Here is a 72,089-nt window from a genome sequence, read left to right as displayed (position 1 = left end):
TTCATCACAGAAAAACCTACCGAGAATCAAATGTGAAGGGAGAAGCAAGACCAGATTTTGGAGAATAATGTGGGGGTAGGTTGGGGAAACAGTTCAGGACTCCATTTCTGGATGGAGAAGGAGCACTGAAATGGCATTTTCAGGCAGTATTTTGAGACATGCCCTTCGGATGTGTTTGGTGGTTGATAGAGGCTGTGAGAAATAAACCTACTGACCCAATCAAAGGAGGGACACAGATACTCGGAGCACAATGAAACAGCCTTTAATCAACCTTCTTGCAAGAGTGGGTATCTGACAGACAGGCACATTTGGGCAGTTACAGCAGACAGTTTATCTCCTCCCATGCAAGTCCCTCCCCTGGTTCCTCATTGGCTGAGTACTACAGAGGTTACAGCCTTACCTGTTCATCTCCTATGCCCATGTAAGGCAAAAGGTAGTCTGATTGGAGCAAATGTACATTCCCTGAGGTGACGCAGGGAGACTTTTAGTCCCTTCTTTGTTCTTTGGCACATGCTCATTGCAAAGCCTGTGAAAATAAGCCCTCGAAATGGAGAGGGGAAGAACCTGGAAGTGAAGTGTCTAAGAGTTTGGGACTCCATTGTGGGGGGCGGGGGTTGTACATATTTCCAGTAGTTTGTAAACCTACTGTTAACTAGACAGCACAGCTTTTATTTGGTATTTCTGAAAATGAATCATCTCCCTTACTTCCCACAGTGTCTGAGTAGGGCTAGATGTGACTAAACACCTCAAAAACTTCTAGAAAATGCTATCGTTAACAGAAAATGTGTAGTAATGGCAAATTTTAAGTTACTAAGAACATCCATCAGACATTTATCAGCACAGGAAGCCCTAAAGACCAAGGCTTGGTAAGATAGGGCTGGAGGAAATTAACAATAGGAAATAACAATTCTATCAAAATATTTATTGAAAGCTCACTACATTTTACACACATTATTCATTTAACCCTCACAGTTATCTCTAGGAAGTAGTTACAAGGATCTCCTTTTAACAGATAGGGAAATTGAGGCTTAAAAATATCAAAGACCAAATGTACTAGACAATTAAGGGGCTAGTTTTATTCAGGCTTTTGCAATAGGGAGAAGGGTCATTAACTAGGACTGTCTCAATGAAAGGGAAGGGGGCCTGGGGTTTTATAGAAGCAGGTAAATGGAATGAACAGTGCCAAAGGCCAGCTTCAACAGGTCCAGGGGTCCCTGAAGGATGGACGGTGTCGGCGAGGGAGGGATGAGAGAGCTACGAGAATCTTACTGGTCACTAGGCAGGCATCTCTGCTTTGACTGGGGTTCAACTTTATTTTATAGTTAAGTGTTTGGGGGGCTGCACAGAAGTGGCATTTGCCTTAGACATTGATTTCTGATGACAAATTTCTTTGATATGTAAGAATTTCCCAGAACATAGATTTGTAGAAGACTCCTGCCTAACCTTTACCAATAGTGATTGACGTATGTGATTTAGATGATTATCCTATGGGGGGGGGGGAGGCGCCCGGTTGGCTCAGTCGGTTAAGCATCCGACTTAGGTCAGAATCTCAGAGTTCATGGGTTCAAGCCCCATGTCGAGCTCTGTGCTGACAGCTAGCTCAGAGCCTGGCGCCTGCTTCAGATTCTGTATCTCTCTCTTTCTCTGACCCTCCCCTGCTCATGTTCTCTCTCTCTCTCTCAGAAATAAATAAAACATTAAAAAAAAATAGATGATTATTCTATGGGGAAGGAAGGTATCTTTAGCATACAAGACAATGTTTTTAGCATAAAAAAGGTGAAGTTAGTTCTTTGTGAGCAGGGGTCAATAGCTTGTTTGTTTAAGGGGAAGTATTAAAAAAAACAGGTCTTTCAGGAAACACAAATGTTTTCTCCCATAATCACAAAAGAAGTTCCTACAATAGGTTCCTTCATAGGGTGCAATCAGCATATTCAAGGCCAGAATAAGTTACTCCGAATACTGATCAACAAAAATACCTGGGGGGTCAGTGCTCCAAGCAGAAACAGTTGGGTGGGGGTGGATATCGGTCACCCCTGATAGGTAAGAGTCTGTGCAACTCACCTTAACCTCATAGGGAGTTCTTTCTCAACCTACGAGCTCCAAAATGGCTCCCAACAGAACAGGGTAGTTCTGGGAAGGGTGGAGTCAGGTCAAGGTCAGAGTTGTTCTTTGAGATTAGCTGTTCCTGGAATACAAAAAAGCGTGAAAGGATTTTGAAGTACAAAAGGATGGGGGTACTTTTTAACCCTCAATGTTTTCTTCGGGCTCAAAATTCAGTACTGTCAAAAGGTTGAAACACATGTTCCAAGTCAATTAGCCAGTAAGTGGCCCACCTGGATGCAGACCTAGTTTGACTGGTGCAATCTTTTCTGGATTTGTGGCCAGAACATCAGTTTCTGTAAAAAGAGAGATTAAGTGCTATTCAGCCAGGAAAAGCCAGGCCAGGGAAGACTCCAAAGAGCATTTTTCAGATCCAGTTATCCTATGACCATGTATGGAATCACAGAGTTGGTTTCTAATTAAATAGCTTTAGGACCAGCCTTTGAGAATCCAACAAACCAAGGTCCAGGCTGAGGGTTGCAGTCTGGGAAGGTCTCAGGCTCCCTAACAGCCAGGAGAACAACCAGGAACGGTCAAGGACACTGAGGTAGAAGCTGTCTGAGCTCTCCCTCCACTTCAGACACCTCTCTGGGCTTGCACAGCCAGCTGGGCGCATATGCAGGGAGCCAGAGACAGGCCTGTTCCACCTCTAAGAGGCTCTTCAGGTGATCCTAGCAGCCAATTTGGCTGAGCAACTAGCTGCTTCATATTAATTAGCTGTCATTCTCATGGACTCATTAAGCAAGTTCAAGGACCTTTATTGCTTTGTTGACTGAAGGGTGAAATCAAAATGAGTTTTTTACACTTGTGCAGCTTAATAATTAAAAGTCAGAGAAGCAGTTTTGTGCTTTCTAACTTGTGGTGCTTCATAAGCTTTCCCTTGGGCTGCTAATGGCAATATCCTCTCATTTACTGAGTATCAGTTGAACACCCACAATATGCTAACCACGGACACAGGCTATTCAGTGAATAAAACAGATAAATATCCTTCCTCTTCTGAGGCCTGCAAGCTAGCAGAATAAAGAGATAATGAACACAGTAAATAAGTCCATTATGGAGAATGATAAAACATGATATATGCTTTAGAACAAAATAAAGTGCAAAGTAAAGGGAACTTGGAAGTGCTGGGGGCAGGGTTTGCATTTTAGATAGGGTGCTCAGTTGAGAAGTTGACATGTGAGCAAAGACTTGAAGGTGAGAGAGTGAGCCTTGCAGATGTAGAGAGAAGGATACTTTGGACAGAGGTCGGAGCCAGTACAAAGGCCCTGAGGTGGTAGCGTGCCTGGCATGTTCAAGGGGCAGCAAAAGGGGCTGGCTGGAGCAGAAGGAAGGAAGAATATGATAGTGAGGCCAGAGAAATATGGGGGCAGATGATATAGGGCCTTAGATGCCTTTAGAAGGGGTTTTGCTTTTACTCTGAATGAAATAAGAACTTGAACATTTGTTATCATATTATTAGGACTATTGTTCTTATTTGCCTACTCTTGGGGAGAAAGGGTTGGGTCCTTTTGGAGTCACAGGGGATGCAGGAGACCAACCAGAAATAAGAATGCCAAAGTCTGGATGTCAGTCCAGGGTATCAGGAAGAGAATTTGGGGTCAGGGACAAAGACATCAGTGTGATATGAACCCGAGGAAACAAACAGAAGAGGCCAGAATTGTAAGACTTGGTTCAACTATCTCCACCTCTGGGAAGCCTTCACTGATGTGTCTCCAAATGAAAGGTGAGGACTCTTTCTTTGGGTTCCCATGGCACTCTGGGCTTGTCCCATCTTAACATCAGTCCATTCTGTTGTATTTATCGTCTATCTGTGAATCTTCCTTCATAAACTCAGCTTTTAAGGTTAGGGTTCCTGTCTTAATTATTTTTTCCATGGTGTCAAATTCAGTTCTAGCATATGGTAGATACTCAGTGAATGATTGATGAATGAATGTTCCCTGTGAATTATTGAGTGCTCACTCTGTGCTCAGGACCATCCTATGTATTTTATATACATTAACCCATTTCATTCTCCCAGTAACTCTCAGAAATAAAGACTATTACTATACCACTCTATTGATGAGTAAATTGAGTTTCAAAAAAACAAAGGAACTTGTTTAAAGTTACTCAGTAAATGAAGAAACCATAATTCCAACCTAGACTATCAGAGTTCAGAGCTGTGCTATAAACCGTTAGAAGATGGCTGGCTGGAAGATGGGTGGACAAGTGGATGGCTGGATGAATAGGACATGTCAGAATTATGATGAAAAGTTTGAATTAGTGTTCCCAGAAGTTAGCAAGGATGGAGGACATATTAAAAGGTACATTTACTGTTAATACTTCAATAGTGAATAAAACCCCAGGAAGCTGAAATTATCTGCCTACTATTGACAGGAAAAAGGGGACACCTGAGTGGCTCAGTTGTTAAAGTGTCCAACTTCTGCTCAGGTCATGATCTCATGGTTTGTGGGTTTGAGCTCGTGTCCAGCTCTGTGCTGATAGCTCGGAGCCCGGAGCCCACTTTGGATTCTGTGTCTCCCTTTCTCTCTGCTCCTTCCCTGCTCACACTGTCTCTCTCTCTCCTTCAAAAATAAATATTCAAGAAAAATGAAAAAAAAAAAAAGAAAGGAAAAAGGAGGAGGAATGTAAAATGGAGAAAGGGCAGAAAAAGTAATAATCCACCTCGATTGTTACCAGATGCACTGGTAACAATAATCCTCCCTTTGACCCCTTGGCTCTCTAGGAAGTTCACTCCCAGGCTCTGAAACTGGCTTGGTGGCCATCCCTGCTGATGTGGGGGACAGGAAGGCTCTCAGATGAGATGAAGTTTTTTTCTTTTACTTTTTTCTTTTTAGGTATAATTTACCTACAGTGATATGCACCAATCTCAAGTGTTACAATTCAATGGGTTTTGATAGATAAGGTGGAATTTTGAGTTGAGCCTTGGAAGAATAAACAGCAGGCTAAAGGTCAGGAGTACCTAACACGTGCAAAACGCATGGAGACCTAAAAGACCAGTAAGTCCCTCCTTGTGGCAGTAGTTTGTTCCAAGAACAACATGCCTTTTGGATATGACCAGTAGATAGGTGTGGAAGTCCACAGATTTACATGTCAGAGAGAGGAAACTAGTTTATGATGCAGAGTTTTGCCGTGGTTTGTGTGTAAAACCTTAACTCTCAATAGTGAGACAAGTCTCTGTCTTTTGTTTACTCTTTGGAATTCTTTGATTACTTCCATTTCACCTTTTTTACTTACACATAGCGCTATTCCATATCCAAACAGCCTCAGGTGGTGTTATTTACCTATCAACAGTCCAACCTACTGTGTTAATCCTTACATGTCCAGCCAGCTGCCTTTTCAATTTCTGACAGCACAGAGCTATTTATCCTTGAGGATATGGACATATACATCAGCTGCTTTTGGGATTGCTATTTATAGGCTATGGATAAGGACACCATTCAAGAGTTATGAGAAGGGACAAGCCATTTACAGTGTAAACATATCAGCCCCCGAATGGAGGATACATCCCAAACACATTGAGAGCTGAGGAGCCAATTGACTGTGGTTCGGTTATTCAATTCATGAGTGCTTTCTATCTACCTGGCATGTGCCCCTTCCTTCCCACCTTGACTCATCTTTTCTCCTTGAGTCCTTTTCTGGCTATGCCATTTGAAATTCCACGCCACCCCAGACAGATTTCCTATGGACATTTCTCTGCTTAGCTTTTTCCTTAGCACACAATCTACCAGCATACTTATTTCACTTATCTTATTTATTGTCTATCTTCATCACTAAAACACAGACTCCCAGGAGGCAGGTGTCTTTGTTTACTACCGTTTCTGCAGTATCCAGATCATACCAGGCACTTACAAATATTTGTTGAATGAATGAATGATGCTAGGTTCTGCTAGGAACATAGACGCTCTGAACTAGAGGTACATTACCTATGATGGACATTGACCCAGAACTCAAATAACATCAGAAATGAATGAAAAATGAATGAATGAAAGCAGAAGGTTCAAAATCACTAGTAGAAGCCCAAATAGCCTGCTTTAAGCTAATCATCTTATAAATCTGACAACCTTAATCAAATTCCTGAACATTTCTTTAAAAAGCACAGATAATGTAGCTGCCCCCTTTTTAAAAGCAGAGCGTAATTATGGATACTTAGACTTCAGAAGGGTAAAGGATTTACAGGTTCTATTTGCCTATTTTTAGAAACACTGTGCTCTTTGCAGATCTGAAGAAATGAACTTTTATGATATTCAAAACATAGGAAAATTAAACTCAGAGATACAGATAAGTAAAATTTTAATATTATAATCATACATATTGGGAAGTGGTGTGCTGACTTCATTAATATGTGAGAGCTTTTAACATTCTTCCAGTTCTTTCATCCTTGACTGAACTCTGAGTTCTTAGTGATTAATTGAATTTGACTCTTCTCCATCTAAATTTTAACAAATACTTCTTTGGATATGCAGATTGTGACAAGGTTTATTTAATGTTAAAATATATTTTTATTCATTAGAAAGACTCAGTTAAGTCGTTTTTTTTTTTAAAGCTAAAATAAAATTTAAGTGAAACACACCCATCTGTCTAACAGGTTTCTTTTTCATGCTAACGCCTTAAAATGTAATGTTCATGAGTAATTATTACCTTTCATCTCTTGGATTTGTGTTAGATATAGACTGACTTGCTGACTTTCCCTTAAATGTCAAATCAGAAAACCTTGTGCTACAATTTGATAAAGACTCTGCAAATGCTCAACTTTCGTCTTTTTCTTCATTGACCTTGTGAGTGACTTTTCAAATGTTGTTTAGGATTCACAAAATAGTGCACATGGATTCTGAGGACAGTGCAAGGTATCAGCCCCTGGAGCACCAGTGCTTCTATTATTATAGCATTTATACTTATGTTTCTGGTATGGATTAACAAATATAATGTTTATGAAAAATATGTAAATTCACTCATTCGTTCAACACCTATTTTATTGAGTATTCACTAAATACTAGGAATAATGTTAGGCAGGGGGTTGTGGCTGTGAACAAAGCAGATATAGACCTAGTCCCAATGGAATTTACATTCTTGTGAGAGCAAAGATAATAAACAGGAAAACAAGTAAATGAGCAACATAATTTTAAATAGAAGAATAGCAGTCTATACAAAATCAAACAGTGTGATGTGATGGAGTGACAAGGTGGGGCGGGAGTGATTTTAGACACGGTAGGGGGTGCTTAGGGCTGGCCTCTCTGAGAAGGAGACATTTGAATTGAGATTTGACTGTCAAGAATAAAATGAGTCTAGGAAGATGCACTGAGAAGATAACTGTAGTTCTCAGCATTCTATGGCTGGCAAATCACTGTCAATTATCCAATCTGATTTTTATTCTTCCCCAACATGTACCTGTTGCTCTAGCCAGGTGTATGCAGAGAGTTACCTCACCCTTCCATTTAGGTGACATATTCTTCATCAGCCCCAAATCACTTTTCTCAAACTCCAAAGGGATAGATGCCTCTTACCCATGAATCCTATTGTTCCTTAAATGATAAAATAAAGGTGGGAAGAGGAAAAGTTTTATGGCATTGTTTGGCATCTGGGGAGAATCACTCACCCATCCCATGCACCTTCATCCTTACAGGAAGAAAGCAGAGTTTTGTGTGAGGAGGACCCTGCCTTTTGGACCCTGTGTCCAGCCAGTTGAGGCACCAATCTGTGAATTCCTGGCAAATGATCATTTGGTGCTTTGTGTTGACCCATTTGAGATTTGATCAAATCCCATAGGAAGTTTCTTCTGTTTATTTCCAGGGGGGGCTTCTGGCAGCAGAAACTTGAGACTATGTGTTACAGCCAGTTAGGAGGAGGTGCTCCTGAACCTGCCACCCAGATTCTGAAGCAACACTGCCACTGAGTTCCAGGAGCCTTCTAATAATAAGTGTCCTCCCTGCCATGCTTCTCCTGATTCTAATTCTAATTCTATTATTCTAGAATGTTCAAACCTCTTCTATCTGCCCATGCAAATACCATCCATCATTCAAAGCCAGGTTTTCCTTAACGTCTCTCCCAGTAACTCTGGCTTCTCTGAGGCCCTGCTGGGCTCAGCATATCACTCTCAGAGTCTCTGATTTAGTAGATGAGTGGTTTGTTTTTTTTTTTAAAGAATTTTTGGAGTACAGGTCTTTGACCTCATTGGTTAAGTTTGTTCCTACGTATTTTATTATTTTTGGTACAATTATAAATGGGATTTAAAAATTATTTATTTAAATTTAATTTAGTTAATATACAGTGTAGTACTAGTTCCATGAGTAGAACCCAGTGATTCATCAGTTACCTATAGCATTCAGTGCTCATCTCAACAAGTACCCTCCTTAATACCCATCACCCATTTAGCCCATCCCCCCACCTGCCTCACCTCCAGCAATGGGATTGTTCTTTTAAATTTCTCTTTCTGCTACTTCATTATTAGTGTATAGAAATGCAACATATTTCTATATATTAATTTCATGTCTGTGACTTTACTGAATTCATTTATCAGTTCTAGTAGTTTTGGGGTGGAGTCTTTAGGGCTTTCAAAAAATAATATATCAACTACCAATAGTGAAAGTTTTACTTCTTCCTTAACAATTGGATGCCTTTTCTTTCTTTCTTTCTTTCTTTCTTTCTTTCTTTCTTTCTTTCTTTCTTTCTTTCTTTCTTTCTTTCGTCTGATTGCTGTGGCTATGACTTCCAGTACTATGTTGAATGAATACATTGGTATTCTTATAAAACACTTCTCCCAGACTTTATGATCAGCCTGGTCATAGAACTTACTTTCCATCTAAAGGAGACTCAAAGGAAAGGGAAAGAAAGTAGTCAAGTGAGAAAGAAATAGGGCTGGTCCTCTGCTGTCTCCAGTTCTTTGGTAACCACAGGGAGAGACCTTCTCAATTTAGATGAAACTGTTCTTTCTAGCTCAAGGGCACCATTCTCAGTGTAGAAGGTTCTCAAACTTTAGGAGGCAGAAGAATCACCCAGGTAGCTTGCTACAAATGCAGATTTCTAGGGATCAGCCCCAGAGATCCTTATTCAGTTAATCTGGGGAAGCCTGGGAATCTGCATTTATATCTAGCACCCCTGCCCACCCCCAAGTCTTTAGGATCTTGCTTACCTCCTGACATTTTGAGAAACACTTGCATAATGGAAAGTAGGAGACTATTACCTACTTCTACCTTCTTCCTTGTGTGATGGGGTCCTAACATTCTCATTCATCTAACAAACATTTACTTAAGCCAAGTACCATTCTTGAATTTTTTTAATGTTTATTTATTTTCAAGAGAGAAAGACAGAGTACAAGTCGAGGAGGGCAAAGAGAGAGAGAGACACAGGATCCGAAGCAGGCTCAAATTCATAAACCATGAGATCATGACCTGAACTCAAGTTGGACACTTAACCGACTGAGCCATCCAGGTGCCCTTCCCCCACCCTTTTTTAAACATTTTTTTCCCTTCTTGTTATTGATGTGTTCCGTTTTCTGGTTTTTTAAAAAATATCTTCCAATGCCTTGTTTGTTTTTCCTTGAGATAGGCATCAAAGCCTTTTTTTCCTTTACATATATAATTTATTTAAAAACACTGGTTCCCATAGCAACTTCAAAGGTTAACAGTGCATGTAAGCCAGAGGAATTTTCAGAAAACTGTTTATGATAGAATCAGCAGGTCTTCCAAAGAAAAAAAAAAGGATGCTTAAAACATTTGAAAGCTGCTTAATACTGTGAGAGAAACACATACATACACACACACGCACACACAGAATTGGCTGATAGCATAATGTGGGATTTTCTGCATTCTAGCATCTTATTACAGTGTAGGAATTAGACAGAATTCCCTGAGAGAGATGGATACACACCATGTAGGGAATACAAGACTAGAGAAAAAAGGGTATAGACCCTAGAAATAGTGAGAATAGTACTTTTCTGCTGAAAAGTTTCAAGGGAGCCTCTTGGAGAGCAGGAGCTCCTCATCTCTGTCAGATGTTAGGAAAATGCATTATGATTGGTTACCATATCTCTGATTTTATAGAGGAGGAATATAGGCTCAGAGAAAAATGATACTTGGGAGATCAAAGGCCAAGAAGAATAAAAAGTAGAGAAAGAAGATGGCATGGCCATGAAAATGTACCACCTGTATTTTCTATTGTGAAGAAAAAAATTGCCTCGCTGGTCATAACCTCTGCCCCTCTAGATCCACTGCCACCATTATATTGAGTCCTGATTCCCAGGGCCACTCCCTCCAATGATTAAGCATGGCGGAGGGACTAAGGCAAGCCCGTCTATCAAGAGGACCATGACTTTGGCTTAAAAACTCCACATCAGCTTGCCCAACACTCTTTCTTCCCAATCTTCCTTCCTTTCCAGTTTTTAAAGTTAGGCCATCTATCTTCTCATTATTGAGTTATAAGAGTTCTTTATATATGCTGGATATAAGTCCTTGGTCCTATATATGCATGTGAATATTTTGTCACATGACTTATCTATTCCCACCAACAGTGCAGGAGGGTGCCCTTTTCTTCACATCCATGTCAGCATTTGTTATCTCCTGTCATTTTGATGATGGCCATTTTAATAGGCATGAGATGATCTCCAATTGAATGCAACTCTTTCTTGATTATGGTTCATTTTATATTAAGTCTTAAAATCAACTAATGTAAGTCCCTCAACTTTGTTCTTTTTCTTTCATAATGATTTTGGCTTCTCTATGTTTTTGCATTGGTATATGAATTTTAGGAACAGCTTACCAATTCCTACAGTAAAGTTTATTAGGATTTTGATTGGGATTGAGTCTATAGTTCAATTTGGGGAGAACTGATATCTTAACAATACCGAGTCTTGTGAAATAATAGAAAAAATATATATATAAGTTTCTGTCCCTGGTTCCTGGCACAGAGTTCCTAAAACCTTGTAATTTCCTAAGTGTTAAGAGCATAAGTAGCATCTTCTATTGTAATATTTAGTCTTTGATCCGGTTTCTGACAAAGAGCTCCTAAATCCCTTAGGATTCCCTGGGTGATAGGAATGTTTTTTGTCCTAATGAGGTGACTCATGGTGGGTTCCAAGATGGCTTCAGGATGTCTGCTGGTCACCAAAAAGATGTAGCCACAATTACCAGTTTTGAGCTTTCAGCTCCACTTCTAAGAAAAGGGGGAGAAGCTAGAGATTGAGTTAAGATCAATCATGCATACACAATACAACCTCCACAAAAATCCCTAAGTACAGGGTTTGGAGAACTTTCGGGTTGGTGAACATATTCATGTACTGGGAAGGTGGCACATCCCAACTGCATGGGGACAGAAGCTTCTACATTTGGGACACTTTCAGACTTTGTCCCATGTATGTCTTCATCTGGATGTTCATCTTTGTCTTTTATCATACCTTTTATTATATAATAAACTAATAAACATAATAAGTGTTTCTCTGACTTCTGTGACCTGTTCTAGCAAATTATAAAATCTGAGAAGGAAGTCACAGGAACCCTGATATACAGCATGTTGTTGACCAAAAGTATAAGAGACAACGTGGGAATTACAATAGGTATTTGAAGTGGGACGGTCTTGTGGGAATAAGCCCTTAACTTATGGTATCTCATGCTAACTCCAGGCAGACAGTGAAGAACTGAGTTGAACTGTAGGATACCCAGCTTATGTTGGAGAATTGGTGGGTGTAGGTTTGTTACCCACACTTCTACCCAAAACTATCAGAAGACTTGTGAGTGTGAGAGGAATAAGAAACAAGAACTTTTCCTTAGACAAGTCTATAGCTTAGTCTGGGGAGAACTGACATATTAACAATATTGAGTCTTCCAGTACATGAAGATGGCATATCTCTCTATTTTGGATTGTAGGTTTAAATACCAGTTTTATTCCAGTGTTTCATATGTCTTCTTCAGGGGTTCCAATGGACCCTTCATTTTCTTTGTCTTCCATTTCAACCACCTTCTCTCTGAGTCTTTTTACTTCTTTCTTTATTTCATTTTTGTTTTCTTGTTTTTATGCTACTCCTCCATACTCTTTATTAAAACTTCATTTGAGGGGCACCTGGGTGGTGCAGTTGGTTAAGAGTCCGAGACCTTGACTCTCGGCTCAGGTCATGATCTCACAGTTAGTGGGTTTGAGCCCCACATTGGGCTCTGCATTGATGGCATGGAGCCTGCCTGGGATTCTGTCTCTCCTTCTCTCTGCCCCTCCCTTGCTTGTGCTCCCTTTTTCTCTCAAAATAAATAAATAAACTTAAAAAAAAAGAACAACTTCATTTGAGTCTACTTTCCATTGGGTATTTATAATGTAGCTTTCATTCCTAAAATAGTTTTGCCTTTTCTTTCCTGACTTCAGTTAACTTATCTACCTACCTACCTACCTACCTACCTATTACTTTGTCCATTTCTATTCTTGGATTTTGAATTTCTGATTAATGGTCATTTTTCATATTTTCAAATGCTTATTGGAGGATATTAATTCTGTTTGGAATTTTGTGTTTTGTGGCTGCTTTGTGGTTGTTTTTGGTAAAAATTTTCTTCAACTGAGGTGTTTTTATTCTAATTTCTATTTTTTTTCCTCTCTCATGGAGTAGCTTTGTGTGGATTTATGATACTTCATTTCATGGATTTAGAGTAATTTGCCATTCCTAGTTCAAGATCACCCTCTTCTGTCAATGTAGTGAAATACAGTTCCTTTAAGGGCTGCTTTTATTTTTTGTTTGGAGGGTGGAGATATATATATATATATATATATATATAAATGTTTATTTTTGAGAGAGAGAGTGAGAGCACACACAAATGGGGTAGGGGCAGAGAGAGGAGGACAGAGAATCCAAAGCAGGCTCTGCACGGACAGAAGAAAGCCTGATGTGGGGTTTGGACTCATGAACTGTGAGAGCATGATCTGAGCTGTAGTTGGAAGCTTAACTGACTGAGCCACCCAGGCACCCCAAGGGGTGGATAATTTTTTAATGTTCTTTTCATTACTTACTCCAATTTTATAATATTCTATTCTGATTTTATTGATGTTACCTTATTTTATTTCTTGGAAGATTTCAGACAGATTCATTTCAAATTTCTTTTCAGATACTTCTTTCTCTCTCACCTCAGGTTGTAAATCTCTCCTTTATGACTACTTTTCATTGTACTAAGTGTGTTTTTTATTATTTATTTATTTATTTATTTTTTAAATATTTTTATTTATTTCTAGGAGAGAGAGGGAGAGAGAGACAGCGTGAGCAGGGGAGGGTCAGAGAGAGAGAGGGAGACACAGACTCCGAAATAGGCTCCAGGCTCTGAGCTGGCAGTCAGCACAGAGCCCGACGCGGGGCTCGAACCCACGAACTGCGAGATCATGACCTAAGCGAAAGTCGGACGCTTAACCGACTAAGCCACCCAGGCGCCCCAACTAAGTGTGTTTTTTAAAATTAATTAGTTAGTTAATTAATTTTTAAATGTTTATTTATTCTTTGAGGGGGGAGAGAGAGAGAGAGAGAGAGAGAGAGAGAGAGAGAAAGCACAAGCAGGGGAGTGGCAGAGAGAGGGAGACACAGAATCTGAAGCAGACTCCAGGCTCCGGGCTGTCAGTACAGAGCCTGACATGGGGCTGGAACTCACTAACCATAAGATGATGACCTGAGCTGTAGTCAGATGTTTAATCGACTCAGCCACCCAGGCGCCCCATGTGCTAAGTGTGTTTTGAAACGTTTCCTAGAAAGCTCATATTGTGTAGGAATTTTCTCCCATACTTCCCTTGTCTGTGAGGTAGTTTCTTAGCTGCCTTAGTCCTGGTCTCATGGGTTGACCAACTCAACCCAAGTCATTTGTTTGTAGTTCAGTTAAGAGTTCCCCACTTCTGGAGTGATAATTCTCCACAATTCACATGGTACAGAGCAGAAGGAGGCTCTGCTATGGACTCTGGCTCTGAGTACGTAGTGGTGTTTCTGCTACAATTCTAGATGCATGGATGGAGCTATGTCATCCACTGTTCTTGGCTGGGGAGCCCACCTCAGGTTCTTGTTACAGAAGGTACATTCAGGTTTTTCCTAGAAGGTATTTAACTGCTTGGCTCCAGTCCCACCTTTGGTTCCTGTGACTTAACACTTTGCTTATTGTTTAAGTTTTCTCTCTGTTTTGAGCCACTGAGATTTTTCTCTTGTGTTTTGAGAGTAGTGTATGAATATATATCTTAATATCTTAACTCTCATTCTTATGGATTTGGAGTAGAGGAAAGAGGATTTTGAGTATATTTACTTTGAGAACTTTATCCAGAGGTTTATATGCCCTTTCAAAAGTGAGAATGACAATATGTATCTAAACTAAATATAATATAAAACCCACCAAAACCCTTTGATCCAGCAATTCTGCTTCTGAAAATCTTATTTGAGGAGGTTTTCCAAATGGTAAGGGAAAAAAGCTTCATGCATGTACAAGGACATTTGATTATTAAAATCTGGATATATTATAAATATTTCTTAGGAACTGGGAAATATTTCATAAATATATTCATTCAGTGTAATATTTTGCAGATACCAAAATAATAATTTACAAAGATGTGCATTATAAAAATGTTTTTTATAGTGCAAGAGAAAAAATTATCTTCAGCTATCTTTTGTTGTTTTATACAGGTGTACTTAAAAAAAAAAAGAATAGAAAGATAGAAAGGAGAATGGAAAGAAACTACATCAAAATGATAAAAGTGGTTGTCTTTTGGTTATTTTTTTCCTTTTATTTTCTATATTTCCAAAATTTCATGCTATGTGTATAAATCATTTTTATAATAGAAAATGACCTAAATAAATATGTTGTCAAGAAGCTGAATGATAGAAGAATGAAATTTTAATAGGAATGCTTTCATGATTATAAAGAATGGATTGACCATACAATTATTGATTACAAAACATGGTGTTGATGGCCATAACCCAGAGGAAGCTTTGTGGTATGGAATTATTCATTGTGATCAGATTGCTTTTCAGTAGCCCAAGTTGAGGATACAGAGCAAGGAGGTAGGAATAGGAGAGTACAGCAGATGGCAAGAACCTACAGTTTGTAGGCAACTGGTCCGGATCCAGGCTCTGATCAACTAAGAGATGATGACTGTGGGGGCCAGTTGGCAGGAGGCATAGTGGGAAACCAACATTTATTGATGGGTTGCTGAGTTTAGAGCAGGCACTATTTGGACACTGGAAATAGAGATGAACAAGATGAACACAGTGTTTACCCTCATGAAACTGAGGGCATAGATTGTCAAATTTTGTTTGGGTAGTAAACATTTTAGGTTCATGAGGCCACAAAATCTCTGTCACAACTACTTAGCTCTTCCATTGTAGCACATAAACAACCACAGACAATAATCAATGAATGGGCATGGCTGAGTTCCAACAAAACTTAATTTACAAAAATATATGGTGGCTGGATTTGGACAATGGGATGTCATTTTGCCAACTCTGATCTAGGGAGAAGACAGACAGCCAACAAATGAACATAACCATTAGACTGTGATCATTATCAGGAAGGAAATAAAAAGGGTGATATGATAATGAATTACTAGAGGTGACCCACTTAATATGTTATCTTTCACTGGATTGTGACATCCATACAGTAAAGCACACAAATTTCAAGATAATATAGAATGTACTTAGCACCCCAGAACTGAGTTCTGAAGGATCAGAATGATTGTCCAACCAAAGAGCTGGTCAAGGAAAGCATTCCAGGCAGAAGGGAAAGAAAGAGCAAGATCCTGAGGCAAGAAAAACCTGGCATTTTCCAGGAATAGAAAAGGATTCTGTGTGGCTGAATAACGGTGGGTGAGTCATAGATGGAGTGAGACGTGTGGGTAGAGGAAAATCCTGCAGAACTTACAGGTCATGGTGAACATTTTGTGTTTTATTCTCAATGTAACGAGACAGCAGTGGAGGGTTTTAAACCAAATGACATGATCTGATTGAAGTTTTAAGATGATGTGTGAACCAATTTCTTGTCTTCTGCTTGTTTTTTTTATAGCGGTGTTTGGTTAGGGCTGGAGCTGAGGTGTCATGAGTCAGAAACATCCATCAAAGAACGTCATTACCATTGCTGAACCATAGGCATTGGTTTGTTTTTGTAGAACACTTCTTTGACATATTGCTGTGACAGGATTTATTGATACCTGCCAGTTAACTGGTGGAGGCTTTAAAAGTTGTGCATTAATCATACACAAAGGCCTAAGAAAAGTGCCAACAAGGAGTTCAGACATAGGTTCAACTGGTACAGGTACAGATCTGGCAGGAACAAGAAAGATTAGTGAGGTCAGTGTGGAGGCCCCACGTGAGGCTGGAGGAGGTGTCATAATACACAACTAGCACCCGGGAAAAGACAGTCTGAGGTTGTAGGAACCAGAGAGGTTTGATTTGATTGTGTGCGGCTTTGTTCTGATTTGATTGTTTGAAGACTTTGTGTAGGAAATAGAGAATGTTCTATGATGTGAGGAGAGTGAGAAACAACAAAGAATGGAGGGTGGGCTGGTAATTATAGAGAAAGTACCCATTTAGTGTTTTGATCCTCCTTTTTCTCTTTCCTTGCCTCCTTTTTTTTTTTTTTTTTGTTAAAGTTTATTTATTTTAAGAGAGAGAGAGAGAGAACATGCACACATATGCACATAAGTGGGAGAGGGGCAGAGAGAGAGGGAGAGAGAATCCCAAGCAGGCTCCACACTGTCTATGCAGAGCCTAATGTGGGACTCAAACTCATGAACCCTGAGATCATGACCTGCGCTGAAATAGATGCTTGAGGGACTGAGCCACCCAGTTGCCCCTCTCTCCTTTCTTTTTTGAATATATAGGAGATGAGAGAACAAGAAGATGTATAATTAGTGGGTGCCACCTTATTAGGGTTGCCATGGAACACAAACCTAAAATATTATTTGCTTTTTACCTGACATTGAAAATTAACTGGCATCCTGTATTTGTACTTGCTACATGTGGGCATTCTGTCCTTATGGCATTGCTTTTTCCACTTTGGCCTCAGTACAGGAATCTCTGGGAAGACAGCTGCCACCAGGCGGCAGCCGGGTGCTGTGTGGACTCTGGATGACTACAGTCTCCGGCTTTTGGGTAGCTCGAGTGTGCCTTCCTTTCTCTTCCACCCCTCCCCACCCCCACCCCCAGCTCAACCATGATTTTCCACTGCTCACTCCTAATCTTGCTTTGTTAAAATAGCTAAACTCTAGAAACATTTAAAAACCCTTTCTAAATGAGAATCCATACTGTAACATGCATCCTGCCTTCCTAGTTATTTGCAGTTACAAATTAATTCTTTCTTCCTTTAAAAACCTGAATTTAGCTGAAAAGTTCCTGTCACTCACCAACTGACCTGGGTGTCCCCTCCCTTCCCCGCATTCCCTCTTGCCCTCTATCTGTACTGTCTCTTTGCTCCCTCTCTCCCCACCCTTTCCTTCCTCTGCTTGTCACCATGGTTACATGGGGACCTGTTTCTGTGGTGCCCTCTTCCATAGCTTGCTTCTGAGGTAATTTCCCCAGTGAATTCCAGCTCCTCTCAATTATCTCTGTGCTCATCTTCCTCCAATGAAGAAAAAAATCATGGGGAGAGAGAGATTGGAAATCCCAGCTGCTCAGATATCAAAATTCTATCTGCAACCAGGAGATTTTCTCCAGGTAATGTTACCTCTTCTTTTAGCTTTCCTTTTTTAGGAGGAAAAGCCACTCTTGTCCCCATGCCTCTGACTCTGCTGTTATCCTAAATCCACATGTAACATTTAATTAATTAAGTGCATTTTGGCCTTGGGCTATAATAACACCAAGCAATTGCTTTCTTCTTTAAATGCCTCCAATTCTGGAAACTAAAAGTGTCCCTTTAGGACAGAAAAAAGGAATAAACCAAGAACACTGGCTTTGTCATGTGGGGGAGGCATCAATGTATATAGCATCAGCCTGGTTGGTCTAGGTCACAGTGAGAGGCTTTAGAGGACAGCCTTGAGCTGTGTCACTAGATAGTAAAGCTAAACGTCCCCAGAAAAAGGAACTTTCCAAGAGAGATGGAGTGGAAAAGTCTCCAACCGTTTTCAAGCAGCAAAGATGATTCTAAAAAGCTCTAGGTGCAATAACATGGAAGCAAAGATGAGAAACAGCAGAGTTTTGGTTAAGTATCTGGCTTTTGATTTGCTCAGTTTTTGGTACACTGAGATTCTGTGAGTTAGGTAATTTTCCATGCTCCTCATGAGCTACAGGATAACCTACTCAAATTATGCAAATGATCACTGAAAGGAAGAGACAGAATTGTGTTAGTATCTTCTATAATTCTATTGAAACTGTGATTCGTAAGGTCCATTCTCAAAGAAGACTTGCATCAAATGAACTTGTTACAGCAACATGTTTTTTAATGTCATGAAAGGCTGTAACCCATGGAAATACTTCTTAGAATCCCCATGTCCTTGCCCACCCACTCCCCTTCCACAGCTGCTTCTGGGCCTCTCTCTTCTAAAACACAGATTTAAACGTCCTCCTTCCGCCTGATCTGTGAGTTTCTTTGTGTTTTTCTTTCAATTCAGCTTCATGAGAGTCCCCAAAAGAGGACCCTGCTGGGAGAAGCGTGGGAAAGGAAGAAACTGAATAGAAAAAGGCTTCTAGGGCCAGGAGAAGGGTTGGAAATACATTGAAATCAACATTTTTACCTGATTAGATTTATATTTTTGATAACAAAGTTAGCTGTAATTTCCTTTAAGCATCTGAGCATCTACCCACATCCACTGGGACAGTCATCTTAATAGCACTAATTCTTAGTGGTATGCCCTGCTTGACCCTACCTCTACATGTGAAGTTTAAGGAGTCTTGCTGTGTTCAAGGACAGTAAAATTCAACTATACTGAGTCATCTCTGGCTTAATCAAAGAAGAAAAGGGAGGATGAAGCAGGTCCTTTCTTCGTGTGTATTGCCCATCGCTCATACTCACCACCCTCTGAGTTAGAACACTGATCTTCCAGAAAAGAAGATGGAGGGCAAGAAATCTATTGGGAAGATGAGAGCAAAGCATTTATGTTGTCCCTCTTTGTTGTGGAGGTGGTGGACACTGGTGGCATAAGCAATGCAATATTAAATCTGTTAGGGCATAGGGAAGGATAAGTGACTGTTTCAGGCTGAATTTAATGAATTGTTTATATCTTGATTGAGTCATTAGATGTTTATGCTTTAGTCTTCAGCTTTGTGTGATTTAAATTGCTTTCCTGACTGTTCCTCTTGGGATGAGCAGGCTTTGGGAGATTAATCTAATTTTCCAGGAGGCAGGGCAGTGGATTGATTTCAGAGAAAGAATGTCATCAATGGGAAGGAAATCTCTTTCCCCAAACCTCCTTTCCCACTTTAGCTGTACCTTTTCTAGGGACTACACTTTGTGGTTCTGGTCTCCTGGAGCACAGATGTCCACAGTAGTGGCCACAGGGTCACAGGGGCCACCCGCACAAGTAATCTGGTTCTGCTGCCCTCTGCTGGCCACAGTGGTCATGTTCTGCTTGTTAACCATTGGGTCATGTCCCTTTCCCCTAAGAGGCTGCAATTCTTACCCTTCAACTCTTCTTCCTCTGCAATCCACAGTAAGAACCAAACCATCTTATTACTAGGGAAGGTGGAATGGGGCCAGGTTGCAGCTTCCACGTAGAGTTTATCTAACATGCCTGAGTGAATGAACCTGGCACCCATCACAATGGATAATGGGTTATTTCTGGGAAAGGCCCTGAAATATGTGCAGGAAATGTCTGAGCTCATCAAATATGCCCTGACTCATTCAATTTGTTATCGACACTGATATCTCTTGACTTTGCCCTCACATATTATGATAGTTTCTATTAGGGGGATTCTAAACACAGAGCCATGTTCTATAGCATAATAATAATTGTTATTGTTATGATTCATCTCCTATAGCATCCTTGAAGCAGTAGCTGAGCATTGCAGAAATCTCAAATCTCAGCATCAGGCTGATCCTTTAAACTGAAAGTAAAGGGGAGAAGATTTGGAAAGATGCTGATTGAGGTGAAATTGGGTATCCTGGAGATAAAGGAGACTGGGTTTAGATAGCCCATGTGCCGTGTTACCAGTATACATGCCAAAGTTTATTGTATATTGTAAACCTCCTCCTATATTGGGTTGGCACCTGTGGCCCTTCTTAGCACACTAATGCAATACTTCTGGGAGCATCCACTTACTATGTAACCTTTCTTCTTTGTAATAGAAGGGCCTTTTGGCAGATACGTGTGTATAAAAGTAGTCTGCACTTTGCCCCTACACCAGTGTAAATATTGTAAACATGACCATCTGGCTCATATCATTGATGACTTCAGGGCATATTGGACTCAGATTAGGAGGACAAGACAGTAAAATCTCATCAAATCAAAAGTGACATCTCCAAGACATGGCTGAGGTGGGGTGGGGAGAGCTTAGGCCCTTTTAAGCTCCACTTTTGGGAAAACTTCCCTTTAAAAAAGTTATCCAAGTATTAAGTGAAAATAGTTCTTAAGAGTTGGGAATGCGGAGTGGATAGAATTGATTCAATGGGTTCCGGACCAGGCTATGGAGCAGGTAAATAAGCTAAAAGAGAAGGGCAATAGGCTCTGAGTGCTGGCAACATCAATGATGCATTACAGTGCTACTCTAAAGCAATTAAGTTAGATCCCCAGAACTACATGCTCTATAGCAATTGCTCAGTGGCCTATACCGGAAGGCTTATGAGGATGGTTGTAAAACCATTGACTTAAAACCTGACAGAGGTAAGGGCTATTCACGAAAAGCAGCAGTTCTTGAGTTCTTAAACCAATCTGAAGAAGCCAAGTGAACCTACGAAGAAGGTTGAGAACATGAAGCAAGTAGTCTCAGCTCAAAGAGAGCTTACAGAATATGGAGCTCAGCTGGCAGAGAGGAAGTTCCATGAACCCTTTCAACATATCCAATCTGTATCAGAAGTTGGAGAGTAATCCCAGGAAAGGACAATGCTCACTGATCCTATCTACCAGGAACTGATTGAGAACTATGAACCAAGCCATCTGACCTGGGCATGAAACTGCAAGATCTCCAGGCCATGGATACTCTCACTGTTCTCCTAGGAGTCAATCAGGACAGTATGGATGAGGAGGAGGAAGGCGCAACACTTCCACCATTACCTCCTCCCCAAAAGGATACCAAGCCAGAGCCAATGGAAGATTTTCCAGAGAATAAGAAGCAGGCACTGAAAGAGAAAGAGTCGGGAAATGAGGCCTACAAGAAGAAAGACTTTGACACAGCCTCGAAGCACTATGACAGAGCCAAGGATCTGTACCCCACCAACATGACTTACATGACCAATCAAGCATCTGTGTACTTCAAGAAGGGTGACTACAGTAAATGGCTGGAGCTTTGTGAGAAGGCTATCAAAGTGGAGTGAGAAAATCGAGAAGACTATCGACAGATTGCCAAAGCTTATGCTCAAGTTGGTAACGCCTACTTCAAAGAACAAAAGTACAAGGGTGCCATCCATTTCTTTTTATTATTGTTATTATTATTATTATTATTTTAAATTTATTTCTGAGAGAGAGAGAGACAGCATGAGCAGGGGAGGATCAGAGAAAGAGGGAGACACAGAATCTGAAACAGGCTCCAGGCTCTGAGCTAGCTGTCAGCACAGAACCCAATGCGGGGCTCGAACCCACAAATCATGAGATCATGATCTGAGCCAAAGTCGGACACTTAACCGACGGAGCCACCCAGGCACCCTGGATGTCATCCATTTTAATAACAGGTCTTTGGCAGAGCATTGAACCCTAGATATGCTCAAGAAATGCCAACAAGCAGGAGAACCAGGGTGGCTCAGTCAGTTAAGCATCTGACTTTGGCTCAGGTCATGATCTTACGGTTTGTGAGTTCAAGTCCTGTGTTATGTTCTGGGCTGACGGTTTAGAGCCTGGAGCCTGCTTCTGATTCGGTGTCTCCCTCTCTCTCTGCCCTTCCCCTGCTCGAGCTTGGTCTCTTTGTCTCTCTCTCTCCCTCAAAAATAAATAAATATTAAAAAAAAAATAATAAATGCCCACAAGCAGAGAAAATTCTGAAGAGCAAGGGTGACTGGCCTAGAGAAGAACAAAGGCAATGAATGTTTTCAGAAAAGCGAGAATCCCCAGGCAGTGAAGTATTATACAGAAGCCATAAAATGGAACTCAAGGGATTCCAAATTGTACAGCAATCAATCTGCCTGCTACACCAAACTCCTGGAGTTTCAGCCAGTGCTCAAGGACTGTGAAGAATGTGTCCAGCTAGAGCCAACCTTCATCAAGGGTTAGACAGGGAAAGTGGCTGCCCTAGAAGAGATGAAGGACTACAGGAAAGCCATGGATGTCTATCAGAAGGTCTTAGAACTGAATGCCAAATGTAAGGAGGCTGTGGATGGTTCCTACACTGTATGATGGCCCAGTATGACTGACACGACATACCAGAGGTGCAGCAGATAATGAGTGACCCCGCCATGCAGCTGATCTTGGAGCAGATGCAGGAGGACCCCCAGGCACTCAGTGAGCACATAAAGAATCCTGTAGTAGCACAAAAGATCCAGGAGCTGATGAATGTGTGAGTCTGATCACAATTCAGTGATAACTTGATCATCATCCCTTTCCTTTGCCCACATGTGAACAGAGGAGCTGGGACTGCAGCAAGCAGCACAGAGCAGAGGGGAGAGCAGGGGAAAGTGAACAACTTATCTCTATTTATATAGACCTATGTGGAAGATACAGAGACTTGCACTCATGTTAGGCACACCAAGGTTGCCTCTGAGCCATCCCAGCCCATGTATGGTCTCTCCTGCCACCGTCTGGTTCCATGTTCCCTTCCATATCCTCAGTTGCTGTCTTAGCTGCTCTCCCATAGTTGGGCTTTTTTTTTTGGGGGGGGGGGACAGTGGGTATGTATGGGGAGGAGAGGGTGTTCTTCTGGACCTCAGGTCCCAAACTATAATCACATTGTTAACTTCATGTGCCCTTCTCCAATAAAACAATCCAGCTAGGTGTGGTTGTAAAAAAAAAAAAAAAAAAAGAACAAAAATAGTTTTTAAAAAATCAGATAAAGAATTCCAACAAAACCAGTAGTCCAGTAGTAGCAGTCATGCATAGTTTGCATGGCTCTTTTCCCCTCTGATGTTGTTACTTAGTAATATCCCATTTGGTGGCTATTCCATCAATGCATGCATCAGTGTATGCAGATTATGATGACTTGTAACTGTGCTCTCAGTAATATGAACAAGAAATAAGTCTTTACTATTTTAAGCCAGTAATATTTGAGTGCTATCAAAGTATTACCAAATAATCCACCTTATGCTGACTGATAACAATCAGTGCAAGTATATCAATGTAAGTCAATCACTAGGGTTTTCATTACAAAGAGACTTGTTTTGAACCCTAGTTCAAACCCTATTAACAATATTTTTAGCCCAATTTTTTAAAAAGTTTATTTATTTATTTATTTTTTTTGAGAGAGAGACTCAGAGAGCACGTGTGGGAGAGGAAAAGAGAGAGATAGAATCCCAGGCTGACTCTGCATTGTCAGTGCAGAATCTGATAGCCTATTTTCTTAAGTTTATTTATTTATTTTGAGAGAGCGAGAGAGCACACACACATTTGCATGTGAGCAGGGGACAGAGAGAGAGGGAGAGAATCCCAAGCAGTCTTCATGCTCTCAGTGCGTGGAGCCCAGCATCAGACTTGACCCCACTAGCCATGAGATCATGACCTGAGCTGAAACCAAGAGTCTGACACTTAACTGACTGAGCCACTCAAGCACCCTGTAGCCTACTAATCATAAGTATGCAGGCCATGCAAAGACAGGAGGAATGTGTGTGAGCCAGCACAGTTATTAAAGTAGTTATTAAAAGTTATTAAAGATGGAATACTGCCTTTTAGAAGATATAAAAAGGGGTAAGTTCTTCAAGCTCTGTGGTGAAAATATGTACACATATGACTATTTTGTGATGGGGAGGGGGTTATATTTGGTCTTTTAAAATAGTATCTCTGCTTGTTCACACTCCATTCACAGAATAACCCTCTTTGCTAAAACTTAGCGAATTCTGTGCTAAAAATATTCCATTCCCATTTGGTGCAATGAAATGTCATATCTATTAAACACCAACATACCAAATGCTCTTGCAGATTCTCAAGCCAGCAAACCCAAGTCAACAGGAAATTGTGATCAACCTCGGCTTGTTTATACTATGCATATTAACAGATTAATTTGGAGAATTATCTAAGGCTTAATTGTTATCTTACAGCTCTCTTAGAATTATAACTCATGTATTCCAATCAATTTTTAAAGAAAGAAATTGTGATCCAGGGAGTGAAAGTGACTTCTCAAGGTCACAAAACTATAAACGTGGTTATACTGGGCCAAGATCTCCAAACTTACAAGCTATTCCCTACCCTTCATTATAACAGAAAGTTACATATTTTTCAGAGCTGAAAGGACCTTTAGCTTGACCTGACCCAGTTCCAATATCTTATAGAACAAACTGAGGCCAAGGAGACTTGGTATCTTGCTTCAGGAAATCTTTAAAACTAGTACTTTCCACAGCTTTTCGCCAACTTTTGTAACCACAGGCTTGGTGTTCCTGACATGCTATGGTCAGTTCAATGTGGTTATTTAGAGCAGAGACCCAGTTAGTGGACTGATGATGGGCTAGCAACATCACAATCACCTAAGGAATGTTTAAAAATAAAAATTCCTAGGTCCCCTTCTCTGAAGATTCAGTTTCAGTGGCTCTGAGATGGGGCCCCATGAACCTGTGTAGTTAGTTTGCTTTCTGGGGGTGATTCTGGGGGGAAACCAGGTCAGGAAACCAATTTTTTTTCTTAAATAGTTTATTGTCAAGTTGGTTTCCATAAACACCCAGTGCTCATCCCAACAAGTGCCCTCCTCCATGCCCATCACCCCCCTTTTCCCTCTCCCCCACCCCCATCAGCCCTCAAGTTTGTTCTCAGCATTAAAGAGTCTCTCATGGTTTGCCTCCCTCCCTCTCTCCAACTCTTTTTCCCCTTCTTCTCCCTCATGGTCCTCTATTAGCTTCCTCCTAATCTACCTATACGTGCAAACATATGGTATCTGTCCTTCTCTGCCTGACTTATTTCACTCAGTATAACACCCTCTGGTTCCATCCATGTTGCTACACATGGCCAGATTTCATTCTTTCTCATTGCCATGTAGTATTCCATTGTATAAATATACCACATCTTCTTGATCCATTCATCAGTTGATGGACACTGAGGTTCTTTCCATGTTTTGGCTATTGTTGAGGGTGCTGCTATGAACATTGGGGTACATGTGCCCTCAGGGAACCATTTTTAACAAAAATCAGTATTTTATGTTATCTTCTTCTCGGCAGAGATTTATGTATGATAATTTCCAGCGAATGCCTACCTGTGAAAGCTAAGTCAGGAAAAGTCCTGAGCAGTAAGGAGCCTCTAAGATGTTAATCTTCAAGCCAGCCTCAAGGTGATTAGAGTAAGGAGAAAGCTGCCCTTGCCAGGTGAAGATTGATTTGAAACGGAAACACATCCAAGGGAACAAAAAATGATCTAGGAATGCTTGATCTCATCTCCCAGGGATAGGTGGCCACTAAATCAGAATTGGCAGCCTGACCTCACTTGGGAAAACATCATTTTGATGATATCAGTTTAAATATTTTAAAACAATGTTTGCGAGAACACCATTTAAAAATGTATATAGAAATTGTTACAGTGAATCATCATGAATAATAGACAAAGATGGGGAGATTATATTTTGTCCAGTTTTGCAAAATAAGAGCTGGAAGGACTCTTTGAAACCTTTTAGCAAAGGGATTCTAGACACATCAAAGGGTGTAGCCTCTTCCCTGGGAACTCTGGCTCTCTAAACTGAGATTCTCCATAGAGACCACACCTCTTGCTGATGACTTTGTTGTTTTGCCTGTTCAGCCTCTTTTCTTTCTTTTTAATCGCATTACAATTTTACTTTAGGGAATCACCCTTACCTCACTCTCATTGCACATGGTTCTCACCCATAGGTTCCAAGGGTGGGCATATTATCCAAGCTTGACCAATCAGAGCCTTCTATCCTTAGCCAAAACAATTGCTTCAGGGGTGGGCACTGGGCCAATGAGCACCAGCCCCAAACTTTTGCTACAACTACTGGAAAAGGAGCATTGTCTTTCTACTGGGCATGGCTACTGGCAAGATGTCACGTTGGAGCTGCTAATGGGTATCTCTCCACCATGAAAGGAGATACTGGCTTAGAAAGAAGTCCACAATAGAGTCAGAGAAAAACAGATTTATGAAAATATCATCTGAGTAACTGGTCCAGGTATTTCTGAAGCTATATGTATTTTTATATTTAAACTAGTTGAGTTGGATTTCAGCAATTTACAACCAAAAGAATCCTGACCATTATTTCTCCTCAGGGATCAGAACCTGGGTGGAGAAATGATGATTAATTAATTTGTCTAAGGTCATAGAACTAGTAAGTAGCCACTAGTGAGATGCAAATGCAGGTCAGCCTGAGTCTAAAACACGTGTTGTTAATCGCTATGTCCATGGCTCTAAAGAGAGAAGTATTCTGGTCAGCAACAGGTAGATTTACAGGCAAAAAGCCGGAAAACATGGGTCATGTTTCACTTCTCCTTTAGATCTTGTAGAACTTACTTATGCCTCTTTTATTGTTTTTACATGCTGCCTTTTAGAAATAAACCCCAGAGGGATGTACATTGTTTGAAAGGAGGGACAACTTCTTGCCCATTTTGTTTCCTTCATATCATTTCTCATAGCCCTTTGCATTTTGTCGATGTTCAATAAACATTTTCGATAAAATTGAGCTTGTTGTGTCCATGGGTATAAATAACAATTAGTAGTCCTAGGTTACTAGGAACATTCCAGGTTCTTCATTGGGGTGTCTATCTGCAGTTTACACAGTCCTGAACTTTTTATTTTTTATTTTATTTTTCTTTTTTTAATGTTTTATTTATTTCTTTTTTTAAGTGTAAATGCTTTTTTATTTTTTTATTTTTTTAATTATTATTAGTTTTTTTTTTACAAATAGTTCATTATCATTTATTTTTAATATATATTTTGTCTTTAAGCACTTCGTAGCATGCTATGGTGTCATTGATGGGTACTATCCAAAATGAAGCTTGACTTTCCTTCTTAAATGGCTATATGGGCAAGTTACTTAGCTTTCTAAGACTAAGCTGTCTCATTTGAAAACAATGCTATTAATACAGAATCCTAGAGGATGGAATGACAGTACAGAAAAAGCATTTAATATAGTACCTGGTTCATAGTAAGTACTCAGTAAATACCACCTATTATTATAATGAAATTAAAATATAAATTATAATATTGAATTAAAATGTTAAAATTCCCAAAGTTTTTTAAAGAATTGTTAAATATGTGCATGTAGACAGAGTTAAGGGAATGAAGGACAAAGGACAGTTGTCCTGGGATCTGGCACTGTTGGAAGGACTCATTTCTGGGACAGTTTTGCTGAAAATTATTGTTAGAAGTTTCAGCTGGGGAAGATGCTCCCCCTTAGGCATCTCTGAATAGTGCTGACCATGGATGTGGATCCCTCTTGGGGAAAAAATTTCAAAAGGCATAGACTTTCTGAAAGTGTTAGTGTTAAGCTTCATGCTCTTTGGGTCTCCATGGCTTAATTAAATTAGTTCCAGTCCTTCATTTTTGTGGATCAGGTTTTAGGTAGATTTGCCTAAGGATTTACTCAGGAAATAAATTGTGTTTCTCTTACCTTTCAGATCACCCCAGTTATCCCTGGGAAGTAGGTGAGACTGTGTAGGTCTGTTCTTTTGGGGTAATCTATGGCCAGGATTTATTTATGTATTTATGTATTTATTTATTTAAATTTACATCCAACTTAGTTAGCATATAGTGTAATACTGATCTCAGGAGTAGAATACAGTGATTCATCCCCTACTTATAACACCCAATGCTCATCCCAACGAGTGTCTTCTTTAATGCCCCATTTAGCCTATCCCTCCCTCCCCCACAATCTCTCCAGCAACCCTCAGTTTGCTCTCTATATTTTAGAGTCTCTTATGTTTTCTATGGCCAGGATTCTTTGGGAGGCTGGGAGTTTGCTGTAGAGGATGAGGTCACTTCACAGATATGCAAAACAGGAAGGCTGAAGCTGGTGGGCTTAAAGCTATTTCGTTTCTACCAGTTTTATGGATTTTTTATAAAGCAGGACTATTCCAGGGGATAGAAGGCAGGATGGTATAGAAGAATCACAGACGCCTAAGAGGCAGTCCTGACCCACAAGGATGTGTAACCTGTGGAGAGATAGATAAATCAACAACCAACGATAATGTAAAGCAGAATGAATTATGAGCCTTGCTCATGGTAAAAGCCATGGGCTGAGAAAGGAGAATCCACAGCTTACTGGCTGGATGAGGACTAAGAGGTCAGAAGGTAGAAGAGATGGGAAATGCCATTGTTGGTGGCTGGGGTAGCATGGGAACAGAAGCAGCTATGTGCTCAGATAAACAGGGACTGGCAAATTGTGAGCATAAAGGGAGTGTGGGTGAAACACAGGATGCAGGAATAGAAGGAGAAGGTGGCCATATTTTGAACTCCACCTTTAGGACTTTATAGGAGCCACTGTAGGCCTTCCTAGGCCTGTGGTGGTCCTGGGTGCCCTATGCCCTCAAGAGCAATCATGTTAAAATGCATCTATATCCGGGACGCCTGGGTGGCTCAGTCAGTTTAGCTTCTGACTATTGATTTTGGCTCAGGACAAGTTCTCATGATGGTGAGATCAGCCCTGCATTGGGCTCTGAGCTGGGCCTGGAGCCTGCTTAAGATTCTCTCTCTCTCTCTCTCTCTCTCTCTCTCTCTCTCTGTCTGTCTCTGTCTCTGTCTCTCTCTCCCCCCACCTCTCTCTACCCCTCCCCAACTCTTCAGGGCACACTCTCTTTCAAAAAATAAAAAATAAAAATAAATGCATCTATATCCCACGCTAAGATCAACAAAGAACTGAACTGAGAGTTTAGCTGTCACTGACTAGTTCAGCATACCTACAGATGTGGTCACAGGACCACATCTAGTGCCAGGCCGGGAAGAGTTTGGAATCAGTTTGGGATGGATTGAATACAAGACTTGAGAGGAAATGTTGAGAATCTCTTATAGCAATGTGACCACAATAATAAAACATTTGATCATTTTTCTGCTAATTCATTTTTATTCTAATTTCCAAAAATGTTGGTCCACAACACAATGGAAAGACATTGGCCTAAAATACACTGGAGATTTTTAAAATTTCCATGGTTCAGATTTTTTTAAACACTAGAATATTTTTAAAAGTTCAACGGCTCTGATCTAGTTGAAGTAATACTGCCTTTTAAAGAAATTTGAGGTCAGAGATGACAGAGAAGAGAGTCAGTGAACTTGAAGATAGATCAATAGAAATCACACAGTTTGAACAGCAGAGGAAAAAGAGATGGAAATATCTAGTACTCAGTCTTTTATCTACATTGTAGTAACCGTGCCTAAACATTCCGACTTAGGTGAAGATAATCGTGTGGCAAGTATAGAAACCCACTCAAACTAATCTGGAACTAAGCCAACTGTGTGTGTGTGTGGGGGTGATGATGGGGGTGGGGGTGTTACTAGAAATATGGCAAGGAATTCAGGGGCAGGGAGTGCCACTGGATGTAATGAGGTATTTGTGGGAAATGGACAATCCCTAGGAATTGGGCCGCTTCCGTCTCCCACCCTTCTCTCTCCCACTTTCCTCTTATGGCAGATGCTGTGTTGCACTGCCCAGATCTTCATTCGGGAAGAAAAGATTTACTTCCCACCTGCTGAGAGGATTCCCAGAGACAGCCTCTGCTACCTGCCGCCTTTGGGGATTGCTGTGGCTAAAACATAGCCTCACCTCAGGCCACTCTTTCTTTCAGCCCATATCAATGACTAATCAATATGGAGGTGTAAAAAGCTGGTGGGTCCCCTCCCTCCAACTTGGGACACCTGAGAAGGAGCATCTCGGCTCCCTACAGCTGCTCTCTGCCAAAATATTTCTTCTCCTCCCTCCCAGGTGTCCTCTGACGGGTACTATCTGATAAATGTGTGTACGTTTGTGTACGTTAGCTTCTCAGAGTTTGGTTCTCAGGTGACCTTACTTGGGACACCAGATCTCCCTCCCTCTTCCTTTTCTTACCTTTTTTCCCTTTCCTTTCCTTTCTTTCTTAGCTCTTCCTCCTTCTCCCCCTCAGACTCCTCAGACTTCTCATCTCTGCTCCTCTCTGACCTTCTATGTCATTCTCTTCTCACTTTTCAGACCAGCTTCCAGATTGCTCTTTTGTTGCCCTTCTGGCTGCTCCAAAATGGTGTCTTTAGCACCTCAGTAACTATCCCTGTAGGACCTTCCACGGGTTCCCACCCAACCCCTTTTTACCAGGTTGAAGTATCCGTCCAGCAGCAGCCGTGGGTGTCAGTTTATATCAGCTTAAATTAGCATACTTTCCTGAGGATTGTCCTTAGCCAGTTCAGACTTCTCATTGCTGGAGATGTCTGAGATGTTATGCCGCATACTTTTTGGTCAATAACTATCAGATGAGGGGTATGAACATCCATCCTCCTTGCCTCAAGACAGGACATACTGTGCACTACAATTCACATTCTGGAGTTCCCTTTGGAGTCAGGCTGAAGCTAACTTCTCCTGAAAGGACATCTCTTTGTAGCATCTTCCCCTGCCCTAGTCTACACCCTTATAGGTGTAGCATGAGAGCACTCCCCCGATAAATCCCTCTGCTTTGAGGGTACCTGATTTAAGATTATTTTATGATTCCATTGCCTGTGGCTAATTGACCCAGCCTCTACTGTACTAATTCCAAATATCCAGGAGAGATAACTGGATCAGTTCAGGCTGAGCCCAGCCCAGCTTCTGAGTTGCACCCTGGATGAGGAGTTCACTCCAGGTCCAATTATCTAGGGCTGGAGAGGGGGCAAACTTAGACAGTATAGGTTAGATGAAGGGTACAGGCAGACAGAGCAGCTCTGAGAAAGGACTGGCCAATTGCTGTGAAAGTGGACCCTACTATGTGTCCTCCTCAGTCTTTCTTGAATTTCTGTCAGCCTTCTCTCTCCTCACCTCTTCCCTGTCTGCAATCCCAGGTTTAGACTGGAGGGTGAGGTGTTGAAAGGTAGCACCATGTGATGAAGAAAGATCTGAATTGAGTGTCCAGATGCTGGGATTGTAGCCTACCTCACTCGGCTCTCTTCACATCTCTGGGTCTCAGGTTTCAGGTAAATCAGAGAGTCAGTTTGCTAATAGTCAATGCTTCTATGAAAACAGAGAAGAATCTAGGTCTTTCATCTCTGCATCCCTGAACTCAGCAGAAGCCCTGGCACAGTTAGAACACTGGCAATGTATTGAAAACAGGAACTAGCCTTTGAAAACGAAACGGCCATGAGTTACATTAAGGTAATAAGGTAGAGCATGACCCTGAATCATGCAATATTCTGGGTGTGGAGCCCATTAATGAGCACTTGCTAAGTGCTGACTTGTGCCAGTTCTGTGTTAAGTACTTCGTGTGCTGTTCTGATCACTGCTGCAGTATAACAAATCACCCCAAAACTTCTTAGATGTTCAATTTAACCATTTTATTATGCTCACAGATTCTGTGGGTGAGGAAGTTGGATCCAATACCATGGGGATGGCTTGTCTCTTGTCTCTGCTGCATAGTGTCCAGGGCCTCAGTTGGAAAGATTGGATGGCTGGTGGTGACTTGACAGCTTGGGGCTGGAGTCACCCAGAGGCATCTTCACTCCTAGGACTGGTGGTTGATGTGGCTGTTCGAAGGGACCTCAGCCAGAGCTGTTGACCAAGGCCTGGGCTTCCTCAGAATGGTGGCCTCAGCCTAGTAGGACATTGTAGGTGGCAGCTCAGGGCTCCAGAAATGATTGTCCCAGTTCACAAGACAGAAGCTTCCTGTTTTTTATGATCTACGTTCAAAATTAACCGCATCATTTTCACCACATTCTATTGATTACAAGCCTGACCAGATTTAATGATAAGGGAATTACGTACCACCTCTTGATGCGGTGAGGGCAAGGTTCTCAGAACCAAGGTTCTACAGAACACGTAGGATGGGAAGTTTTGTTGCCATATTTGGAAAATTCAGTCCACCGAGTGCACATTATCTCATTTAATCCTTCCACTATCCTTGTGGTAAGCATTATTGTCCCTTTACAGATGAAGAAACTGAGGCTCAGAGAATTTAAGTAATTTGCCTGTGGACAAAGCCAAAGGCTGGACTTAAATACAGTCTATACAAAGTAGGTGCTCTTCAACAGCATATAGGAAACAGCTGCTTATAGGAAAAGGAAACTGAAAAAAAATAAGACATTTAAAGGCCAGTCTCCCTGTGCGCAAGATGGGGAGTAGGTAAGTTTATTGTCTCCCATAACTCTAATGTCAGTTAATATCTTCCCCATGTGGTAAAGGAAACTGGTTCCTGCGCATAACACCCCAAGATGTCTTCCTGGAAACTGTGTAACTATTGTGTGCACCTTAGGTCCATCAAGTTTGCCAGATATGTGCTGGCAGTGGTGTTGATGTCTAGCCCTCTCCACTCCCCATTTATTTGGAAAAAGAGTGCAGGGAGCAATAGTTGGGGGAAGCTCTTTCACACAGAATCAATTCATGCCAGGAATAGCTCCTCTGCCATGATCCCCTTTTGAAATCATATCTTCCCTTTAAGTTCAAACTAGGATCACTTCCTCTAGAAACTCATCTTTGATACTCCCATGATCTTTATAATTAGAATATCCAGATGATGATTGGTGCTCAGGGCTTACTTACTCTGTAGGTTTCTGTGTCCTAACCTTCCAATTAGTCTAAGGCCCCAAAGGGCAAGGACCATGCCCTATTCCTCCTCAATTCTGCTCCCCAGCAACACAGGAACAACACCCTGTTCTTAATAGGTAGTCATTTAATAGGACTGATTAGATCAAAGAGGCTTATGAAGTTTATTATTGTATTATAACAGGAGGACACACATGCAGAAAAAGAAAAATCTTCAAAAGCAGTTTTTGAGAGCCTACCCCATAACAGGCACTGTGCTAGGTGCTAACAAACTATGTGATCCAGGAGCAGGGATTTAGAAAATCAAATATGAGCCTCCTGGAGACACTGCAGCATGTCAGTAACATCCAAACTGATGTTTAGAAGTGAAGCATCCTTGATTAGATTAAGAAGCCATCATGTCAGGTAAATTTGAGGCAAGTACTGTAAGTTTACAATGTATATCAGCTCTCAGATAATTTTACGGTCAGACATTTAGAAAGTCCCTAAATAGGGTTTTTAAAATTCAAATTCTTGAGTTTTATTTCTTCTATAAGTTCTTTGAATATTTTTTTTTTTTTTAGCTAGAGCTCTCAGATAGGAAAAGATGGGTCTTATGATTCTTTATTTCAAATTAGTCTTCCTGTAATAAGCAAGTTTCTGTACCTTGCTTTTAATTCATCACCATTTGTCCACAAAGTGTTCTTAAAAGCCACGACCTTTGGAAACACCCTTGAATGTTCCAAACCAGCTGGTAAACCTGTTGATATATCTTGGGTAATCAATATTAGTGTTTCATCTTCACTTATTATTCACACCCTAAGTTCTTGATGTAAATATAACCCTACTGTATAAAACTATTTCCTCAGCATCCATCACCAAGAATAAAATAATTTGTAAATAATTACCTTTGGGATATGAAAGAAAATGTAAACATTTTATTTGGCAGTTGTTTCAGAACACATGAATAAATAAATGGAAAAGTACATATTAATATTTCTTTTTGGAGTAACAGATACCATTAAACACTTATTTACACATCTTCACTGCAAAGAACAGTTACACAATTCAATTTTGTCTTATAAAAGGTAACTTCCCACACCACTGGACTGGACAGTTAAGGATGGAGATACTGGTAGTGCTTGGTTCTAGCAGTCTCAATGTTTGAAAGGCATTCATTTGCAAGTGTGATAAGAAGAGTCATCATGCATTGAGTTCGTCCGGATCATGTACTGTAGAAAGTTTCTGATGGCAGCCACAGAATTTGGTGTGTCATGCGCTTAAGTCAACTATGACATGTTTGTAAATCTGTGTATTTCCCTTAAAACTGGAAGCAAAAAGAAAATTACGCTTATTAATGGATACATGCGTGAATGATCTCGGTGCCTGAACATTTAATTCCTGAAATTTCACAAATTTGGCTTTTTCTGCATCCCAGTTATACACTTGAGTAAAGGAATAATCACTTCCAAGAATTGCATATTGATAGTTATTTATCTGAAGAGGCTGGAACACCATGGATCCTCGTGATGGCATCCTCTGAATATCCTGAAATGAGGATCCTCCCCATTTCATTACTTTGGAATCACCAATGAATCTTGTCAAGCAAATGTACACGTCACCTTTCACTGAGAAGTGCTTAACAGCATATACATCCTCCATGTTAGGGATGTCAGTTTGGTTAGTGAATAATTGTGTTGCTTTGTTCCACTGATAAATTACAGGACGCTGGGAACTACTAGACAGAATTAAATGAGGCGTTCTGAGTGTCTGAGGTGTTCTGGCTATTTCTAGATATTCCACATCAGTGTCCCTGTACCACGCATGTAAGGATTGATGGGAGTAGAATCCATTTCCATTCCATTTATAAATGGTAGTAAAACCAGCTTTTGAACTGTCAGCAACAACAAAGTACCAGTTGTTTTCAATCTTGAATGTTTCAATGTCATTGGGTTTTCGGATTTTGAGAATTTCAATATCCTGGATTTTTATAAATTTATTTGCAAAACTGTCTCGCTTATAGATGTGAGAGCCGCCAAACAGCTGGGCCACAATAACATAGAGCTGAGTTTCAATGACTATAGGCTTGCACACTACAGTGGACGTGCCTGGGAAAAGACAAATGAGAGATTAGTTGGATGGCCATCCTCAATTTGCAGCATGTAAACATGCAGGCTGAGGCCATACAACTTCCACCAAAATCAGCCTGAAATAAGAGATTTCCTTTATTGAACAGGCAAGGCCAATCTCTAAGGCCCAATGGCAGCAGGACCTGCCATTCTGTGCCTTTGTGCCTCATGAGGCCTTGTTACCAACACCTGAGTTGTCATGTCACATCCAACCTGCACTAGACATTCAGGGATATATGGCTACAGCCTGTGTTTCCTTTTTTCACTTCTTACAGAAAGAAAGCATTGCTTTCCCTGACACATCATGAGTTATAGAAATTCTAGTGAAAACTGCCATTTATTGAGCACCAACTATGTGCCTTGCCAAATCATCTTATTAAAAATTCCCAACAATCTTAAGAGATAAATATTGTTATTCTCCCTTTAGCAAATGAGCAGATTGAAGCTCAGAGAGGTTCAGTGCTGCTAAGAGAAGGCAAAGTCAGGATTCAAACCCAGGTCTACCAGAGTCTCTATGCTTTTAACCTAACCTGGGGGAAGGTGGGCCATTCAAGGGCTTCCAGCTTGGGCTAGGATCCCACAAGTTTCTAGACCACCCTGCAGTCTTGAGCAGTGATCTGGGTAGCCCATAGTTCTAATTGTAATTGGTTTGTTCTAATTATGAATGCCATCTTGCTCTAAAAATACCTAATTTTCCCCTAAGAAAGGAAATAGATGCCACTTGTCATTTTTCTTAAGTTTTGGTGGCAGGAGAAATGATAAGGAAGAAGAATCTTTGTGAAAAATGAAAGAGGGGTAAAGTCACGGGTGACACTCCTAAAAGTTATTTTGAGAAATCTCAGAAAACAATATGGCATCAGTGAACCAGCTCAGTATCTTTTTGGTAAGAGTTTGATCAGTAAATTCTGATTGATTAGAAGGAGCTTGCCTCTAAAAATTCCAAAGAGAGCAGGAAATATCTGGACCCATGCCTTTTCTAACTGCAACTTTAGGGGCTCTGAGGCAATATATTCTGCATCAATTCTTTGTACTAATAGGTGAAATTATTCTATTTGTGATTCTTTTAAGGGCTCAACTGATTGTATGACTTTGGGGAAATCACTTTACTTCTCTAAAATTCAGTTTTCTCTTCTATACAATGAGAGTTTGGACTAGATAAGGGATGTCCACTAGATTTCAACCACGTACCAATATTGATCAACTGATTGATTGGAAAACTTCCTGTAAAATTATATTGAGAAGGATTCTGTTGCCCTGTTTGCACTCTGTAAGCAAGAGCACCATGATTGATTAGCAATATCTGTCTGGGGTAACAAGGTCATAGTGACTGCATATTTGGCATATATTCATCTTTCTAGATGAGATCATGGCCTCTGAATGTCTGCAAATGTGTGATTCAATTCTCTTTCAAGTGTTCATCTTAAGATTCATCTAGAATAATTGATGGACTATACACAGTTAAGAAGAACCTGATCTCATTTGCACAAAGTCCACTGGAAAACTGAGGGGTGTTTGGGAGAAAGGGAAGCATGACCTTCCACCTTGAGAAAGAAGGTTTCTGGGATGACTTCAGTTTGGAGAAGATCCCTTCATCTTGGCACTGCAGTCTCAAGCAAGCCCCAGATCTGTCTTGATCCTCTGAGCAATGGGGCTGGTGGCCACCCACAGAATCTAATTATGACCCTTTCCACCTAAAAAGGCTAATCCTTTATGGACAGGTTTAAGAGCTTTTAGGAGCAGATTTAAATATGTTAGAAGCTAAAGCTAATGGAAAAAGTTAAGAGGAGACCCCATAGTCTAAACTATATTTAAAACTATTATTTAAAAACTATAAAGTTGTTGAAATGAGAACAAAACTTAAGAGGTCACCTAAGTACAAGTTTTCATGGAAAAAAAGGTGGTTTCCAAGGTCAAATTAAATGCATAAAACACTGGGAAGAGGCTTCCTCCCTGCCAGACTCCTCAGGGCCTTTATTTTGTATTATGAATCTCCAAGAGGGAGATAAGGTTCACAAATTTATTGGACCAAAAACCCTTTCTGTCACTAGGAGTACATTTACATTTTGTAGGAGTCACGTTTGTGCAACAAACCTTGAGACTCCTTGATCTAAAATAACATCCTTATTTTATAGTTAAGAAAAAGAGAGGGCCCAGTGAAGGTGAGTGGCTCACCGAGCTAGTTTGTGGCAGAACCTGGATTAAACCTCATGATTCCTAGTCCAATACTTTTCTTGGAAAAATAATCCACCTTTTATTGTGTATTTACTAGGCTAGGGTCTATGCTAAGTTTCTTGAATATGTGATCACATTATCTTATGATTGCATTATTTTACAACAACCCTGTGAGTCGGGTATTATTATTCCCATTTCCAAGTCAAAATATTAAGATTTAGGGAACAACCACAAGTCACTTAGTAAATGGTACAGTTGGGATTTAAATGACTCTAAGCCTGCCCAAAGCATCCACCTATACCACTTGTCTTTTTCTGCTCCCCTTTGCTTAACCTGCTTAACTTTCTATTCAAAATACAATCAGGCTTTTCATACCTGTAATGTTGTCATAATTCCGGAAGGTCTTTTCTACATGGTCCCATTCGAGGAAAATGCACTTTCCAGTAAAAGGCTGAGCAATGACTACATACTCATCGTTCATATAAGAAAAAGTATCTATGGACAGTGATTGATAAGGCAGGTCTTGAGACTTTGCAAATTCTGCAAAAACAGTAAATGATGATGAATAACTGTGCTAATGCCTTGTTCCTTGGCTAGGTCTCAAATGTCCATAAGAAATACATTTATTTAAGAGAAATAGTAAAATTATAATTTTACATTGCTTTTAAACACACAGAGTTTTAATGCTTTACAATATTTTTAAAATTAAATCAGTCAGTTGGTTTTTAAAGATATAAAAAATATCAATTCCTGCACATACATAAAATGTAGCCCTTATTTTAACTTTATGAGATGAAATCATTTGGAATACATTACCTGTAATGATGCAATCAAAATCCTTGGGGGAGAGACTATTGATTTTGCGTTTCTTGTATTCTGGGGGGCCTTCACAGTAGATGTCTTCGACAGTTGCATTGGTGTGCCCTAGCCATTCCACCAGCCACTTCAGTTTACAGTCACAATTAAATGAATTCCCTCTCAGGTCCCTGAAAGACAAACTTCAGCTGATTTTGCTGTATGAGAGTCCTACCTACAAAGGCATGACTTATACTTCAGTAATTAACACATGCAGAATGCCTTTACCTGGCTTTATATCATGTCCCATAATCTACCTTGAACCTGACTGACAATTCACTTTGAGTTCAGAGAGTTCCCACAGTGCACCTTTGAATGCTACCCAGTCAATGGAACATCAAAAGTTATTCCCTCCTGGATCAAAGGCAGCTCTGTCTAGAGCTGTGTGTTCATAGAAATATAGTGTGAACTATATATGTAATTTAAAATTTTCTTTAAACCCATTAAAAAGGTAACAAGACAGTTGAAATTAATTTTAATAATATGGTTTATTTATTTTAAAATATTTTATTTAATATTTCACACAAAATATTATTATTTAGATGTATAGTTAATACAAACATTATTAATGAGATAGTTTACATTTTAAAAAAATAGTAAGTCTTTGGAGTCTTGTGTGTTTTATACTTAGAGTATATTTCAATTTGGATACTAAATTTTCATCAGAAGTATGTGATCTGGATTTAGATTTCATAACATTTATAGCTGGAAACAATAGTTTCACACATCCAGTTTGTTCCAAACATAATTGAGTTTTCCAATAATCAAACTCATTTAAATTTAGTGTTTTGCTTAATTTTTAAAAAATTAAGTAAACTTTAGGGGTGCCTGGGTGGCAAAGTTGGGTAAACATCTGACTTCGGCTCAGGTCATGATCTTGCAGGTTCGTGAGTTAGAGCCCTGCATCAGGCTCTGTGCTGACAGCTCAGAGCCTGGATCCTGCTTCAGATTCTGTGTCTCCTCTCTCTTCTCCTTCCCCACTAACATGTGTCTCTCTCTCCTTCAAAAATAAGCATTAAAAGAATTTTTTTTTAATTAAGTAAAATTTGGAAGTTTTGTTCCTCAGTTACACTATGAATGCTGTTTGGTGACCACATGTGTGGCTATCATATTGGACAATATAGGTCTAGAGGATAGAATACAGTGCTTATTATATCATATTTAATTAAATCAAGGGAGCTATTTGCTTTTCTTCTTCCTCACAGATGTAATTCATTCTGATCCTATTCCATGGGTCTACAAATTCAATTTTAAGAGGAAATGACTTTGACACAGCAGAGTTAACTCAGACATACAACAACTCATGTCTGTAATAAACTATACAGCATGGATAGTTTAAATTTCCACATATGATCCCACGTCACCAAATTTTGTGTTTATTTGCATTGCTTTTGTTCAGAAATTCCAGGTCCTTCCTAAAACCCTTCTTGGTCACATGGAATTCCTAAGATAGGTATTGCTTAGTGTTCACACAGTACATGAATAATTTTTAAATGTTGAAACACTTAAAAATGGTTTTGGAGGGATACATTCAAGAAAACCAAGAAATCCACTAAAAGACAACTTGGCAAAGATCCTTGTACTTCTTAGATAATTCTTGATTTGGGCATATCAGAGTGGGCTCAAGAGGCCAAACCCATTATGGGATTTCCATAGAGACTGAGGCAATTTCTACTGGGGTTTTTTGGTTTGGTTTTGTTTCTAGTGTGTGGTACTGGCTGACACCAGGATGGGCCTGAGGATGGTGCCCAAATAAGCTGTATCCCCAACTCTGTCATAGCATATCATCTAACTTCCAAGACATTCCCAAGACTAACTCCATCTCCCAAGAATACTCTGGCCCAAAATAATGAGTATCAATTTTTCTGAGTGATTGTCAACCAGAACGGATAACTGTGCTCTGTCTGAGACTCTCTTGGAAGTGTCCTGATTCTGGCACTCTCTTGGAAATAAACCATCACTCAGGAATTGAGGTAATAGGCATTGAGGAGGGGCTGGGGAAATACCACAAGGAACAAAGAAAGTTTTTCATTTAGCTTACTGATTTGAAGTTAAATACTAGGTTTAGGAGAAAATACTTGACTTAGATCTTTTGTTATTGGAGAAAATTTGTTTTGAATATATATTTTATAGCCAAGTAACTGAATTGATAAGAAGAAAACTTTTGGTTTCATATATTCTTTCATTTGTTCTTCTATCTTATCACATTTAAATATCCTTCTAGTGTCTGGAAAGCACTTAATGAAGCTAAATTGCTTTTGAGAGGATTAGGCATATATTACTTGCTTTGCTTACAGCAAAATATACAAATTCCTTACAAAGATCTTTCACTCTGAGGCTTAAAAGTCAAAGTTTGAAAGCTCTTTTGTTTGAAAAAGGGTCAAAAATAATTAAGTTCATTCCCTTCCTGGGGCTTAAGCCAAATTCCTGGGGATTAAGCCTAGAGTTGTTGTTCAGTCTAACTGGAGAAAAGGCAAACTTGTCTCCCTTCCCCCACTTCCTGTTCCATTTCTCTGTTGATTGACCAACCCATGGGTGTAACCTTTCATCTGTACTCAGTCAGTTTCCCAGACTCCTTTATGTTTTTCCTCTGTAGCCCCATTTCCTGGACCTCATGTGAAAAAAGGCATCTTGAAACTTCACTCTGGGCCTCCTCTTCCCACCCCCCCTCAAAGTCCCTTATCAGCACTACCTCCCAAAGGACACACACTTTGTCAAAGGAATGCCTGGGCACCATATACTCAGAATTTCCAGTAGGAAATACCATAAAAGACTCCAACATTAGTTCAAGTAAATTTAAAATTTAAGCCAATTTAAAATTTAAATTTTAAAATTCTAATTTAATTTTAAAGCCAGTTACGAATTCTAATCCTCAATATCAGACTTCTTCGTTAACTACCGCAAATTAATTAATCAGTGATTTCTTAGGTCCTCTTACACATTCGTTAAAGAATCCAGGCCTTTGAAAATATCTTTTGGGAGTGTCTGAAGATTGTTGTTTGCGAGGCTCCTGGAAAAAAGAAAAAAAAGCGATGTAAACTATAGTCATTAAACAAATGCATTTTATGATAAAACTTAATTATGAGTCCCTTTTATTCTTTCCCAACTACACTAAATTTCTTGCAGCACCTTTTTCTTCTTCCAAGATACTACTCCGATTCCTACTATTGTATTCTCAATTCCTGGTCTCTTTGCTTCAACACTCGCTTAGTATTTATGGCACTTTATGTGTCATGGTAAAAAAAGAAACTAACAACCTATCTGCAAAATACCAGCAATAAAATAATACTGGGAATCAATCTTTCTATGTAGAATGGAATATGAGATTCCTACTCTTGGACATTCAGTCTAGGGGATGTGTCCCAAATGATGACTAAATGAATGGTCGACAGTGCCCTTTTTACCTTACACTCAGGCTGCCCCTGCTCCTCCCTCTCTGTTCCTTACTTGCTCCAGACTGCAGCTGAATCCACAACTGATAGTGCCAATAGCTCTAGAATTTGGGGACCTAACTTATCCCTCTGCCAGCACATCCTTTCTTCTTTCCAGAGTATATACTCTCTTTTTATATACTTCTTTTCTTTTAGTTCCATTCATTCGACCTCAGAAAACAGCTTTCTCACAAATATCCATCTATCTATATCCATCCTCTTTTTAATCATCTCCCTTCCTTTTCTTCCAATTCTTATTGTTGCAGGAATTGTTTTTCTCTATTTGTTCTTTCATGAATCACTAGAATGGTTTTAATCAAAGCTGAGTCTCTGATAGTATCAAGAAAAGAGAAATGTGTCTATACTACAGAAGTGAGGACATAAGAAGGAGTGGGCCTTGCAAGATAGGAAGGGATGTAGATACTGGTAATTTTATATTTTTAATCAGCATTGAATATATATACGTGTTATATGCTTTTCTTATGAGTGTTTTTATCCCACAAAAAATTACAAACAATTTAAAAAAATTTTTTTAAATTAAATGAAATAAAAAGAGATTATGTGGTTGGCCTCCAAAGTCCTTGAAAATTCAAAGTCCATTTAAAACACACTCAAAACTCTTCTTGTCTTCCACCTGCTCTAATTACTATGAGATTTCTCAAGTGCAAACATTCAAGACTTTTAAAACCTATTTTTAAGTTAATTATGTTGTTTTCCTGAGTTTTAGAAATTACTACTAGATTGGAAACCTCTTTTCAATGGACCTTGGAACGTAAGAATGGGAACTGAATCAGAATGTTCCGGTCTCAATGACAGTCCATTATGTAAAGAAGAGCACAGCTTTGAAGTCATTCTGCGTTTGGTTTGAATCCTGACTCTCCTCTTTCTTGCCTGACTGTGCGACTTTATAAATCTTCTTTGAGACTCAGTTTTTTCATTTTTAGGGGGAGGTAATAATACATCTTGTCATAAGATTGTTAGAAAAAGTAAATGAGATTACTCAGGAAGGTACCTGGCATCTGGTCTCCTCTAAATAAAGGGCAGCAGGAAGGATGGGGAGAGGAAAGGAAGGAGAAGGACTTCTGTGTGTAGATTGCTTAAGAAGCAACATTTAGAAAACTGAACACATGAAAGAACCACCACGACTATCCACCTATGTAGTGTTAATAAAATGTTGTTAAGGAAGACTTTTCAAGAGAATGTCTCCATAATTCACCTTTCCGCCTAGTGGTCGAATGAAGAGATTTTCTGGTATCTTGGACGAGTCTAGAGTTACTCCCAAGTTATGTGTCTCAATTTATTTTCTGTCACGATGTGTCTTAAAGTTCTCATGCTAACTTCTACGTGGATGACCAGTACAAACTGCACCTGGCTGCAGGGCACAGGGTTGGAGGAGGCTGGATCATAGGACAGTGGTCATGAAATGAAGAAGCAGTTAAGTCCTGAATTACTACTGCCACTAGGGTTGCCCAGGAAGAGATACCATGTTTGCATTGCTGTCCAAAGCAATCATTTCATTTCATTTCCAAGGCAGTTCTTTTAAACAATGAACAAATCTGGGAGATCCACTTCCTGACCAAAGGATGCATAGAGCTCTAGGCCTCACATACCCAAGGTGAAGGCAACCACAGAAGCAGCTGGTAAGACACAGACTTGGAGCTACAGGCTTCTAGGGTAGAGACACATCATTTTTCCATAACAAGGTGGAGGACTTTTAATTCAACAGGCTGGGGAATGGGGCTGATGAAGGCATGTTAGCCTGATGGGCTATAGAAGGAGGCTTTGTGCCTCTTGAGGACTTCTTGTTACACAGAGGCTCTCATTCTCAGGACCAGAGGGTGGGACAGCATGAGAGGTGCCAGAGGCACCAGTGGTGGATGGATTTACTGCACTCAATGTGACCCTTTCCCTGATCCACTGCCAAAATTCAGTGAAATACTAGCTCACAGTGGACCATTCCTGAAGGAGATAGGATGGAGATTCATGCTTAGGTTTGGTAACCGGGAGGCATGAAAAGTCTGCCTGGACTCATACAAAAGGCAGAAACAAGAGGAAGTAAGACTCAGAAATGAGAGGAAGGCTTCCAGATGCCAGAGGCCCAGGAATTAGAGTTCAGACAGCTTCCCTGAAGCCTTTGGGAGGCCTCAGTGACAGGGTTAACATTTGCATAAAAAGAAAGCAGCAAGTGGGAATGGAGCAGAGAATGTCTTAGGATAGCAATGCTGACAAAGCCTGGGAATTATTCTGCAAAACAAATATAACAGGGCCCTGATATAAAGCAGCCAGTGCAGGCTGTTGGGTACATGGTGAAGGATGCACAGGGCACATAGGAGATCAGCAGAGTCTGCAAAGTGAAGAAGAGAAATATGCAATGCCTCCACACATTTCTTAGGTGGCCAGTTAAGAGTATTTTCCAATTTGCCAAGTAAAGAGAATTGGGATTATGTTGAGAGCCACTGCACAATTGGGGAAAGATATTTAATCTAGAATAGTAGAATAATCTAGAATAGTAGAAAAGAAATGGAAACAACCTACATGTCCATCAGAAAGGGATAGTGTATAGTTAAAATGGAATATTTTGCAGGAGATTTTAAAACATGAGGTAGATCTCTATGATTTGACATGAGATGATGCCTAAAGGAAAACAAGAAGCTGGGAAATTGGAGACTTCCAATTAGACTACACTAGTGTGTAGAAGGCAATCCCACTTGAGGAGGGACGATATATGTCTAATGATCCATAAAGAAAAGTCTGGAAAAAGATATAATCGCTTACACTTAGAATCTTTTACTTTTCCTATATAAACATCTGGATTGTAAGAGTTTTTATCATCAAGCATGTATTGTTATTCTAAATTCAGAAGAAACAAAGAATACAGTCGAGGTTTTAAAAAGATTCCATTGCTTAGTATTTGTGTATGTAATAGTTCTGTCTGGTGAGGATTTAGTCATTTTAAACCAATTATTTTACTTCATCCATAAGGTTCTGAAGTTACTGGGTTGGAGTGTGAATAACTGTCATGGTCAGATGATGTCAACTATTTCATGAGATGGGTTTCAAGATGGAGCTCCCATTTTTCTCACAGGATTCCCTCATGGCTTCAGGCCCTCATCCTCTGGGGAAATTTAGGACTGCAGTCAGTCCAGATTTGGAGCCATCCCTCTGGGTTCCTTGCACCAGCTGAAACTCAGCTTTGAGGAGGGCCTGGAGCTTCTAAAACTATCATGGGCATCTGGGGCTTATGGGCAATTCTCTGAGGGGCTTGGGAGGTGGATGGGTGGGGTTGGGAGTTCCTGAGGGCTCTGGACCAGGGCTGCTAAGATGAAAAAGTAGCAAGTCCCTGTTGCTTCCTGAAGCCTGCTCAGCATTTGGTCCTTAGGTGAAAAGGATGAAGGTTTCGTGCCTACTAGTTTCCTGAAACAGCTAGAGATATTGAGATAGCACGTCATAGGTTAGAGCTAGAGTTTTTAGGCTTGATGTTAGGATCATTTGATTCTTCAGATTCCACCTCTGCATTGAGTCTTGCTACTGGAGAGCAGAATGGAAAATCCAGTCCATTAAATGTTCTCAGTTTCTCCTTTCCCTCCATCTTCCCTCTCCTTCACAGAGTAGCAGCTTCATATTATTATTCCCTTTTCTCTAATAGATGCTCTGGTTGAAACATAACCTGTGTCTTTTGTAAAACTGGCTGTCAGACTCATCCTTGCATCAGTGTAGTAGTTTGGGTGCTGACTTTGTTTCAAGTGGACAAGGGCTTCCATTTGAGCATCCTCCCTGTCATGAGTGTGCCTTTTACCAACTTAACTTCACCTCTCTTGGTTTCGGTCTCTACATCTGCAAAACTGAGTAAAGAATACCAATTTCATTTACTGTGAAAATTAACACACAAAACTATTCTTATAAACACACTTTTGAAATGGATTCCAGGGAAAATTTCTGCATCTGCCTGTGAATAATTAAGCCTTATGTCAGATAATCAGGGCACAAAACTAATCTGTTTCTGCTGTTGTCAAAACCAGTGATACTTAATACCTAAGCACTTTTATTATTTAAAAAAATTTTAAGTTTATTTATTTATTTGAGAGAGAGAGAGAGAGAGAGAGAGAGAGGCAGGGAGGGACAGAGAGAGACGGAGAGAGACAGAGAATCCTAAGCAGGCTCTGAACTGTCAGTACAGAGCCTGACATTGAGTTCGATCTCACTGTGAAGTTATGACCTGAGCCAAAATCAAGGGTCAGACACTAAACCAGCTGAGCCACGCAGGTGCCCCAGCACTTTTAAATTCTCAATTCAGGGGGTTGAGATCACCTATTTTCTTTGCCTCTCTGAGTAGACAGAAATTTATGCCTTGGTATTTTTAAGTGTCCCATCTTTTACTGATGTATGTAAAACATATGCAGTTCTTAGTGATAGATATATCACTGGCATATATATATTTTTTCTGATATACATATACACACATGCATATGCATATACGCATGCATATATGTATACATATATGTAATAATTATTATTTCTACAAGAAAATTTGGAAAGTATAAAAATTCTATTTTTAAAGTATAAAACAATAATCATCCTGCCAGAGGTAACCACTGCTAAGATTTTGTCACATTTTGGGGTGCCTAAGTGGGCTCAGTCAGTTAAGCATATGACTTTGGCTCAGGTCATGATCTCACAGTTCATGAGTTTGAGCCCTGCATCAGGCTCTGTGCTGAGCCTGTTTCAGATTCTCTCTCTCTCTCTCTCTCTCTCTCTGCCCCTCTCCCACTTGTACTCTGTGTCTCTTTCTCAAAAATAAGTGAAAACATGTAAAAAAATTTAAAGAAAGATTTTGTCATCTTTTCTTTTGGTCATTAATACAGAGTTCATCTCATGGGGATATTCACGTGGAAAGCAGGTGATTCCAGAGAGACATACTACTGCTGCTAAAGGTCTAGAGACCTTCAACTGTCTCCTTCTCCTTTCTGGTCCAGCATGAGATGGCATGAAAGAACATCAGCTTGAACCGACATGGGGGGCCTCCGTCCTCTTCAAAAATCTGTTAGGTGGGTAAGGGTCAAATCATTGCTAGATAAAACTAAATATGAGTATTATTAGGAATAAAAAGAGGAAAACACATTATAGGGGTGATGGAGAGAGAGGAAAGGAATCAGAGGTGGCCACCAGAGTTGTCAGGAAAAGACATTCTGCACAGTAATATGACTGAAGGAAATCTGGGCAACTGACCACACCAACACTTTGCCTGGCTGCCCTCTTCCGGGCTCCCTGGATTGGGCAGCAGAGTGGGCTGGAAATGACATGGGCCAGGAATGGCTTATCTGGGTTTGGGCTCTGACTGTTTCCTTTTCTGCAAAGTGAACGATCACTTGGTCAGAATAATCTGTAAGTTCTGCTCTAGGTCTTAAATCACATCTTTATATTTTATACCCGTGAAAGGCTATGGCTTCATCTTTAATAATTATGAAATGATATGAGGAGGGGCAATACTTTAAGCCACGTAGATAGAATCAGTGAGTTTGGCCACAGGTTATATGGAGAAGGAGTGTACTGGAATGTCTGAGGTGGGGAGGGGAGGTGGTGGGGATAGCACTGATCAGGAGAGCCATGAAGACAAGGCAAGGACAGGTTTGGGGATATATGTCATCGATGTTAATTTTTTCTAGATTGGTTCTATAGAGAGTACTAGAAGGATGGTTTTCTTATCACTGTATTCCTAGTGCCTGGCACAAAGTAAGTCCTCAGTAGATACTTTGATATGAATGAGGCAGGCGGGAGTGAAGGAGCGGAAGGGCACCAATCTAGACAAAGAAAAGAGTAGAGGATGCTTCTCTTAGGCCCCTCGTACCAAGACACTGAGTTAGGGAGAAAGTACAAAGGCCTGTGAACTGCTGTTGCCATGCACCCTCATATCACACAGACGCACTGCTCACGAAGAGCCCTCCCTCCTCTTAGCCTTGCTCTCACGTAGCCTCACTCATTCCAAAGCAACATGGAGGCTTTTTAAAGTGTTACTTCAACTAAGCACCATTCCCAGTATTGATTCAGAGTCTGCCTAACAAACATTCTTTAAGACACCAGAAACTGCCCAACTGAATGTCTAGTTGCCTTGAAACTAGCTGAGTAGGGTCAAGCATTCCCAGTGGCAGACAGTCTTTCTCAACAGAGGGATGACCACTTCCTTCACTTTGGTATCTTCCTGGTTTACCTGAGAAAACCTCTGATTATGGAATCTACTGGAAAGTCTTCTCTCTAAGGCAGACCTGACTGGCTTAGACAGCATGTTTGTTTCAGTGCCACTGGGCTCTGCTGCTAGGAAACATCACCCACAGCTATCTGGGGTGCTCCCAGCCTCCCTGCAGTGCAGATTCTCAGCTTGAGTCGGTCTCATTGAACTTGCAGTGCTTCAAGTGCAGTTATTTTAATTTCATACAGAATGTTTAAAGGGGATAAATATGCTGCAACATTTGGAATCTTGATCCAGGATGAATAGAGGTAAGGCAGTGAGTTTTAGTTTATTCCTACATAATGGTGCTGACTGCATACCTGGCTCTGTGCTAAGCACTTTGCATAGATTAACTCATTTGATCTCATGACAACCTTAGGAGCTAGGTACTCCTAAGTATCTTATTATTTCCTCTCCCTATTTTTACAGATTATTGTTATCACTCCCGTTTTACATATGAGAAATCTGAGGCACACTAAAGCTAAGTGACCTCCTGATATCCCACAGTTGTTCTGGCTTTGAACGCAGGCAGTCTGGTGGCAGAGATCACCCGCAGCCACTGAATCGCACTGCCTCTTTACATGTATGTCATTGTGAAGGCTGAAATGAAGGCATCTTGCCTGACTGACTGGGGACACATAGGCATCTTGAGTTTGGGGACTGCTACATACATCCTTTGCATCCCCACGATCTTGAGCAACCAGCAGGTGTCCCACAACACATACAGATCGATGACAATTTTTCCCAAGTATTTTTATACATACATGCAAACAGTACTGCCTCTATTGGGCCTTAGTTACAATCACATATGTGATTTCACATATGTGATACCCAAGGAAATCATTATGAAAAAGCCTCATGGGTATAAACAGAAATACATAATGTTTAGAGATTTTGTCATCATTGGTCATAAACTATTTTTAATGCATTTTCCCGCTGATTTCAAGAGTAATACACAGTCATCAAAAAAATTCAAACCTTGTTGAAATATATAAACTATTCAAGCATTCAAGTTAAACATGTATAACACTGGGACAGTAACTCAAAATGAAGCAATAGATAGTGTCCCAGGATTTGACTGGCTTTGTAAGGACTGAAATGTAAGGTATCCTCCTTTCTCTGAAAGCTAGCTTGAGGAGGAATGGGTACATATAGTAACTTTTAAGTTGTCTACAAATCTCTCTTTTGAAAGTTAAGCTCCCTGAGATAGATGTATAAGAAGGTGAGATAAGCATGTTGCTTCCTTGGGAACTGACTGAATTTGTAACTATGCTCAGGTAGGCCCCTTGGGGCAGAGTGGGAGCCAATTGTATCTAAAAGTATATTTCTCATCCCAACTATTTGCATTTGAAGACAAAGAGCGAGGCTAGGGCCCCTGTCTTCAGGATCTTTTCCTTCTTCCCTAGTCATATTTGCTCCTCAGACCATGTCCTGTGGGAGGATCCAGGCAGCTCAATCAAAGTTTTCTGGTCCTGCTATAACTGACATAATGTAGAGAGCACAAGACATCTTATGGAAGATGCCAGGAAACTTCTGCCTTTACTACTACTAGCTGGGGAGTAGCTTAAATGCAGGTGCACCTCCACGTTCTTATCCATCACCATTGGTAGTGCCACCACCCTGTCTTTTTTGTAAGAAAACTATAAAGAGGTCAAGAACCTGAAAAAACTTTGTAAACTTCTCCTCCAGTGTATGCAATTTAGAGGGTCAGGTGATCATTCCTCACTGATTCAGTGCTTGCCTTTGATTGGGAAGAGTTGGTCTGAGGTGGAGGAAAGTGCACTTTGAAGCCTAAAGTCTCAAGAAGGACACTAATGGCTTCAACAAATGCCAGATTTATTTATAAGTGGTAAAAAATGGAAAATTAGCTTGATGTACTCAGCAGTCAGAGGGACATTTGGGCTTCGAATCTTCCCTACCCCATCTCTCCTTGAATGGAAAAAAGGAAAGGAGAAAAGAAAAAGAGATGAAAGGAAGGAGGGGAGGGAGGAGGGGAGGGAGGAGGGGAGGGAGTAAGGAAGGGAGAAAGGAGTACATCTTGAAGAACAGCATAACTAGAACGGAGAATATAACTTGGGAACAAAGGCATTCAGTGAGAAAATGTTTGTTTGTCTAATTCCTCTTGCCAGACTGAGCTCGTCCAGTTTGGAACTGGATCTTATTCATCTTTGTGTGGCACTTCCTAGAGATTATTTAGGATGAACTATATGGCACTGCATTTTTGTGGATCAAAAACAGTCTAATATTGGCAATACCATATGAGTCAATCTAAGTATGAAAGATGCAAGAGACCTAAGGGTCATATTCATTCAGTCAACTTTAACCTGTTCCCTCATAACACCTTCATCCCACCTCTAGCACCTGGTCAGAGATGTTGGTCTTTCCTTTCACTGTCTGACCCTTAAGATTCAAGCCTCTTTGAATACTGACTTTAGTGCTCCCTTGAGCTTGAAAATGTCTAGATGTTAAGCACATGCTATACCAGTATCCTCTTCTTATATTATGACCCAAATTTCAATTCCCATTTCATTTGATGGACCTAACAGTCTGTAGTCAAACAAAATAAATGTTCTTCATTAAGGTATTGTATATATATTTTTTTCTTTTTCCCTTTGCCCCTCATCTCTCCCCTCTTTCCTTATGTTTTCTCTTGCCATTCTTTCCTTCCTTTCTCTCCCTCTCTCCCTTCATTAACACTTCCATCCTTCCTTCTTTCTCCCCTCCCTCCCTTCCTTCCTTCCACCTTTCTTTCCAGGCCGGGTAGTCCTTTAGGCTGGAGAGAAGATACACTTGAGTGAACCAAGGGGGATGGTAAGGCTTATACTGCAAGTTCCCAGAGACAACACCTGGATCTTACATCCTTCCTTTAGCCCTTCATGATACTGATCATCACACAGAAGCTATGTTGAATGGGATTTATGTGAATTAAGCAGCTCTCAAGTTGAGGTCAAGACTTCCATTTCTTCTTCCATATATTTGTTTCTGTTGTTTATTATTTTCTAAACAATGAGGTTTGGTGTTTGGCTCTGTGATAAAATGGCATAACACTTATACCACACACAACTATTTTTGCATCACATTATATCATTGACATGAAGAGCAGCCTAGCAAACACTATTTATTATAATTGCTTTTTACAGGAGACTTGAAAGGTATAATGATCTGTGCATAATACATCTGACTATCAGTTTCCCCTTGCTGCAAATCCAAACAGGAGTTGAAACATGGCTTGGTGACAAGTGTTAGGACCATGTGGACACACTAGAATGTGCCTCAAAAGACAAGTCTTTTTGTCTGCCTTTTTTCCTGCTATATCTTAAGGCTTAGAACAGAGCTGACAGTGAGGTATTATGAGGGAACAGGTTAAAGTTGACGGAGTGACATTTAGATCTCCTGCATTTTTGTTAACACTAATGAGACACATATTAGGCACTTGAAAAATAATCTTGAATGGATGAATAATCATTGCAATTCAAGTACTGATGCTATAATCCCATAACTATTCAGTTCACTAGTCACACATCACCTCCAGGTCTCTGTTTCCTCATTTCTAAAATGGGGATTATTTTACTTATCTGGTAGGATTGTTAAGAGGATTAAATGAAAATCCATGTGAAACAAATTGACCAACATAATAGTGGGCACTTAATAAATGTTAGTGCCTTTTTTCCCATGCCATCTAGCTTTCTTAAGAATACGTGTGTGTGTGTGTGTGTGTGTGTGTGTGTGTGTGTGTGTGTAGGGGATGGGGGAGGCTGCGAGAAATAAGTTATTTTGCTCATGTTTTTCAGGGCTTCCCAACCTCAGCACTGTGCCATTTTAGACTGGATATTTCTTTGTTGTGGGGGCTGTCCTGTATATTATAGTGTGTTTAAGAGCATTGCTTCCTCTACCCACTAGATGTCAGTTACAGCCCCCAGCTGTTACAATCAAATTTGTCTCTAGATATTGATGAATGTTCCCTAGCATGCAAAATTGCCTCCTGTTAAGAACAACTGTTGTAGCTCTAGTTATCCATTGAATAATTAAACATTTCATTTATAAACAAGTTGTTCAGGGTGCTGTGTAGACATTGCTGGTGGGTACAGTACATATTTAAATGTATATAAATGTACACAGAAAATGAAAAACAGCACATATCAAATTAACCTGTATAGTCAATCCATAATTATCCATGAAGTGATTAATGAAGTAGATAATGAAAAAGTTATTTCAGTCACACGACTTCCCTGCAGTAGATTATTTACCTAATTATGGTTGGATTAGGCTAATCCTATTAATAGTAATCAAATTTCTTGGACACACACTGGCTGACAACAGGGAGATATGGGAAGTGTGCATAGAGAGAAATATTTTGGGTTTCTTAAATTTTCATGGACTACCCATTAAGTGGGTGCTTTAGCCTCAGATTATCAAACTGCGTTGTCTATTAGTAAGCTTAAAAAGTAACAGCAACATTCATACTTACAGGTGAATTAAAGACTTTAGTCCCCGGAAAGTATGTCTTGAAATGGACTTGATGTTGTTGTTTTCTATGAATCTGTAATAGGTTATAATATTTGTTGTCAGACAGCTGTAGGAACCCAAGAGGACTTGTCCTGAATCATTATGTCAAAAAACAAAGTTTTTTTTACTTACAAATACTCTAGATGTGGAAGACCAATAAAAGCATCATCACTGATCACATCAAAGGAGTTCGATGTGAATAATCTGCCCAGAAAAAGTATACAATGAAAATAGTTAACCTGACAGATTGACAATGTTTGCTGCTATTATGTCTTAAAGTAATGAGTGGGAGTTGTGTATGGAAAAGTGTCTGGGTATCTGTCTTCCACAGTGTTGTTTATTTAGGTAATCTTTGAAGCTGTTTTTTTTTTTAACTCCCTATTATCTCCTCATCAAATACTCATAGAGAGAGTCTTCATGTCCCACTTCTCACAGTGATGGATATCACATGCCCTGGGTAACATTTTGAGATACAACTGGACAAGAATGACAGTCAAAGCAGCCAAAGCAACATTTTGCACATTTTCATGACAAAGACACTAACAGAATCTTTTCCTCCTGCTCTAGAAACTCCTGGAACATTCTGATCAGCTCATATAATGGTGCCTCAGGGTGTTAAGCTTGGAGGGCCTGGAAAAGTAGCTCCATCGAAGCCTAGTTTTGCTTTGATATATCACAGTAGATAGGTTTCTGACACTGGCTCAATGAACATCAACTAGCATCCTTCTTAGATAATAGAACAGGCTGAAGATGGGACACAGTGAGGCTTAGGAAAAGTTTTGACCCATTTTATTACTAAATAGTTGAAAAAAACCAGTTTCACTTGGGCACATTTATTTGCAATTTCAAAATTCACAAGAATTTGTTTTCGAAATTACTGATAAAAAGGAACATCAACTAGCAGTCCCAACATCCTGGTGAACAGTTTGGAAAAGTTGCCAATTTCTGAATGGCAGACTTAAAAGAGGTGATTATAGACCAAATAATATAAAGGTGGGTTTTTTTTTGAGTGAGTATTAATTTATGGAATTCATTAGATAAAGGGTTGATACAAGCTAAAAATAAAGTTTTAAATGTACGGATGACAAATTTGTAATGGCTTTAAGTCCTTTTCAATCTACACATTAAGGCTCTTGTGTGGGAGAACCTCTTATTCCACTTGTAACTATTATCCAAAATGTGATCATGGTCATGGACCAGACCAGGTATTCAACGTAATTTGACAATTCATAAATATAAGTAAATATAATATTTGTTAAACAAAAGGAATTCATATCTCATACATACCATTTAACTGCACTATATAAAGTCCTATATTCTCTGTTAGGAACCTTTTTTACTTACTTTTGAAGTCTAAGGATTAAAAATAATTGGCACTAACTAGCTTGGTGATTTCACCTCTCTGTGCCTGTTAACTAAGGAGATTAATACTAAGAGATCTCACTTCCTAAACATTTTTGAAAGACTTATTTGACATCTGGGATCGCTTCAGAATAATCAGGGGAGGGGAAAGCAGTGGGCTGGAGACGAATTGAGCATGATGGAGAATCTTTGAAGGTAAAACATGGATACATGGAGGTGAATTTTATTATTATCTTTACTTTTATATGTGCTTGACATTTTCCATAAATGGGGGAAAATATGAACCAAATAAATAAAACTTGATACTCTGTCCATTTCTTCTTAAGCTATCAATCTTGGAGTGATGTTGGATTCTCTTTCTTTCCTCTTCCAACATCATAGCTTTGTACTTAAGTCATTCACTAGGCTCTGAAAAGTCAACACTAATGAATAATAATACTTATTAGATGCTTATAGTTATTAAAACAAATTCAAAGTTTTATGATTTCAGTCATAACTCTGGCACTTGTCTTTTCTTACTTCACAGTTCTGGAAAACAAGATTGCTTAAGCTTTACTCCAAGGTAAGCTAACATCCAAAGCCTTCCTTTGGTTCCAGATTTTTGTTTCATTCTAAATAGGCAGTGTCAGGGATGGAGAGAATAGAATAAGGGAAAAATAAATACTGAGAAATACCTCCCATGCTTGCTGCTTTACAAACTGCCCCATGGTTTGGGGCCCTGCTTTAAAACTCTACACTCCAAGTTGTTAGAAGAAATAGCTTTCAGACTAGTTCCCCTTATGATGAAATCAGATACAAAACAGAGCAGGAAATGGATATTAGTGGGCAGAACTTGCCCACACATGTCATATAAATAAAACAGAGGATTTCCAGTAGAATTTGTATCTGCTTGTCCATTGCTTATCTCTACCACCTGTAATACTGCCTGTCCCATAGTGGACACTGAATAAATATTTGTTAAACAAAAGGAATTCACTTCACGTTAAATTCTTGTCATTACTACAGTACTAGATTGAATGTTCCTTATAGCAGGGGCTTACCCTTATTTGCTTTTGTGTCCCCAGCCCTGAGCACAGTTCCTGGTTAAATAATGCTTGTTGAACTAGATTTCAAGGATTAAACTCTCTGGCTAAAACTGAAACTACATGTAAAAATATGAATGAATCTCACAAACCTAAGTTGAGGGAAAGAAGCCAGAACATAATTATAAAAAAACCCAGCAAAACTCACTATACTGGCAGAAATTAAGATAGTGGTTACCCTTGGAGATGGGTAGTAACTGGAAAGGGGCTCAAGGGAAGTCTTTGGGGTTATGATAGTGCTTAGTTTCTTGACCTGGATGCTGATTACAAAGATATTCACTTTTTAAAAAATCATGGAGGTGTGGAGGGAGGAATGAATAGGTAGAGCAAAGAGGAATTTTAAGGCCATGAAAATACTCTGTATGGTATTATAATGATGGGTACATATTATCATATATTTGTCCAAACCCTTGAGTCTACAACATCAAGAGTGAACTACAATGTAAACTAGGGACCCTGGATATTACTGTAGGTTCATCAATTGTAACAAATGTCCCACTGTAGTGGGGGATGTTGGTAATGGGGGGGGAGTATGCATGTGTGAGGGTAGGTGATATATGGGAACTCTCTGTTCCTTCTCAGTTTTGCTGTGAACCTAAAACTGCTCTGAAAAAACATTCTTAAAAAGTCATCTAGATAAACACTTAGACTATGTATGCTTTTCATTATGTATATTACATTTCAATAAAAAGTTTCTTACTAAAAACTAAAATATCACTCTGGTTAAGATAATAATGAGTATCTTAGTCTTTTAATTCTAGATTCAGTTGTGGTTTTCTATGGACAAGGATTCTGTAGACAAAGATGTATAAAATTATACATACATTGTAAATATAGTTGAGCAGGCTATCCATTTTATTTTCCTACATATATTTAAAAAGACTACAAATCATGTTCTGTATAGAGAGGGTGAAACTCTGATCCTTAATTGTTATGAATTTCCTGAAATATGTTTGACTTCAATATTAGATTTGTCACTGGGCCAGATATTAAGGAATCTTGCAGTCCCTGTTAAAAGGAAACTCTGATACTCCATACCATCCTCACACATGACAGACCTAGAGCAGACCAAGGTGGCATGTTTTATACTGCACAAACTCTGTCTCTTTCCACAGATTACTAGGGCTAGAAGGACTCAGGTCTTTATCCAGAGTAGCTTATCCTGGGGTCAGTTGGCCTCCCAAGGGCCAAATACCCTGGTTCAAAAAGGCAAGCTGGGCTAAAGATGAGTCCCTTTCTCGGTATTTGGAATCAGCAAAGAGAGATGGAGCCAGCCAGCAGAGGAGCTGAAGGAGAAAGGATGCCTCAGGATTGAGTTAGCTCCTTGTCAGGCAAAGTATGTGCCAGGCACATTTATGAGAGAGCAGAATGTGGAGGAGGCCCACAAAGGGAAGGTTGTGTGAATGTTGAACCAGGGGAGATGCTTAGCTCTGTGTTAGATTCTAAGCCACAGCTTCTTAATCTTGGGTGCACTTGGAAAGACCTGAGAAGCTTTAAAAATATGGTGGTAGCTGGTTCTTGCCATGAGGGACTCTAGTTAAATTCTACACTTGGGGTGTGGCCTGGTCATGAGGATGTTTAAAAGTTCCTTAGGTGGCTCTTTTGGGGTGCCTGGGTGGCTCAGTCTGTTAAGCGTCCGACTTCGGCTCAGGTCATGATCTCACGGTCTGTGAGTTCGAGCCCTGCGTCAGGCTCTGTGCTGACAGCTCAGAGCCTGGAGCCTGCTTCAGATTCTGTGTCTCCCCCTCTTTCTGCCCTTCTCCCACTCGCACTTTGTCTCTCTCAAAAATAAACAAACATTTAAAAAAATTTTTAAAAAGCTCCTTAGGTGGCTCTTTTATGCAACCTGGGCTGCATATGGTAAGCTTCCCTTCCAGGTCGGTTACCTACTCCCTCTTTACCTGTGGCCACTGAGAGAGCAGTTCACTCTTTGTAGCAAGTCTAGTTGGAGCAGTAGCTCTGGGACAAAGAGGTGCTGTGGATTGTCCTGTCTTCATAACTACAGGTAGTAAGAGTCTACAATAATATGACTCAGATTTGACAACCATGCTCACAATAGCAGCATCATAGAAAGGTTGGTGGGGACCATTGTATTATCTAAATGAACTTGATACTCTGAGCCACAAATCAGAGACCTAGATCTCATAGTCTTGCCAAGCAGCCACCCTGTGGATTGGCGTAGAATTTGCTCTTCACTCCTGTTCCTATGGGAACCTGGGAGGTCTCTGCCACTTCTATTCATAGGGAAGGAAAACACCAGGCATTTCCCTCTTGAATTTTGGTAGAGGTGGAGACAGGGATGTGTGTTGACCTATCTGATCTCACCCCCAAAGGTAATGCCCTTATATCTCTTAGTCATCACCCTCATGAATTTAGTAAGAAAAGGGACTGTAGGAGGACTTTTTTCCCCCTCTCTGCAACCAAGGGAGTATATGTTTCCTTACAAGAAGGAGATTTAGGAAGACTGTACATACCAACTGTTAATTCCAGGCAGGCAATAGCTCATTCTTTAAATGATGGTTGTTGCCTTCATAATAGCCTATATTTCATAGACTCTTGCTGGATTATCTTATTTGGTCTTTGGAAAAACTCTGTGAAAGTGGTAGAGGAGATATTAATATCTGTTTGACAAGAGGAAATTGAGGCTCAAAGGGCTGCGAAAAGCTTTGCTTAAGGTCATGAGACCCAAGACTCCTTGTTCAGTGCCCTGTGGACACACCTGGTAGCCTGTCAGTATAGGATCACATGACTTAATATCTACATTCTGGCAGACAACCATAAGAACACTGTTCAGCTTATAAGGATTTAAGGAATATAATTAAACAATAATCCCTTTTTAAAAGGAACTAATTACTCTAAGTAGTCTTAAAGTGATATAAAGATCATTTTTTTTCAAGTAAAGACTAAAATTTTTGAATGCAGTTTGGTGTATTCTGCTTATGAACGCTTGATGCTCATTGTAGAAATTCTGCAAAACACAGAAATGCTTAAAGGAAAAACTAAAGATTATATATTCATACTACCCAAAGATTTTGATATGCACATATATGATACATATTCTTTCTTTGCTTTTATTCTTAAAATGTTCTTTCCTACATAAAGATCAATGAACTATTACCTACATCTACCCTCTTAATTCTTTTTTTAAACATTTGACTCCTTGATCCATTTGGGACTTTCTTTTCTCAAGGCCGTGAGCTACTGCCTCGATTCTTTCCTAAATACTTACCCAAATTTACTCAAAACGTTTTACAGAATGATTAATGCTTTCTCCATTTGTGAGTGTTGCTTCCTTCAAATGTCTGCTATTTTATTGGTTTTCCAAGAATCAAATCTTGAATTTATTTATTATTCCAATTGCTTTCTAATTTATTATTTTGTCTGATTATTATTTACTTTTGATTTCCTTAGGATATTTAGTTTAGTGCTCAATTTATATGTTTATTCTGACTTAAAATGAAAGTATCTAGAAATATGACTTCACTTCTGAGTAAAGCATCCAGTGAGTTTTGATAGGTAATAATCTTTTCAAATTGCAGATTTGATTTCCACAAGTATTTAGAATAATATTCTTAAAATTCTCTATCAATGATAGGTTTTTTGAAAAAGCCTTCATGATTTTATTGTTAATATTGCAGTGGGATCAGAGGATGGTATCTGAAAAGTATCTGCTAGCCTCCAGCTCTGGTTTCTCCTTCTGGTGCCTACATTCAACTGCTTAGATGGGGCGGCGGGGGGGGGGGGGGGGGGGTCACATCTCTTCACAAGCAATAAATTAATACCAAGGCCATAAAATTTTTAGGGGGTCCCTGGTTGATTTGAAAAGCTAGGACAGAGCATTTAATCCAAAAGGAACAAAAAAGTGGGTGACAGGGTTAGCGTGGAGCTCAGAATTCTGAGGGAAACTGAGGTAGCAACCGAGAAGTAAAGAAATGAGCAGAAGATCAGAGGATGAGAATCTAGCTATATTGGAAGAAGAGTCAAGTTTCAGGCTGCCCAATGTCCAGCCAAGAGGCTGGAGATGGAAGTCCACAAGAGCAAAAGGAGTGGGTAGGCACATGTGTTGATGCCAAGGCTAATGGGTTGCTGAAGTGGTTTCCTGCCCTGGTTCCTCACGTCTCCAGGGACCGGGGGAGGAGCACACTGAAGAGGGAATCAGGAAGCCTGGGTCTTAATTCTTGGAATTGGCTGTAAATAGTCAGTGTGGCCTTGAGATTTCTCCTCTCTATGTTGCCCAATGAGGTGGTTAGACAAGATATTTTAGGTTGTTTCTAGCTTCAAATATATATGACTCTATGCTTGTAGCATTGTAGGCTTCATTCATGGAAGAGTAGGCATGGGCTCTGCATGGGGAGCAGGAAGTGGTGTGGAGGCAGGTCTGCAGATAACTGAATGGGAAGAGTAATCCTGCCGAGAAAATCTCCCCTTGTCTCCAACCAGACTGCTGATCTGGTCATGTGCCAGGCTGATACCTACTGCTTCAAATTCCCTCTAGTCACTTGGGACATCTTGATTGTCATTAGAATTGTCATTGACCCATGAGTGGCCTGCATTGTGTCTTCTAGCCCAGAGAAGATTCTCCTGGTTACCGGGGGGGTGGGGGGGGAGGGATTGTGTAGGGAGGGGGTCTCCCATTTAATCTCCCCTCAGTGAGTACTACTGTGCATGAAGAAAAAAAGAGTGAGCAACCAGTACTTTCACTTGGAGATGGCATTGATAAGGTATAGAATAGAGAATCTAGTTTCTAAACTTGTAACTGCCACGTATTATGGATACATAAAGTAGGTGAATCTGTTTCATCATCTGTCAAGATAGGAATTATGACAACAAAAAGACTTCCTGGAAGAATCTAAGAATTACATGAGAGAATGTATGTGAGCATGTCTCCAGGGCTTCTGCCAAAGAAGATCTAATCAAAGATCATAGACATAAAACATCAGAGCTGAAAGAGCCGTTAGATATAGTGAAGAACCTTAGTTTTCCTGCTAGGGAAATTAAGGTCTAGGGAGATTGTTACCTGTTCAAGAGAACTATAATGGGCATCGTCCAGGAAATTAACCAGCCATGGGTAGTGTGCATGGACACAAAAATGCACAATTCCAGGCACATATGTGACTTGTGTTTATATATGCATATATAGGTAAATGAGAGATGAAGCCACACAGGCTACATACTGCTAGAGGACTTAGGGACATAGCTGGGTTGCTTGCCAACTTGTTTAGAGCTCACTATGCTTAAATGATTCAACCCCTTCAGTTACTAATATTCTCTTTTATCCAAAAGAAGAGGGCTGGTTGAAAGACAATTAATGATAGGCTGATGATTCACTTTAGTTAAATGCACATATTCTAAGTGCATGTGCCATGTGAATAATTTACATTTGAATATTTAAAAATACGCTTTTAAGACAGGAAAGCATTAAAATGGGAAGCATCACACATGAGCACATTATGTTTTTTGGTTTTGGTTCTTTTTTGGGGGGTCTCTCATCCTTGCAAAACATTTTCAGTGCAATTCAGCTGATACTTAATTCACCACCTCTTCATCTGGATTGATGGGAAATACCCCTACTTTAGCTTCATGTAAATCTGGTAGGAGGTGAGAGGCATTCCAGAGAGATATGTAGTTCACTTTCTCTCTCTCTTTTTTTTAATGTTTATTTAATTTTGAGAGGGGCGAGAGGCAGAGAGTGGGAGACAGAGGATCCAAAGTGGGTACTGTGTTGACAGCAGAGTCTGATGTGGGGCTTGAACTCAGGAACTGTGAGATCATGACCTGAGCAAAAGTCAGACACTTAACTAACTGAGCTGCCCAGGTGCCCCCAGTTGCTCTTTTTACAGGTGAGAAAATAGGTCTCCAGAAGTTAAATGATTTACCTAAGGTCACATAACATCTCTTATCAGTGGCAGGGCCAGGATTAGAATGTAGGTGTTAGATGTGCAAGGATTCCCTCGGGAATATTCTTGGCATGCATAGCAGCAAAGATTGGAGCATGGATCTACCTCTTTGCTTTTTATAGTCTATTACCTCTCATCCCAGGACAGTCAAATTTTTCCTTTCTAGGAATTGACGTAACTAGTCAACAGCCCACCCCCCTGATGTTCGTAAATTCAGCATGTATCTCCCTGGTCCTGAAGCACCAAGGAGAAGGGACTTAAATTTTATGTAAAGCCTATTCTGTGCCAAGCTTCATCTTTAGCAGCTTGCCATCTATGAACTCATTTTAATCTTAAAATGAACACTATAATTTAGGTTCTATATTCTCCTCTTAAAATATAAAGGAAGCTGAGGTGAGAGAGGTAAAGTAATTTGAAGCCTGGAACTGGCAGAGCTGGGATTCTGTGCTCAGACTGGTAATGGTCATAGGCAAGGCCATGCTTCTTCTTTATAATCCCATCAGATCTGCCAACTTATCTGCTACGAATCTAGAACAGCATTGCCCAGTAGTTCCCAAAGTATATTCCCTGAAATATGAGGACTTCATAGGGCTGAGAGGTTGTACATCAACAACAACAACAACAAAATCCAAATAAGTCTGGGAAAAGTGGGTAAGTGAAGATAATTGGGGTTCTTAATTACACTAATCTTTCTACCCTTAAATAAACAGAGACTCTTCAAGAGGGAATGAAATATGCAGTTTCCAAATTTTATTGATCATGGGACCCTTTTATCACCGAGCTTTACATAAGATGACTATTCCACTGAACATACCCACAGAAATGCTGGATTAGCCATTTGGGAAATAGCTGTGATGGAACTTGCTCCAGACAAAAACTGTGAGAATGTAAGCTCAAGGGCAGTTTTCCTTTGAATACGCTGCAAGTGGTTAATCTACTTCCTCAGGAAGATGCGGCATCTACTGGGAGGCCCCCAAAGAAGCTGTGTGTGCCAAGCTGGTTGACCAAGTGGACAGTGTGGCAGGGAGGCATCCTCCCAGATCTTACACTCGATGAATCCACACTAACGAGATGGTCTGAGTTATGTCTTATATGGAGATAGATGGTTAGTGTATCCTTCAAGATGGAATTCTTTGTACCTGCCTAAGCACTGCTAGGAAGCCTTTCTAGAACAAGGTGGGTACAAATAATTGAACTAATAAATAATATGAATCCCAAAGGCATAGGTTCCCAATATCCTATGAGATTTTAAGAAAAGCGAAATGACATAAAATAATTCCAGCAGCTTTTCTAAGCCCAAGTGTCTTGTGAATAGACAAGGTGGGGATAAAATGTGCAGTTTCCCAAATTTATTTGAGCACAGACCCATTTCTTTCAGGACAATTGTACCACAGGAACAAGTTTAGAAAACGCTGATCTAAGGCCTAACTTCAAAGTATATAGGTCCTTTTTCATTTGCTATTTTTTTCTCTCTCTCTTTTTGTCAAGCAAGGAGACCAGAGCTTACACATACAAATGAGAATTGAATCCTAGGGAAACGAGATGTTCTTGCCAGTAATGCTGCCACTCTTTCAAAGGGCTTTTGAAACTCCTCATTAATTGTCTCCAGGAATCAGGACACATTCCCCTGAATACCCTCATTAATGGCAAAGGCTGACCCTTTGAGAGGGGGTTGGATTTTGAGAACAGAACTATGCAAAGTCAAGCCCGGTGATTCATGTTCAAGAGGAAGTAGACGAAAGTAATTAAAATTGAGGACGTGGGTTTAAGCCCCAGATGTGCCACTTAGGAAGGGTGTGACATTGAGGAGATTACCTAAAACCCTGCTAGGACTCAGTGCTTCATCTGTGGAATGGAGGTAATCATACCCCCTCATAGGGTTATTGTGATGATGAAGTTAAAAAAAAAAAAAGAGAGAGATCTATAAAGCGCTTAGCATAATGCACAAAAATGACAAACACCCCCTAAAAAGACTGCCTGATTTTATTGCATGGCTTATAAACTGGCAGTGAAGATAATTCTCGCAGAAGGATCTAGAAATGTTTAGCCATGGAAGCATGGAAGGGAGGAATCTATGACCTCCCACAGGAATTCGCTGCAACTCCAGGGTTACTTGTACATACAAATTCTAGTCTGTTTATTTTTTTTAAAGGTTCATTCCTTTTTAATCACACCTGACACCGGCAAACACGTGACATCTTGCCTTGTAAATGGGCACAATTCCTTTCTAGCCCCTGCCTATGGAAGGGGTAGTGAAATACTGTTTTGTCATCAGCCACCATGGGAAATTGAGAACTACATTATTTTAATAATGACTCTATAATAGTCAATTCCATATTATGAGGCTCTTTCATTTAATCTAATTTACTGGTTTGTTAGAATTGATATAATAAATTTTGTCCATTTCTTTAACAAGACCACTTTCTATGTTATAATTTAAAGTAACTCTAATTGTAGAATAGAACAGAATACAATAAAATTTTTTTAAGCCAGGAAGACACCTTAGTTAATTGAAATGTAAAGGTCTCAAAATGTCAACTTACATTGTATTTGGTGTTTATCCTTTTAAAAAATCTGCTTCCAGATTTTTGCCTTCCCCTGAAAATTAGAAAAATATGACCCCATGTTCATGTACCATACTCTCATCAGCAATAATCAGTTGGAGCTGAGGATGTCATTTTTAGGCAAGGCATGCCTTCTCCGATTTACCCTAGACTCTACCAGGCCCCACGGTCTTATACCCATCTGTTTCCTTTATTTACCCTACCACCCAACCCCCACTGGCATTTGAGTTTGAGAACCATAATTCATCACTCTCTGGTATTCTCTACATATAAAATCTGAGGCCCATGGATATATTGTGACCAACCCAAGTTCAGAAAGCCCATCAGTGGCTGAAACTCATGTCTTTTAGTGCAGACTTCTTTCTATCCTACCACAGAACCACTCATCTGAACACTGATCAGTGTTAATTATTTTAAACAAAATCACATTTTACAAAATGTGGTGCCAGTTGTTTTTTTCATGAGGAGAAAGTGAGAGCATTTGGTTTTCTCTCTGTCTCCCACTCCAAGAAAGTTAAATAGTTCATGTTTTCTGTGAGAACTGTTTGAAGGAAAGATTTCTTAGGAGGTGCTGACGGAAACCTATGGGTAGAACAACAAAATTTTGAATCTAGGATCATAAGCAAACCCTGACCATACAATCAGATGCTAATCTGATGTTGTGGTTGGTCAAATTAAAGTGATTTTCAGTGTTCATTTTGGCAGCACATATACTAAAATGATTTTCAAAAACTACAATGAAAACTTAACATTTATTATTGAGTTACAGGCACAGTGCCAAGCACTTTACATGTGTTGCTTCATTTAACCTTTACTGTAATCCTGTGCAATCTATGGTTAGTTCCCTTTTTACAGATGCAGATAACGAGGCTTGATTAAATTTGCTCCAAATCATAGAACTACTACTAAGCAACAGAGTGGAGATTGAACCTGTGTTTATTTCATCATAAAACCTGTGTTCTTTGCTACTTGCCACATTGCCAGCTCTCCAGGGTTAGCCATTTGGATATCACAGCTGTCACCACAAAGCCCCTGCAATCATTTTGTAGCCTATATCTCAACAGTTGGCACAAGTCACCATCATCACCAATCAACTGAATATCATTTTGAACAAAATGAGACAGTCTGTCAAGACTGGCTTACAATAGGGGCACCTGGGTGGATCCATCAATTGAACACCTGACTTCAGCTCAGGTCATGATCTCATGGTTCGGGTCATGATCTCATGGTTCGGGTCATGATCTCATGGTTCATGAGTTCAGGCCCTGCGTCAGGCTCTGTGCTGACAGCTCAGAGCCTGGAGCCTGCTTTGGATTCTGTGTCTCCCTGTCTCTCCCTGCCCCTCCTCTGCTCACATACTGTCTTTCTCTCTCTCTCTCTCTCTCTCTCAAAAATAAATAAACATTAAAATTTTTTTAAAAGACTAGCTTATGACAAAATTATTTTAAAAAGAGACTACATTATGATACATTCAAAAACAGGCAATTATAATTTACCTTACTAGGGATCACCATTAACTGAGAGCCGCTGTATCAGGGCGGGGAGGGAGATGACACTCATCTCTGTGTCCCTTACAAAGCACAATGCTATGCCTGTTGCCCAGCAGAATCCCAAAATGTGTTTTGGAATCTGAATGGGAAGTTTTTGCTTTCATTTTGTTACTGCTTGCCACGATGCAATGAATAAATACTTTTAGCTAAGCAAATATAAGTAAGTCAAAAAGGGGGACTGGGTGGCTCAGTTGGTTAAGCGGCCGACTTCAGCTCAGTTCATGATCTCCGGTTCGTGAGTTCGAGCGCTGAGTTGGGCTCTGTGCTGACAGCTCAGAACCTGGAGCCCACTTCAGATCCTGTGTCTCCTTCTCTCTCTCCCATTCCCCAGTTCACGCTCTCTCTGTCTCTCAAAAATAAATAAACACTAAAAAAATAATAAAAAATAAGTCAAAAAGTAAATTACCCTTGTGTTAATGAATTTTTTTTTTCATCTTCATACTCCTTAAGCTTAAGCAACATTTCCCTTTGGACGTCTTTGTCGGACAGGATAAGGGGGAATTTTATCCTTCACAAGAGAGAAGCTAGGTGACCTCCAGAATCAACAGAGAACCTGGGAGACAAATTTGATTTCTTACACATCAAAGGCCTAGAGGAAATCCAAGTGGGACAGAAGAAACTCAGGCAGTGCGTCTCAGGAAAGGCTTTGGAAACTTTGCCTTTTAAGTTCTGATACACTGGAAATCTCTGGTGAAGAAGTTTAACATCATAACACCATGTTTTTTCCTTTCCTTTTTTTTTTAAAGTATAATTTATATGTATAACCAACACATCTGACACAGAAGAGGGGATTGGGACAGCTCAGGAGTGGGTGTGAAGAGACAGGGGAAAAGGCAGCAAGAAAGTGAAGAGGCAGAGAATGGTGGGGGGCGGGGGGAGGGAGGGAAGTTCACTAGGCAAACTTCTACTTGCCCTGGCCTCTCCTGGGAAAGAGGGATGTGGCTGCACCTCCCAGTCTGCCCTCCACTATTTTGTTCCAGTCCCAAAGGCAAGGTAGTTTCTTGATTAGACTCTCTGCCTGATCCACTCAAATTTAGTCTGTATCCAGGCCTTTAGGAGGGAGTTAGTTCATGTGAAATCTGATAGAGTACACAAAACATGAAAAAGAATGCAACTATCTACTGATAGGAAAACAAGAGTCTTAAGCATAAAATCTGTGAAAATATGGATTGAAGTCAACAAATAACATGCTTAGTCCAGACTTAACAACATCTGGGCTTATTTCTAGGACCTTGGCTATTGATAACCCTCTGTGATGTCCAGAGACATGGGGCAGATACAAGCCAGTAAATGATAGGAAGAACTAGAGAATCTGTAAAGTCTATAGAGCTTGAGAAAATAGAGGTCAGGGAATGAGGTACTTCAGTCTCGTATAAATGTTGCTGAGATAGAGAGAGAGAGGTCAGTATTATGAGAGATGACCCTGGACCAATAGCCAAATTATATTAATACCAACTCAGATGTTCAGTCTGTCTCTGTTTCTAGGGAAACATTAAACATTTCCAAGCACAAGGGTGACATGATGAGATCTATGTTCCCGGAAGGTAACACTAATGGAGGAGGGTTAAACAGGCATCCAGTGCACAAGTTCCTGCAGCGGCCTGTGGGTCACTGACTGCAGCCTCCATTAGGGCCATGGCCCTCGGGTGAAGAGGTGGCAGGTTCTCATCCTGTTTGATAGAGGTCTTGTCTGGTTGGAAGTGGACAGTAAGGGAGAAGGGGCCGGTAACTCCTAAGTGTCTTGCTTGAATAATTGAGAGGATGAAATACAGTTTCAGAGAAAACATTGGTTGTATAGGGTTGGCTTGTAGACATGACAATCAATTAATTAAAAAGTTAAAAATCAGACCTATAGGTCCTTAGGCAAGTTGTCGACAGAACAACCTAGCTAGCTCACTGAAATTTTTACTTCTTGGTCTATCGTGGGGTCAGGGTGAGGGGCTGGAGAGGGGGAGCATCAGCTGAGCACAAATCAAAACAGGCTCATCCATAGACAGAAAATAATTCCATCATTATTTCTTCAGACCTCAGCTTTAGGTCTGGCTTGAGTACTCATTAAGGAGTGCTATGTATAGGGTGCCAGGATGGCTCAGTCAGTTAAGCATCTGACCTGGGCTCAGTTCATGATCTCATGGTTTGTGAGTTCGAGCCCTGTGTCAGGTTCTGTGCTAACAACTCAGAGTCTGGAGCCTACTTCAGATTCTGTGTCTCTCTCTTTCTCTGCCCTTCCCCTGCTTGTGCTTTGTCTCTATCTCTCAAAAATAAATAACAATTTTAAAAAAAGAGCGCTAAATTTTTCATACCCTTGTAATGTAAGGATGAATGGGGGCTGATCACTGCAAAGATGAGATAGGCCATGGATATATTTTCCCAGACAAAGAATATTTTGAAGGACTAAATGATAAAACCTTAATAAGGATGAACTTATTTACCTTGTTCTTGGTATTTGCTTTTTCCTTTTTTAGTTTTTTACTTCTTATGGACTATGTACTTGTGCGCTGATTATGGATTAAGAAAAGAAATAATGATGTCTTTTTCCCCCAGAGGGATCAATTCTGTTGCTTCAAACAAGATCAAATCTCACTGGAATAAATAGAATTTTTTTCTGACCACACTGAATTCTTCTACATGTGGATTTTTTTTTAGCATGATACTAAAATCAACCCTGTAATTTATCCCCTGCATATAGCACTCTCATAAGAATTGGAGGGATTTAGTTTATTAAAAATTTTATAAATGAGTGAAAATGTGGTCACATTTTATACTCTTCAGTTAGAATTTTACTTCTGGAATGAGCCTTTATCATTGGGGATTTCAGTCTGTAGTTGAGAAGAACAGGGCTTTAATGTGTGAAAACACATTTCTGTAAATTGCATTCACTACCAGCACTGTTCCCCATCACTAAAAGCAAACCCAAATGAATAATCATTCTCCTCGGTTATGCTTCATGACTGGCCCTATGGAAAACATGAATGAAATTGCATTTGCTTGGGCCAAGTTTTGTTATTGTTGCTGTTTCAAATCATAAATAAGATATTTTTAAAACATTTTGTACAACTAACTTGATGATTTTTGTTGTTGTTGTTGCTGCTGTTGTTGTTAATTCTATTCTTTCTCTCCTTTCTACAGAGTCTGGGCTTTTGTTGTTCTCGCTTTCCAATGCACATCACCAGCTACAGCCTACCAGGATCTTTTCCCCCAAAACACGGTACATAACTTAAGGAGGCACTGTGTCTGTTTCCCTCACTACCCAGAGCTGACATTTCAAAAAGTACTTCTCATCATGCCTCTGCAGAAGGTCTGAAAAAGCAGTTGAGGCCATCACAAAATTATCAGATTGTTAGCGTGGATGACAGGAGTGGGTCATTTCTTCTCCCTTTTCAACAACAGAGCAAGAAACCAACTGCCTTTGTATGTCAATCAAGCAGAACGGAGTCTGAACTTTATATCTTCCCAGGATATGACAGGACAGTCCATAGTCACAAATGCTTTAGAATTCATTGTAAAACACAAGGAATGGCTGGTGTGATCCAGGCCTCGTCTGATGGCAAAAGTCGTGCAAAGGCAAATTCAGGCCCCTTTGTCTTCATGTTCCGGGGGGAACTGGCAGCCCACATGGGGTTTTCAGGGCACTGAATGGCCCTACCTCACAGGAGAACTCTTTCTGTCTGTGAACCATCTATTCCCATCAAGTTATGATTATGGCACAATTCATATTTGGAACCTTATAATTTATTTCATCCTCAGTGAAAATGAGCATATTAGACCCTTTCCTGAGGAGAGGAGGAAGCCAAGAACATTGGGCAGGAAGAATGGGGAGAAAAATCTTTAGGAAACAGGGTGCTGAGATCAGAGACAAACTTTGACACCTGACATTTTTGCATAAGCTCTACCCTGGCACAAATCTGCCATGTTAAGGTTAGCCAATGTTAGTTCAGAAAGGACATACAGGGCAAGAATTACTCGCCCTTTGGTTATTTCTGAAACCTGAACTGCTTTTAGAAATAAGGGCTGGAATGTTCCATAGGAACTCAGAGCATGGGACACAGGGGCATGGCACACACTCAGTGTGGGCTATTTAAAAACCAGTTCCTTGGCTTCCCTCTGTGATTCTAAATACGTGGAATCACATTACCCCGCAGCAGCCGGTAACTATTCCTATAACACTGTCCAGCATCTGTGCCTGGGAGGCTGGTCCACCAGCAAAAACAAAGTAGAGGCATTCTGACTGATGGGGTTGCTCTATCCAGGGCTTCTGTCACAGCTAATGTCTACTTCGTGTTGACTGACACTTCCTCAATTTTAAGGACTGATCTATTTAACTGTCCTGGGGGGAAGGAGGTGCCTCAGCTCATCAAAAGGATGCTTTTTAAATGAGCCATTTATTTATTTAACAAGTAGACAACAGAAGCACAATGTATCGCTTTTTCAGATACAACCAATTCTTTTGCTATGGAAGGATTCCAGCATTGGAGACTGCCTCTTCCTGTGCTCTTTGCCTCTTCATCTGCTGAAGACCCTTTTTTGGATCTGTTTGATGTGCAGACACTTCCCCTAATCACCCCACTAGCCATCAATCAGATAAATCCCTTAAGAATATTCTCCTCAATTGTATATCACTCAAAGACATTAGCTGGTAGAAAGACATTAGCCAACATTGTTACATAATGTCAGAACACCTGATCCGGTTTGTGAATTCAATGAATTAGGCAAACAAGTTTTGGGATTTCATACAGATAAAACAATATACTAATAGATTTAAGTATTTTTTTAGCGTTATGTAAAAATTTAAACCTCCACCTTTCGTAAAATGTGTAAGCAATTGTTCATACCTGATGCCAAGCATTTTATCTACTTATCTCATAGTTATCTCTGGTAAGAACCTTTCAATGTATTATCACCTCCATTTTACAGATGAGGAGACTGAGGCTCAGAGAGATTTAGTCCTTTGCACAAGATTCCATGTCTAGTTTTTAGTGAGTAGTGGGGTTAGATTTACACAGGTCTCTCCAATTTCTAATCATGCTGTTTGTCTCTGTGTATATAACTTAAAACAGCCAAAATGGCCAATTAAGGCAAGAAAACAAAAAAACAAGCAAGCAAAAAACTTGGGTCCTGAATCGTGCAGTTCAGATAACCAATACTCAGTTGATCGACAATTGGCTAATTTCTTCTTGGACCAATGTCACTACCACTCTAATCTGTCGCCTGACACCTGAGTACCGGGGGACCCCTTGACCCTCACGTGGTCCTGCTCTAAGGACTAGCACGCCAATGGCTAAACATTACACCTCAGAACAAATTATACATGTGACAGTGTGCCTGTGGAGAAATCTGATTTCTTAGTCAAATATTGTTTTTTGACTATTTTGAGACATAGACTGAAAATGTGGTTCCCTCGTGGCTAACTCCAAACATATAGCCAAGACTAATCCTTTGCACTCTCCTATATTAATATTTTCCTTCCCTCCTTGTAAGTTATAAATTACAGGAGATTAGAAAACAACCTCACAAGAGTTAATATATGAAGGAGTTACCTCGAAGGAACCCGGATTTGTTTTTCCCCACACGGTAAATCATACAAGGTAGCAGCCCGGCCCAGATCCCCGGGAGGTAACATCTTGAGCGCATATGTTATGCAGGGTTCTGTATGGACTAATTCAAAAACTCTAGGGCAGAATAAGCAAAGTTCCCAAGCCAAAAATGAAAGTAAAACAGTGGCATGGAATTGGGATCTTTGTTGCAAACATTCCCACAACTTCATAAAAAGCCATTAAAGTAGACAGCATTCATTACAGGTTAGCAAATCCACCCTAGCAAGAATCAACCTGCACTGCCCGTGTCAAGTCACAAACAAACCCAGCTACCTCTTACTTTACTGATATTCTTTTTCTTTCCAGAAACACAGTCACATTTGACAAAATTAATATTGAGATCGTTTTACTAGAGGGCTTATCCAAATATATGCCATATTAAAAATAGTCATGATATAAATATTTCTCACAAGAGCTGCAGCGATGGTGTGAATAAAAAACTCCCTTCTGAGATTTCAGTAAAACCAGATCTCACAAAGGATCTGAAAGAAAACAAACAAAAAACAAACGGACAGACAGACACAAAGAGACACACACAGAACAAACCTTATGTTAATCCGGTTTAGCAAAACAGTCACTATTTTGACACTATTTTATGAAGTACGATACTGTTCCTTCCCAGATGAAGTAGGATAGATGAATTGGCTACAGGTTTCCCATAATAATGTTCAGGGGTTGGGGGTTCCATAGCAGCTAATAAAAATCAAAATTTCTAAATGCAGCAAAATGTTAGCACTGTCAAATGGCCAAGCACGCAAGAGGAATTTCTCTCTCCATGCCCTCCTACCAATACATACAAAGCCCCAAATACATCAGCTGGAATTTTTAAATCGTAAATTAGATATCAAAATGCTTACGGGCCTTACAATGAGATAACATCAGGAGGAACGGTGCGTGGAATAGATCTGGCATTCTCACATAAAGCATTATCTTTGGTACAAGTACACACGGCAGGGCATTTTGGCTTCGCTGGTTTCTTCCCCTCAGTCAGCAAAAGCGCAGATAAGAGACATAGGAAATAAGCAATTCTTTTCAGGGGGATGCAGGCATTTCCCATCCTTTGGCTTCTCTCTGATTCCATGCAGTCGAAAAAATATCCCCAAACATGAACAGGGCTTCTGGAATTCAGCTGGTGATTGTCTTGCTCTGAGACCAGGTCACATAGGAGTCCACCGTTTTCCTTTGCCTCTCTGTATCTCTGCTTTTCAAAACGGGGACCTGCAGCTGATTCGTGAGCTGCTCTTCGCTCCAGCAACGCACTGCTCCGGGAAGAGACCTGTGAGGTGCTGTGTGATGGGAGGGACCCAACGGCTGGAGGAGAGAGCCGACTTGCATCACCACGAGAACACTGAGCACAGACCAGCCTTCGAAGGCAAAGTGAAGTGATGTAACAGAAAATAAACAGCGTTCTGCTTGCACCGGGAGGCCCTTTAATTGTTACCAAAAATAGGATGGCTTTCTGTCTTATTAGTGGGTGGGTGGGCGGGTGGGTGGGAGCAGTCATCTTGTATCAGATCTCAGCAGTCTCAGAAACCTCTGGGAATTTGCTTTGCATGTAGCAAACCAAAAACTCGCTTTGGAGCCAGCCCTGGCTGGAAAAATGAAGTTAAATGAAACTCTCTCCCTTGGCAGCATTTGGCTAAAACCTTGGTAGTTCTTGCTGAATCCACCTGACTGATGCCATCGTTGAAAGACAAATGAGAACACATGGAGAATATGACTTTCAGGGAATGAATGTGAGTAAATACTTTTCTGACACTTATCAACTGTTATGAATTATCGGTTTTCATAATACCTCCCTTCCCCCCATGTGTAAGCC

The 72,089-nt window shown here is 40.1% G+C and overlaps 1 protein-coding gene and 1 pseudogene across 4 annotated transcripts; one reads left to right on the top strand and one right to left on the bottom strand.

Moving 5' to 3' along the window:
* Positions 1–20,641: 20,641 nt before the first annotated feature.
* Positions 20,642–22,664, top strand: LOC120230565 (annotated as a pseudogene).
* An 11,198-nt stretch (positions 22,665–33,862) lies between these two features.
* LGI1 (leucine rich glioma inactivated 1) lies at positions 33,863–71,629 on the bottom strand. Of its 4 annotated transcripts, none has more exons than XM_039230236.1 (8): positions 71,137–71,629; positions 70,681–70,752; positions 52,354–52,425; positions 52,184–52,255; positions 41,000–41,071; positions 38,023–38,192; positions 37,582–37,746; positions 33,863–35,013 (listed from the first exon to the last, which is right to left on the bottom strand). In XM_039230236.1, exons 1-8 carry the CDS (start codon positions 71,349–71,351, stop codon positions 34,178–34,180), a joined length of 1,674 nt encoding a protein of 557 aa, XP_039086167.1. In that variant the 5' UTR covers positions 71,352–71,629; the 3' UTR covers positions 33,863–34,177. The 4 variants fall into 4 exon arrangements, with proteins under 4 accessions (XP_039086167.1, XP_039086170.1, XP_039086168.1 ...); XM_039230239.1 differs by having other exon boundaries at positions 33,863–34,232; XM_039230237.1 differs by lacking the exon at positions 70,681–70,752.
* Positions 71,630–72,089: the final 460 nt, after the last annotated feature.

The sequence above is a fragment of the Hyaena hyaena genome, unplaced genomic scaffold (genome assembly GCF_003009895.1).
Source record: "Hyaena hyaena isolate Hyena2069 unplaced genomic scaffold, ASM300989v1 scaffold_44, whole genome shotgun sequence".
Classification (NCBI taxonomy): Eukaryota; Metazoa; Chordata; class Mammalia; order Carnivora; family Hyaenidae; genus Hyaena; species Hyaena hyaena.
This window is presented reverse-complemented; position numbering and strand designations above follow the sequence as displayed.

Excerpts from the sequence above, each read along its gene's own strand:
- LGI1 (XM_039230236.1), bottom strand. The coding sequence starts at position 71,351 with ATGGAATCAGAGAGAAGCCAAAGGATGGGAAATGCCTGCATCCCCCTG. Across the intron at positions 41,072-52,183 it reads CTAAAGTCTTTAATTCACCT|GAGCCTCGCAAACAACAATC; the intron begins GTAAGTATGAAT and ends TCTTTTTTCCAG. Across the intron at positions 35,014-37,581 it reads GAATTATGACAACATTACAG|GCACGTCCACTGTAGTGTGC; the intron begins GTATGAAAAGCC and ends GTCTTTTCCCAG.